Source organism: Simochromis diagramma, unplaced genomic scaffold, assembly GCF_900408965.1.
Source record: "Simochromis diagramma unplaced genomic scaffold, fSimDia1.1 OVJJ01000141.1, whole genome shotgun sequence".
Taxonomy (NCBI): Eukaryota; Metazoa; Chordata; class Actinopteri; order Cichliformes; family Cichlidae; genus Simochromis; species Simochromis diagramma.
In genome coordinates, this window is record NW_024387350.1 from 1,194,012 (window position 1) to 1,266,100 (window position 72,089).

The 72,089-nt window shown below is 41.3% G+C and overlaps 2 protein-coding genes and 1 long non-coding RNA gene across 11 annotated transcripts in view; 2 read left to right on the plus strand and 1 right to left on the minus strand.

Annotated features, from left to right (window-relative positions):
• Nucleotides 1-1,222: 1,222 nt before the first annotated feature.
• On the plus strand, nt 1,223-42,877 carry LOC120718387 (zinc finger protein 3-like). Of its 8 annotated transcripts, none has more exons than XM_040006927.1 (6): nt 1,223-1,464; nt 15,097-15,530; nt 16,050-16,313; nt 18,173-18,832; nt 19,001-19,179; nt 41,982-42,876. In XM_040006927.1, the coding sequence occupies exons 2-6, from the start codon at nt 15,224-15,226 to the stop codon at nt 42,225-42,227; spliced, it is 1,656 nt and encodes a 551-aa protein (XP_039862861.1). In that variant the 5' UTR covers nt 1,223-1,464; nt 15,097-15,223; the 3' UTR covers nt 42,228-42,876. The 8 variants fall into 8 exon arrangements, with proteins under 8 accessions (XP_039862861.1, XP_039862862.1, XP_039862859.1 ...); XM_040006928.1 differs by having other exon boundaries at nt 1,224-1,464; nt 19,085-19,179; nt 41,982-42,875; XM_040006925.1 differs by having other exon boundaries at nt 1,224-1,464; nt 18,173-18,664; nt 18,749-19,179; nt 41,982-42,875.
• A 6,167-nt stretch (nt 42,878-49,044) lies between these two features.
• Nucleotides 49,045-59,127, minus strand: LOC120718428. Its single transcript, XR_005692485.1, has 3 exons — nt 59,116-59,127; nt 52,017-52,020; nt 49,045-49,216 (listed from the first exon to the last, which is right to left on the minus strand). It is a non-coding gene; the product is annotated as an uncharacterized LOC120718428 (long non-coding RNA).
• Nucleotides 59,128-62,000: 2,873 nt separating this feature from the next.
• LOC120718401 (zinc finger and SCAN domain-containing protein 12-like) overlaps nt 62,001-72,089 on the plus strand; it is a 22,453-nt gene continuing 12,364 nt past the window's right edge. The window contains exons 1-3 of one of the 2 annotated variants that reach the window (XM_040006955.1): nt 62,001-62,239; nt 68,989-69,421; nt 71,447-71,535. In XM_040006955.1, the coding sequence (XP_039862889.1) occupies nt 69,115-69,421; nt 71,447-71,535 (396 nt within the window). In that variant the 5' untranslated portion in view covers nt 62,001-62,239; nt 68,989-69,114. Of the gene's footprint in view, nt 62,240-68,988; nt 69,422-71,446; nt 71,708-72,089 lie in introns of those variants that run through there. The other variant, XM_040006954.1, reaches the window with a different exon arrangement.

Genomic DNA, 72,089 nt, shown 5'->3' on the forward strand with positions numbered 1-72,089 from the left:
AGATGGTATTTACAGTTGAAATTAATTATATCTGATTTTTTTTTTAATCTAAGGATGATTGTGGTGCACAGTCTGCAGTGTTGTGCAGGGGAGATGGGCTCACCTGCAGCGAAGGGCTGTCGGAATTCAAAGAGTCCTTCAAATGTGTCGACAAATGTGTCCTTTTCCCCGAATTTGAAGGATGGCTGGTCCAAATTCAGGGGAAGGATGCATCAAATGCCAATTTGGAAGCAACGACAGTATACTGTGTATATTTATCCTGGCAGTATGGAAAATGATTATTTGGAAATGCTTAAAATGGAAATGATCATTTACCGTGAGGTGAGGTGTGGTTGGGGTGTGGACAGTGGTTGTGCTTTTGTAACGTTGAGGTATAGACAGCTACAGACTGAGGCCTCAGTCCTGCCTGTTCACATTTTATTCAGTAAAAACTAAATTTTCACTGCTTTTATAACCTTTAGTGGGGAGAACATAGCTAGGATTTAATGATTTAACAAATCTTTTAAATCCTTTGTCCTCCACAATGCTAAATGGCTGGGAGTCCTCAATCACCATGCTAACCAGGCCTTCATCTATTTGAGATTGTTCTCCTGAGGAAAGACAATAAAGACAAAGCACAAATATAAATATCACACACGTAACTTATTACAGTTGTATAATATTGTTATATCATTTAGTAACATTACTGCATCCTATATTATCATTGCATTTGATGGCTCACCTGGTCTTGCTCCACAATCGGTGTTCCCCTTATTATCATGCAAAGCTCTGTAATGCCTAAGCATGGATGAGGTGTTGTTGTTATATCCCAGCTCCCTGGCACATAGCAAACACTTCACCTTGTACAAAAGTAAAGACAGCTTAACATAAATTGTATTGCACCATCAGTATTATGAAAATGCATCTTCTGTAGAAATTTACATACCTTGTTGGGAGGAATGAAGATCAAGATGTTCCCACACAAGGGAGGACATCCTCCTCTTCTTAGCTGGCTCCATTCTCTCCTGACTTTCTCTCCTCACTCTCATAAACCTCCAAACTGTCTCCAAACTCTCACTAACCGCAACTCTCCATCAAACACCCACATTTTGAAGTCTGAGGGGTTTATATCTCTATCATAGCTCGCGGCAAAGTTCGAACCACTTCCTGAACCAGTCACGTGGTACAGCCGGGCAGCGAGGCTTCGGACGTCATCATTTTCAGCTCCTCCCATAAATGAAGCAAGCCCCGTTACGCGCATCGCGGAAACGCTTCCTCCATTACTCGACACAGAACGTCACATCACTAGTAAATATCATAAAAGATACTAACAAAGAACAAAGCGGAAAAGGAGAACAACAAGCAGAGTGAAAATAAACCTGTAATGTGGAGGAAACGGACAGTGAGCGCAGTGTAACCGTGACAACGAGACACGAGGACGGATTTAAAGTGATCATAAAATCGTCTCCAGACGGTCGTCGTTCGGTGAGTGGAACCAGATTCAGCTACAACAGCGATAAATACGCCTGTAGGGAGATGAAGACTGCTATAATACTGAGAAACGGATCTCTGATGAGTGTTTGTAGGGATGTGGTTCAGCAAGATAAAGACATCCGACTCTAAAACATGCTGGCTTATCCATAAGATAATAATTTGGTGTGTATTGATGTTGAAAGGGAAAAAGAGAGTTCACAGAGTGTTACTGATTTAATGTGCGGGTCAGCTGTGACAGCAGGTGTTAGTACCTGGGAAAGTCTGAAGTATTTATCACAATTCAATAGTTTTAAATAAACGATATAAATGCAACTGATGATGAAGAAAAGGCTGACATTTTAGTAAAGTCACAAGTCACGTCAGCTTTTTTTACATAGCACATTTAAAAGACATCAAGTAAGTAAAATTTATTTATATATCACTTTTCACAGATAAAAATCCCAAACTGCTCCACAATAAAACCAGAAATATAAATAATAATATAAAACAATCAGAAAATTAAAAACGAGAAGAAAGAAAAGCATGAATAATCATCTCAAGTTCTGCCTTTGACACCAGTAGTCTGAGTTTATAAATGTTTCTTTAGATGATACAAACAGTTGCGAAACAGTAGTTTGGAGTGTTTCTCAAGTGACAACTTTTCTGAGATTCGATTGAACTGAAGGGTCTAAAACCTGATATGCTGCTTAATTTCTGAAAACATGTAATCAGGAGCACAATTAAAGTTTCTGTTTTATCTGTATTTAACTGGAGGAAATTTATGGGCAGAACTTTGTGCCATCAGAAACTGAATTTGACTAAGTTAAGTTTGAATTTGAATTGCTCAGATTGAATCTGAATTCTAACTTGAATAAATACTTTTTAAAACTGAATATGAATTAGCCTAATTTGAAATTCAATTTATTGGTTTGAAACTGATTGTGACTAAATTAAAATTGAATTTTATATTTTGAAAATGAATTCATTTGCTTTGAATTCAGTTTCAGTTCCAAAATTCAGTTTTGGCTCAATGCTTACATATATGTATAAAAATAAAATTTACAAGCTGTGATAACTGTTTCTGATAAAATGGAGAGTAGACCGATATATTAAAATTTTCCTTTATTGGGTGAGAAAATCATACCATGTCATCTTACAGAATAGATATCAGAGCCTTAAACAGGCTGACTTCTGCTAAATGGCTCAAACTGGGCAAAAATTATACAACCTGGGCTGACTTGCACCTCTGCATGTCAGTCTGTTTCAATATGTGACCCCGCCGGGGTTTTGCTCTTGACGAAGGCGGTCACACTTTTCTCCTCTCCTCCTCTCCCTTAGCTTCCCTGCTTAGCCTCTTGTGTCCTTGTCTAGTCTCGTGTTTTTTGTATTACTTTTCCCTGGAACATTCTCTCACAGTCTGTTCTCTAAAACCTAAAAGAGGTATTATGGATTTGATCAACTGGTCCCTAAATGCAATTGATACCCCTTCTCAACGAGAAGTCTGGGCTCGGGTGAGCCTGAGTGCTGAAGATATCTACCTATTCGGAACCATGATAACAGGGTTCTTGCTGATCGGAGCTGGCTTGGCCCTGACTTATCGAAGAATTAAGGAAGCGGAACCGGCTGTTCAAACCCCCACAAGGCTGCTCGCTGGGATTGAAACGATGGGAAGAGGCGTGAGTTTCTCAAAATGAGCTCATTGAGTGCAGCACGGATAAGATCTTGGAGAGGCTTACGGCTGCCGTGAATACTCAGAATAAGATCTCTGAGTGCAGACTGGATTACATCTTGGAGGGGCTCGCTCGGAATAACACCCCTGGGCGCAAATTGGATGACATCTGTAACAGTGTGTCACTGTGGTTGTGAGTTCTCAGAATCGTCTCTTTGAGCACAAGAATGACAACATCACAGAGCGCAAGTTTGATAACATCATGGAGAAGCTCACGGCTCTCCAACGGGAGATTGAGAGACCAGTGTTGAACTGTTAGAACAGCTTTGAAATTCATGTGAGCTGTTCGCACTAAAGTAAAAAGCACTATCACTTCATGCGGATACCCTTTCGGCGCCAGCTGCGGTGGCAAGGCTGAGCCGAACAAAAACACCCTGATAACGACTGTGTTTAGACTGTTCCTTCCCATTCCATGCAAGGCCACCTGGGTTGGCTGGAAGACTGTTTACTTAGCCTAGCAGGGCGAAGGACACTGTCTCAGCTGAACTCTGGACACCCAGACACACACATACACTGATATGCACACACTCATCCCCCCTCCCTTTCCAAACGCCTTCGATGCTTGTTCCCTCCTGGGAACACGGCGGGTCTGAGCCCGTACTGGAATGGTAGCGCTGGGCAGGATGGCTGCTGTGTTTGCTTCAGATTACCCCCCACCCCCCTATCCACCCCTGTGGCTAGTCACGTGCTCTAATGTTGTGATGTGGACATTAATGTGCTCTCTGTGCAGAGGAGTTTTTTTTTGTTTCCTGTTCTCATGCTGTCCTCCCATAGGTGCCCAGCGTGAGTAGAGGTCTCTTTTTTTCCTCTTATACTTTCCCATTGTAGTGTATATTTCAGTGTTTTTTCTGTAACGATACCGATCTCCGACCTGTATCCCCATGTGATATCTGTGTTGTGTGTGTAAGGTTGGGGGGGGGGGGGTCCTATTTCACTGCAGGGCAACCTGCACCTGGTGAATAAAGCCTTGATTGATTAATTGATTGATTGGACAGTCAGGGATGAGTGCACTAACATACCTGGAGACTGCCGTTTTAATGAGTGTTTGCGCTCTCGAGTCACATGATAGGTAAGTCCTAGTAAATAATTTTTGAGAATGTGAACGTAACACATCCCTGGCTTTCATTCAATATTTGTTTATTTTTATAAATTATACATGGCTTCAAGCTCACATTGAGGCCTGTGGGGCACTGAGACAACAGACAAATTTAAGTGTTTTTGATATATGAATATTTCATACTTTAAGGTTGCCTGTTTATTTAAGGGAGATGAACAATACATTATAATTGTACCTAATAATACCACAGACGACAGACTAAATAAATAGATTTTAGGTAGATGCTTGTGCATTCTTAAAGTCTTAACTGAGTAGGACTGGGCGATATGACCCAGAATTCATATCTCGATATTCTTTAGCTGGATGGCAATATACGATATATATCTCGATATTTTTTTAAAGCCATAAAGTAAGAACAAAAAGAGAGTTCTTAGTCAAAGCTGTGTCCCAAATCTCACACAGGCACTTTTATTAACATACAGCGTAGATTTACAAGAAAAAATTACTCAGAAATAAATTATCAGCATTTATTAAATAATAATGCTCCATAAATAAAATAAAACAATGTTGTTTTTGTGCATAACAAAAGGCTCACAATTGTGCAGTCAAAATGTAAACTAAAAGATGCTGAGCGTAATAACAAAGACAGACAGATTTCGCAGCTCCTCTGTTCCCAGGTTCTACTGCGTCACTGACAGCCTGGAGTTTGAAATCCTCTTTGTAACCATGTCTCTTAACATGTATCATTTGTGGTCCTTATACACACACAGTACGGTAATATTACGTTGAAGCACAGTATGTATTACACCGCGAGGCTCCTCGGTAATGTGCTGGAAAAGCTTGAAAAATGGACCTTGAAAGTGCTTAAAAGGTGCTTGAATTTGACCCTGAAAAATGTGTACCCTGATTCTGCTACTGATACATAATTTAAGTTTCTGAATATTAAACTTGTTACTGCTTTTAATAGTGTTTAACTTGAAGGCCCAGAGTACTTTCTCCCACACTGAAAACACTTAAATGATAAAATTATTTTAACATTACCTAATAAGACTGATTCAGGACAGATAATTACAGTAGTTATTTGAAACTTTTCATCAAGCGGTCCCTGTTTTGGTCGAAAGCATTGCACCAGCTGCAAGCAATATCATCTGTTAATTATGCCAGGTGACATTAATAGGAAAGAGACAAAGTAGATTTTGAAATATGGGGAAAGCCAAAAACTGTGCTTCCTCCACTTCTGTACCATTGATTCATTAATGTTGAATTCTATAACATCTGCTCTATTCCCGTATTGTTTCAGTATATTAATGACTAACCTCATATTATGGATTGATTATCTCAGTTGTTCTTCTGACTGAAGTTTGGTCTGTTTACAGCATCCTGACATGTGATTACATTTGTCCCTAACCATCAGGAACCTTCACTTAACTTTTTATTGAGTGGAAAAAAGTTGGCGTTCATCCTCCAGCTTCACTGTGTTTATATTATGCTAACATAGCTGTTTCACTAGCGATCACGTAGCACATCATTATGTACCACCTAGTCCAGCTAGCTAACGCTACAAACGTCACTGCTGTTTAGCTTTCTGTTTTCATTTCTGTTGGAAGTGATAGCAGAGCTGTGCGTTTGAATTTTTTCTGAATTCTCTCAATCAGAACACGTTAAATCATGTTTAGGTGGTGTTAAATATCCCAATTCTTTGATCTTTGGGCCGCATGAAGAACAACACTCGGTGTATAAATGCTCAATCAACCATCTTTATTCCATATTCCATACAAACACAATGAGCATTAAAACGTCTAGACGGAAGATGTGGACAGGAGATCTCAAAGTGTCTGGCCATTTCTCACATTCTTATAGCGTCAGCCCCCCTTCCACTCTTCCATTCTTTCTCTATCTCAGTGAGCCTAAGTTATGACCTTGGCTTCCTGTGCAGTATGTTCTTTTCTTCCTAATCAGACAAATAAGGCCATGATTCTCTGAAAAAAGTATTTCTTGTAAATCAGCAGTATAATGCATCATAAAACAATGTAATTCACTAATTCATTCACAATAAATCAGCAGTCTAATATATACAAATCAGTTTAATAAATGTAATAGTTATCACCTTATTCTAAGTCAGGAGAATAATGCAAACTAAAACTACCTAATGATTTTGCAATCTTTAATTAGAGGTATAATGTCGCACAAGATTGTATCATAATCTCACAGTGGAAAATTGCGAGCTAACTTCCTGCTAACTTCTAACTCCGTTAAATTGTATTTGTTCTGTTTTCATGGATGCCTGGACGTTAAACTTAATTGTTACCTGGTAAAGCAGCAACGCTGATCATTTTATTACAGATGGAAAAAATTTGGACAGTTTTTAACTCTCAGTGATGGCGCGGTGTTCGTTTGACTTTGACCTGAGGCGGAGTTTTGGACCCATATTACTCCATGAGGCTCCTGACTACGGTAGCCGTAGCCTCAGTCTGTTCTCACTCTGGACACTTGCAGTTGTCACAAATGGAAATAAGCTGGAGTAGCTGCAGGATTCAAACACAAGTGTAACTAATAAATACATGTTTATACTTTTACTAAACAATCAGAGAGAAAGGAAAATGGAGAGAAGGGAAATGTGCAGGACAGACAGATCAATGGAGCACCCTTATTTTAGCCTAACAAGATAACCGTCAGCTCAATAAAACTAAATAAGTGACATGATATTCAGTACTTTCTTTTAAAAGTTTACTCTTTAACCATCCCACTTGAAGCAGGGCTCGCAAAATCGCTAGCCCGACGTCCCGGGGCTAGCGATTTTTCCAGTCGGGCTACCAAAATCTATCTCTGCCCTGCCCATCGGGCTATCATATTAAGACATATTAATACATATAAAAATGTATGTCAGTGCTTTTGCATTCTTTCGGAAATGTAGCTGGATAATTATGTCATTGGCATCGGTGAGCCACTGTCAATATGTGACATATTGAAATCGCGTTTGAATTTGCGCTTGTTTTTTGCTTTCACTTTGCAATCGCGCAAGAGAGCGACAGCACTGATTGGTGAGTGACGATAATTTGCGCACCAATTCCTCTGACATCGTCTTATCAATCGTTAGCTTACTATGCAAACATGACAAGTGAAATCTCCCGCATTATGCTGTCCTCACTAAAGTTTGTTGCAGGCAACGTAATTTCAGCTATACAGCTAGCTTAACAATCTTTATTCCCAGCACTTCATCCTCCAAGAAACAGGCCGCTTGTTGTGGTTGGCAGGATTTAATGATGAAAATAAAATCTCTCTCTCTCTCTTTTTTTGTAAAACTGTACAAAGAAAAGGAATACAAAATACACAATGAAGACATGTTCCATTACACTGGGAGAATAACATTGCTCTAGTGAAAAACACACGACCACAGATAAAGCATCTGCTGACAAAATACAAGCATCTACCTGCCTCCATATGATTTAACTCAAAACAGTGTCAAAACTCACTAATACACATTAAATGTATAGGAACTTACGGATGAAGCCGATATTGTGGACTTTAACACCAGGATTGCAGAGATTGCCATCAGATTACAAATGCTGTCACTGCAGCAGCTAAAGAGCACACTACTTCCTGTATACCACTTCCTCTACAAAAAAAAGACATTCTGCTTAGTTACCACTAGGTGGTAGTAACACTTCTTAAACAACTATAATATGTCCGTTGCATGACACGCATCAAGCTTAAACATGTGAGAGGTTGATCGTGCAGAGAATCGCTGAGCTTATGTGAGTGCGTGTGTAAAAGCAGCAGGATATATATTTTAGTTCTGCTGAGCCAAATAAGACAGGTCAGGGTGAAGAAGTGACAGCCAAAGAAAAGCTTACCACAAAACGGAAAAATTATGACAAATCAGACTATAAGGCAAAAAGAAAGTGCAGCTTTATGGTTTCATGGACAAAAGAATTTCTGTGGCTGCAATATGACGAGCTAAATAATAACCAGGGGTGCACATAAGTGGTCCGCAGGTGCGCATTTGCTGTCAAAATAAAAAACGCGCACAAGATAAGAAGTTGCAACACGTGTCGATTTCTGAGTCAACAAGTGCCTTTGTTACTGGGACCAGTCATTTTAAGAAAGGCCCCCATTAGAACCCATGAGAAATGCAAGAAATGCATTATTGCTCAGTCTGCAATATCTTTCCCGGAACAAACACCAATTGCAAATAACATGCTAAAAATAAACCTGAAAAATCTGTTTAGAACAGCGTACTATGTTGCAAAGAGTGAACTACCACTGGCAAAATTTAGCAGTCTTTGCAAACTTCAAAAAGCAAATGGCCTAGATCTTGGTTCCACTTGTCTCTTACCCGTGACTTCAGTGGAAATTTCAAATTCAGGATCTGACACAGACTGATTAATGTTCTACAGTTCTTACAAGTTCATAGAAATTTCTGTTCAATTAGAACCAAGTATTTGAGTTGATGATTGTAATTTTTATACAATGTTGTAATTTCTGTTTCAACAATTTTGTTTCCGTTACAATATTATACTTTAATGTATAATATTGTAACGGAAACAAAACATCAATCAAAGAATTGCTCTCTTTTTTATTCCGGCTACTTAAATTTATTTTGGGCTACCAAAAACTGAAGAGTTCCTGCCCGAAGGGCTACCAGGGATTTTGAAATTTTGCGAGCCCTGTGAACCGTATATCACAGTCACCGCAACGCTATGAATCCTGGGATGGGTTGAGCCACCAAGGATACACGCAACCCATCCTTGAAATCCTGGGAAAAGGAGGACGCATCTGTGGGCTGCATTTGGAGCAGACTTTTAACTGGGATAGCTGTTAGATTTGTATTGTTTATTGTCATTTATTCTTAGAAATGTTTAACCATATATGCTTAGAGGGGTATAATTGATTGTGTAGTGATAGGATGTGTGATCCTTAACAGTCTGCAAAGGCTTTGTGCGCATTCCAGGGTGTTCTGGCATTCATACCCACATTCTGGGAGCATGGGAGAGGGTATACCTTCTCTTATTGTTTTATGGTAGGATAAACATGTCTATATCTGTTTTAGGCTAAGTGCCTTTTGTTTAGATGAACTGCTGGATTTCCAGACCAGCAGGTTTAGGGAAGTCATTTATGGGGTCACACTCTGACCACACACACACGCAAGACACTTTTTGTGTTATGTAGACGTCATATGTTAATGAACCTATGTATATTCATGTGACCTCAATAAAAGAGCAGTGTTACGGGGGAGCGGACGAGAGCGACTGGGGCCAAGCGAAGGAACGGCGTTTGTCGTGGTTCTCTCCCTCATGCATGAGTAACACGAAGAACTTTGCCTACTTGGTGTTTAATGCTTTTTGCTGTGTAGTTGAATTGTCCTTAACGTTCCAGCGAATAGGTTTATGCTACAAACCTATCAATAGCCTTTATCACCTGGCTGTGGCATAATCGGCCTCCAAAGGATGCGGCCTATGAATTGGGACACAGCTATTGACTTATCGATTGATTGATTGATTGAATGAATGCTTTATTGGCCATATGCAGGTTGCCCCGCAGAGGAAAAGGACCCCCCCACCCCCCCACCCCCCCGACTTACACACACAACAAGGACATCACATGGAAATACAGTCGGAGATCGGCAGCGTTGCAGAGAAAACACTGAAAAATTACACAACAATGGGAAAAAGTACAAGAGGAAAAAAAGAGACCTCTTCTCACGCTGGACACCTATGGGAGGACAGCATGAGAACAGGAAACAAAAAAAACTCCTCTGCACAGAGAGCACATTAATGTCCACATCACAACATTAGAGCATGTGACTAGCCACAGGGGTGGATAGGGGGGTGGGGGGTAATCCGAAGGAACACAGCAGTCGTCCTATACAGCGCTACCATTTCAGCGCGGCACGCAGACCCGCCGTCTTCCCCCGCAGGAAACAAGCATCGAAGGCGTTTGGAAAGGGAGGGGGATGAGTGCGTGCTTATCAGTGTAAGTGTACAGTGGGGCAAAAAAGTACTTAGTCAGCCACCGATTGTGCAAGTTCCCCCACTTAAAATGATGACAGAGGTCAGTAATTTGCACCAGAGGTACACTTCAACTGTGAGAGACAGAATGTGGAAAAAAAAATCCATGAATTCACATGGTAGGATTTGTAAAGAATTTATTTGTAAATTAGGGTGGAAAATAAGTATTTGGTCACCTCAAACAAGGAAAATCTCTGGCTCTCACAGACCTGTAACGTCTTCTGTAAGAAGCTTTTCTGTCCCCCACTCGTTACCTGTATGAATGGCACCTGTTTGAACTCATCATCTGTATAAAAGACACCTGTCCACAGCCTCAAACAGTCAGACTCCAAACGCCACCATGGCCAAGACCAAAGAGCTTTCGAAGGACACCAGGAAAAGTATTGTAGACCTGCACCAGACTGGGAAGAGTGAATCTACAATAGGCAAGCAGCTTGGTGTGAAAAAATCAACTGTGGGAGCAATCATCAGAAAATGGAAGACATACAAGACCACTGATAATCTCCCTCGATCTGGGGCTCCACGCAAGATCTCATCCCGTGGGGTCAAAATGATCATGAGAACGGTGAGCAAAGATCCCAGAACCACACGGGGGGACCTGGTGAATGACCTGCAGAGAGCTGGGACCAAAGTAACAAAGGTCACCATCAGTAACACACTACAACGGCAGGGAGTCAAATCCCGCAGTGCCAGACGTGTTCCGCTGCTGAAGCCAGTGCATGTCCAGGCCCGTCTGAAGTTTGCCAGAGAGCACATGGATGATACAGCAGAGGATTGGGAGAATGTCATGTGGTCAGATGAAACCAAAGTAGAACTTTTTGGTATAAACTCAACTCGTCGTGTTTGGAGGAAGAAGAATACTGAGTTGCATCCCAAGAACACCATACCTACTGTGAAGCATGGGGGTGGAAACATCATGCTATGGGGCTGTTTTTCTGCCAAGGGGACAGGACGACTGATCCGTGTTAAGGACACAATGAATGGGGCCATGTATCGTGAGATTTTGAGCCAAAACCTCCTTCCATCAGTGAGAACTTTGAAGATGAAACGAGGCTGGGTCTTCCAACATGACAATGATCCAAAACACACCGCCCGGGCAACAAAGGAGTGGCTCCGTAAGAAGCATTTGAAAGTCCTGGAGTGGCCTAGCCAGTCTCCAGACCTCAACCCATAGAAAATCTGTGGCGGGAGTTGAAAGTCCGTGTTGCTCGGCGACAGCCCCAAAACATCACTGCTCTCGAGAAGATCTGCATGGAGGAATGGGCCAAAATACCAGCTACTGTGTGTGCAAACCTGGTAAAGACCTATAGTAAACGTTTGACCTCTGTAACATAACCTTTGTTGGCAATAACAAAGTATTGAGTTGTATTTTTGTTATTGACCAAATACTTATTTTCCACCCTGATTTACGAATAAATTCTTTACAAATCCTACCATGTGGATTGATGGATTTTTTTTTTTTCACATTCTGTCTCTCACAGTTGAAGTGTACCTCTGGTGCAAATTACTGACCTCTGTCATCATTTTAGGTGGGGGAACTTGCACAATCGGTGGCTGACTAAATACTTTTTTGCCCCACTGTATGTGTGTGCGTGTCCAGAGTTCAGCTGAGACAGTGTCCTTCGCCCTATCAGGCTAAGTAAACAGTCTGCCAGCCAACCCAGGTGGCCTTGCATGGGATGGGAAGAATAGTCATCATACAGTCGTTATCAGGGAGTTGTTTTGGTGGGCTCCAGCCTTGGGCCTGAGCAGCTGGCGCCGTGGTGTCCATATGTTGAATATTGTTGATTTCTCCTTTATGCGAGCAGCTCCGAATTTAGCACTCTGACACTGGTCTCTCGATCTCCCGTTGGAGAGCCGCGAGCCTCCCCATGATGGTATCAAACTTCTGTTCCGTGGTGTATTCATTCTTTTGATTCTGAGACCCCGCTGCTGCAGTGAGCCGTTCTGCGATGTGTTCCAACTTTCGCTCAATGGTGTCATTGTGAGCAGGCCCCTCTCTGATGTATCCCATCATACGCTCAATGGTGTTAGTTTGAGTCTTCACGGCAGCTGTAAGCGTCTCCAAGGTGTTAACCATGCTGCGTTCGGTGTGAGAGGTCGCGCCTCGTCCCGTCGCTTCAATTCCAGCGGTCAGCCTTGGGGGGGTTTGAACAGCTGGTTCCGCTCTCTTATTTCTCCGATAGGTCAGGGCCAAGCCAGCTCCGATCAGCAAGAACCCTGTTATCATGGTTCCGAATAGGTAGATGTCTTCAGCGTCCTCGATAGACAGTCCCGCCAGGCACAAGATCCTCCAGGTCTGCCACCCATCCATCGTGTATCCGGCAGGGAAAGTCCCTCCAGGGCACTCAGGCTCTCCCGAGCCCAGACTTCTCGTTGAGAAGAGGGTGTCAATAGCATTCAGAGACCAATTGATCAAATCCATAATTCTCTTTTAGGTTTTAGAGAACGACAGTGAGAGACTGTTCCAGGGAAAGTAATACACACGAGACAAGACAAGGGCACAAGAGGCTAAGCAGGGAAGATAAGGAGAAGGAGGAGAGGAGAAAAAGTGCGACCGCCTTCACCGAGAGCCAAGAGAGAAGATTTACTTTATTTCGTTTAGACACACAGTCAGAAATGTTTTGAGATTATTTAAAAAATGATATTGTGCTCATAAATATACTATTTGTTTGTAATATTGATTAGTATATAATTAAATTGTCTAGTAAATTGATGCGTTCTCATAAACGTGTTGGATGAATTCAGTGTGCATTTTAAATGTTCAGCAAACTGCAAGATGAAAGAATGGTGTGTGTGTTACAACATGTTAGCCCACATGACACAGTTAACTTCAAGTGATATTAAACTGTTTAATATTGTACAGTGTGGCAAAAAAGTATTTAGTCAGCCACCGATTGTGCAAGTTCCCCCACCTAAAATGATGACAGAGGTCAGTAATTTGCACCAGAGGTACACTTCAACTGTGAGAGACAGAATGTGAAAAAAAAAATCCATGAATCCACATGGTAGGATTTGTAAAGAATTTATTCGTAAATCAGGGTGGAAAATAAGTATTTGGTCAATAACAAAAATACAACTCAATACTTTGTAACATAACCTTTGTTGGCAGTAACAGAGGTCAAACGTTTACTATAGGTCTTTACCAGGTTTGCACACACAGTAGCTGGTATTTTGGCCCATTCCTCCATGCAGATCTTCTCGAGAGCAGTGATGTTTCACGGACTTTCAACTCCCGCCACAGATTTTCTATGGGGTTGAGGTCTGGAGACTGGCTAGGCCACTCCAGGACTTTCAAATGCTTCTTACGGAGCCACTCCTTTGTTGCCCGGGCGGTGTGTTTTGGATCATTGTCATGTTGGAAGACCCAGCCTCGTTTCATCTTCAAAGTTCTCACTGATGGAAGGAGGTTTTGGCTCAAAATCTCACGATACATGGCCCCATTCATTGTGTCCTTAACACGGATCAGTCGTCCTGTCCCCTTGGCAGAAAAACAGCCCCATAGCATGATGTTTCCACCCCCATGCTTCACAGTAGGTATGGTGTTCTTGGGATGCAACTCAGTATTCTTCTTCCTCCAAACACGACGAGTTGAGTTTATACCAAAAAGTTCTACTTTGGTTTCATCTGACCACATGACATTCTCCCAATCCTCTGCTGTATCATCCATGTGCTCTCTGGCAAACTTCAGACGGGCCTGGACATGCACTGGCTTCAGCAGTGGAACACGTCTGGCACTGCGGGATTTGATTCCCTGCCGTTGTAGTGTGTTACTGATGGTGACCTTTGTTACTTTGGTCCCAGCTCTCTGCAGGTCATTCACCAGGTCCCCCCGTGTGGTTCTGGGATCTTTGCTCACCGTTCTCATGATCATTTTGACCCCATGGGATGAGATCTTGCGTGGAGCCCCAGATCGAGGGAGATTATCAGTGGTCTCGTATGTCTTCCATTTTCTGATGATTGCTCCCACAGTTGATTTTTTTTTCACACCAAGCTGCTTGCCTATTGTAGATTCACTCTTCCCAGTCTGGTGCAGGTCTACAATACTTTTCCTGGTGTCCTTCGAAAGCTCTTTGGTCTTGGCCATGGCGGAGTTTGGAGTCTGACTGTTTGAGGCTGTGGACAGGTGTCTTTTATACAGATGATGAGTTCAAACAGGTTCCATTCATACAGGTAACGAGTGGGGGACAGAAAAGCTTCTTACAGAAGACGTTAGAGGTCTGTGAGAGCCAGAGATTTTCCATGTTTGAGGTGACCAAATACTTATTTTCCACCCTAATTTACGAATGAATTCTTTACAAATCCTACCATGTGAATTTATGGATTTTTTTTTTTCACATTCTGTCTCTCACAGTTGAAGTGTACCTCTGGTGCAAATTACTGACCTCTGTCATCATTTTAATTGGGGGAACTTGCACAATCGGTAGCTGGCTAAATACTTTTTTGCCCCACTGTATATGAAAAAGGCACAATCCCATCAGTCAGGAAGCAGATAATAGTAAACTAGTTAAAAACCCATCGTATCATTGGGGAGAGAATGAAAACAGATGAAGCTGATTTTTAGATACTAACAGTCTCTTCTCTGGGGATCAGAGTGGGTTTCATAAAGAAAGAGGGACGATGGATAGTTTATTATATTTGGAATCAGAAATCAGGAAAGCTCAAACAAATAAGGAAATGATGATAGCAGTCTTCTTTAATACAGCCATACAACATGTTCTGGAAAGAGAGACTCCTCATTAAACTCAGAAATCTACGAGTAAATGGATGATTGTTCTATTGAATTATAAGATTGATGAAAGAATATAATTATCCTTGTTTTTCCTGCTATTCTCCTGTCCACATTCCAGTCCAGTAGGCGGGATTAATTCACCTGTAAGCTGATTTGTCAAACGCCATCAGGCCCCGAAGAAGAACGGAGGAGGACAGCACTACTGTGGTAGAGGAGCGGTGTGTGTGCAGACATGGCTGCTGTTGATGAAGCGGACTGAACTTGGAGGAGAGACACAAACTGAAGTATTGATCCCGTCACATCAGTGTGGATCTGATACCAACGTCTGTATCGCTTCATCGATGCTTGTATCGATCCGCTCAGCCCCAGTTGAAGCAGCGATGAGTTCAGCTCAGTATCTGAGAGAGTTCATCAAGGAGAGACTAACTGCTGTTTGTGAAGAAATCTTCTCAGAGGTTCAAAAAACCATCGTCCAGTATGAGGAGGAGATCAACCGTCAGCACAGACTGCTGGATATCAGCCGGAAACCCGACAGAAACTCACACATCATAGGTATGGACATGTTTTTAACTCTGTGCTGTTCAAGCTCAGATTCTTCAGTGTGACTGACTTTACTAGAAGAAGTTAAACTGGGTATTTATCAGTGCTGTGGGTCAGTGTCCAGTGATGGACTATGTTGGATTGGTGCAGGTCCATGGACACTGATAGTTTAGGTTTTAAAACATTTTAATTGATTTATTTATTAAACTTTTTTTCTCTCTAACATATTCCACTGTTGAGTACATCAGGCGTGTGTTGGATCCTCTGTAAACACTGAGGCTGTGCAGTAAAGATCTAGTTAGATGTCAGCAGAAAACACATTTAACAAGTTGTTAACAGACTTCTCTGAAGTTGAAGTGAAGCTTCATTTAAAGAAGGATTTCACACACTGATGTTTTCATGGTGTCACCCTGCAGTTTAGCTTGGAAAACTTCGATCCTAACATGTTAGCATGTAGCTTTTAAAAGATAGTTTGAGTTTTTATATCAACACATTTGTAATTATTATTCTTGTGTTTCTTTGTTCCTCAAGACCTCCCACAACAACATGACTGTGAGGAAGAGGAGGGTCTGGATGAGCAGCAGGTCTGTAACCAGGAGAGGAACTCCAGTCTGGACCAAGAGGACCCAGAGACTCCGCAGATTAAAGAGGAACAAGAGGAGCTCTGCAGCAGTCAGAAGGGAGAGCAGCTTGGGCTGAAGCAGGAGGCTGAAGGCATTATTGTCTGGACTGATGAAAAGCAGCTCAGACTGCTGGAGACCATCTGGAAACCTGTGATAAAGTTACACAGAATAGGTATGTAAAACTGTGATGTTGATTTAATAAAAGTGAATATAACTCATGGGTGTCACAGTGGACCAGTGGTTAGCACTGTTGCCTCACAGCAACAAGGTCCTGAGTTTGACTTTACCAAGTAGCCAAGCCTTTCTGTGTGGAGTTTGCATGTTCTCCCCTTGTTCACTATCCAGAGACATACAAACAGCCGGGTTAGGTTAGTTGGTTGCATTTATTTTCAGAGTCACAGGAAGAATTGAAGGTCCAAAAGTAAAAAGCAGCATGATTTAATCTCTTTGGCATAATTTTCTGTTTTCATTTACATAAACACATTTCCACCATTAACTTGTGCAAAACGGTGAAAAATTAGTACGTAAAAATTCACCAGAATGAAAGACGTGAAACATCTGGGTTTCAAATTTCCACTCACTGGTCAGACAAAATCTACACAGAGACACAAAGTCAACAACACAAGTTTCATTTTGTTCTGTTATCAGTTTAAGTTAAAGAATTACAAGTTTCCTCTGCAGCATGGAAATGGTGAGTTTTGAACAGTTTACAGGTCTAAGTATGAATAAATATTTCTATTCTGTTTTGGAAAATATGAATTCAGAGTTTCTAAACTGAAATTTATCAGACGAAGAGTGTTTTCATGGCATTTCAGGCACAGCCAAAACACTGTGTAAGAGAGCTCTGCCCCAGCATGCCTTCTTATAACTATAGCCAATCCAGACATCCACATTCATTTAACAAAAAACATTTAGTTATTTCTAGGGCTGCCATGATTAGTCTACCATCAAAATCGTCCACCACTAATTTAATAGTCAACTTGTCATGTGAAGTTTTGTAAGATTTAAGATTGTAATAATGGACTGAAACAGAAGATGGCAGCACTGCATGTACAAGAATGACAGCTGCCGTTATACCCCGAAGAAGAAGCTGTCTGGTATCATAGCTGTGTCCAAATTCAGGGCCTGCATCCTTCGGAGTCTGCATTTGTAGGCCGATTAAGTTTGCAGCGATGCAATGAAGGCTGTCCAAATTCGAAGACTCCTCCAAATGGTAAATGGCCTGTATTTGTATAGCACTTTACTAGTCCCTAAGGACCCCAAAGCGCTTTACACAACCAGTCATCCACCCATTCACACACTGGTGATGGCAAGCTACATTGTAGCCACAGCCACCCTGGGGCGCACAGAGGCGAGGCTGCCGGACACTGGTGCCACCAGGCCCTCTGACCACCACCAGTAGGCAACGGGTGAAGTGTCTTGCCCAAGGACACAATGACCGAGACTGTCCAAGCCCGGGCTCGAACCGGCAACCTTCCGATTACAAGGCGAACTCCCAACTCTTGAGCCACGATCAAGAGTTGGGCCACATCACCATGCGGCCGACAAATGTGTCCTTCATTTCCCCAGATATGAAGGCTGGGTTGGGTGTATCCTTCGTGGCCCAACCTATCCCAGGAATCATAGTGCGCCTCAGCCAATTTACGTTCCCAACAATGGCGGCAGCTACTTAGTTTTAATATTACTCTTTCTGGGTGACAAAATTAACTTTTAACATATTTTCAGGCGAGAAATGTAGCTGTGTAAACTTCAGATATCTGCACGGTTTATCAAGACATCACCTATTTGCAAAAGTGCTCTGACGTTTTCAGAGACGTCTGTTACCCACCAGCTCGATAGCTAGCCAGGGGTTCAAGGCACAAGAAGAACTCAGTTTTCAAACCTCCTAATTTTTCACATTTTTACGTTTTAAATTTCAGTGGTATATGTGAGCAACATACTCAAGATGTAGAGATCTGCTAATGGTTTAGACCAGTAAATATTTTCTCAAATGTTTGTTTTGCTATCATTTTGTCCCCTTTGTGCCTTTAGATGTCCATCAGCAGCATGCTTTTAAAGAAGAGGATGTTCTTACAGACCAGCACGTCTTTAACCAGGAGAGGAACTCCAGTCTGGACCAGGAGGATCCACAGCCTCCACAGATTAAAGAGGAACAGGAGGAACTATGCAGAAGTCAGGAGGGAGAGCAGCTTGGACTGAAGCAGGAGACTGATACCTTCATGGTGACACCCGCTTATGAGAAAAGTGACCACAGTAAACCAGAACCAAACAGTGACCAGCTCTTTTCTCACAGCTCTCCTGAAGCAGAGAGCCGAGATTATGAAGAAAATGGGCATGTGGACTCAAGATCAACTAGAAATGCAGAGCTGAAGAACAGATGTCACAGTCAGAGAGTAGACAACCTTCCTGTGTCATCGAGTAAAAGTAGAACGGACACAAAGAACAAGTCTGTACAATGTGACGTGTGTGGAAAAACTTTACAGGATAAATACAATATGATTACACATCTAAGAGTTCACACAGGTGAAAAGCCGTATTGCTGTAGCACCTGTGGAAAAAGATTTGCTGACTCATCAGCGTTAAAAAAACACAAGAGAATTCACACAGGTGAGAAGCCGTATTCTTGTAGCACCTGTGGGAAAAGATTTTCTGACTTATCAAAGTTCAAAACACACATGAGAATTCACACAGGTGAAAAGCAGTACCCTTGTAGCACCTGTGAGAAAAGATTTGCTACCTTATCAAAGGTCAAAAGACACATGAGAATTCACACAGGTGAAAAGCCGTATTCTTGTAGCACCTGTGGGAAGAAAATTTGTACCTTGTCAGCATTCAAAACACACACGAGAATTCACACAGGTGAGAAGCCATATTCTTGTAGCACCTGTGGGAAAAGATTTACTCAATTATCAAATTTCAAAATACACACGAGAATTCACACAGGTGAGAAGCCACATTCTTGTAGCACTTGTGGCAAAGGATTTATTCAGAAGTCACGTTTGGACTGCCATGTAAGAATTCACACAGGTGAGAAACCGTTTCCTTGTAGCATCTGTGGGAAAAGGTTTGTCGATAAGCTACAATTAAAGAAGCACATGAGAATTCATACTGTTTAAAATGTTAATTCTTATAAAATGTGGGACCGCTGTGAGTCATCGCTGAACACCTGAGGGAAAAGATGGTCCATATTCAAATCAGTATTTTTCTTTTTTTCCAGAGCAGTAAAGAACTCTCAGCGTTGTTTTTTCAGTTTATTACGTTATTCTATTAATTGTTTCAGGGAAACTTACATCTTACATTTCATGAGGGTTAAGGTCCAGTATGCTCCTGTTCTGTTGGTTCATTGTTTAGGTCTGTTGTTTATTAGTATTGCTTTATACACTATAATGGCACAAATGGACCAAAAACCAGTATTCTGGTTTATAATTTTAATCCTTTGGTCAAGTGAGTTTTTGCCACAATAAAAATGAACAAAAATGAGCAACAGTCAAGAATTGTGTTTATTCTTGTAAGGGAGCAAAAGTATCAAATACCAAGTTTCATGCTTGAAGGGGGAAGTCGCCAGTATATTTTGTCAGTCCCACCTAGGGATGGGTATTGTTTAGGTTTTATCCGATACCGGTGCCAAATCGGTACTCTTGAAATGGTGCCGGTGCTCAAACGGTGCTCAAACCGGTGCTTAAAGAATGGAGAACACAAAATTGGTCCAAAAACCTCTCATGTTCAGCTGGTTTTTTTGTAAAAAAATAACAATGTTAGCCTTTTCTGCAGCTATGGGGCATATATGGTATCACTCTTGGCTGGTAGCAGTGCTTAAACAATGGAAAAAAACACAAACTTTGTCCAAAAACCTCTCATGTTTAGCTGTTTCCCTCTTTTTCTTTGGTCATTTTAGCCTTTTTGGCCAGGGTGAAGGGAGTATCTGTCATCAAACAAGAAGACAGCCGCATGTAGCTGTGATGATGTTTGCTAGTTCACCTTACATGCATTAATGTAATAACGTGGTTAGCCTACTCAACGTAAATTACACACGAACAACATTAAGCTACTCACACAGAGAAGAACGGCTGCTGCTGCCATCATCATCCGTCATCATTTCTGCTACACTGGCAGGGCTAGGGGCCAGGACTCTCCTCTTCGGGTTTTTGGGGGATGTTGCTAAATCCGGGTCCGATAACAGGCACCACACCCGCAGTAGATGTGCTCGGTGTGAGGTCTCGCAGCAAGCTATCAAATACGGCGCATTTCTCGGCTTTTAAAAAAAAAAACCTATGCGTCGCCAGGTGTTTCATTGGATTCGAGGTGTTACCTCCTTTGACAGTATCACAGTATCAGCTTAAAGCACTTGTTGCAGGCTGCTGAGTTTGCATATTTTGCTGTGAAGTACAGCCAGACTTTTGACCGCTTCACCTTGGGCATTTTTAATCTGTAGCTCTGCTCTAAAAGAACGTACGTACCTGGACCCACCTAATATCCTCAGAAACGTAAAATGATTGGCTAGAAGTGTATCACAGCTCAGGAAAAAAAAGCACCGAAATGTGCGCTGCTTTTCGGTCTGGTTACTACCGTTTATATCAGAACCGGTGCCATCATGGCACCGGACACTGGTACCCATCCCACCCGCAGGCAGACTACTGTCTGTCACACATGAAGCCCTACCTCGACAGCAAGGGCCGCGAGCTGCCGTCAGCTTTCGACTTTGTCGAATTCACTCGCTCGCTCTTTGTCAACTGATCCTTTCCCACCCTCCTTTGCCATAAAACTGTCACACGATAACTAATTTCCTTCTAGAGGCTTTTGAGAAGCCTCTAGAACAGGGGTCTGAAACTTGCGGCCCGCAGGCCATTTGTGGCCCACGTCACCTGTACTTGCAGATGTGACAAAAAAAATTTAAATTATTATACAAAAAAAATGATTTAATACAACGGCAGAGTGTTACAGGCATGGCCCTTTAAGACTGTAGCCTCATGGTGTAGTCCGTGCTACAGGGAGAACGTGTGGGACCACCCCTCCCGCTGTGTGTGTGTGTGAGCGTGAGGGAGGGAGAAAAAGTAAAGTCGAAAACTATGAGGTGCTACCGAGCAGAAATGGGAGATGGAAGCATGTAAATATGCTGACGAGCCCAGTTGTAAGTAAGCTAGCTAGCTTAGCTTAGCTCATAGCCGACTCGTTAGCACCATGGCTACTTCACCTGTCCCTCCTGCACTTTCCTGCTCATTGTGTCAGATGTTTAGTTATTCCTCGGCCTTTTTTAGCAGTAATGATACTTGTAAGAAATGTATCATATTTGTAGCTCTGGAGGCCAGGATTACTGAATTGGAGACTCGGCTTCGCACCCTTCATTCACCCATAGCTAGCCAGGCCCCTGTAGCTGGTGCAGCCGAAGATAGCGTAGGCCCCGCTAGCTGTTCCCCGGCAGATCTCAAGCAGCTGGGGAAAGAAGGCGGCTGGGGGGGTCAAACTCTGGTAATTGGTGATTCTGTTCTCAGACATGTGAAACTAGAGACACTGGCAACCATAGTCAATTGTCTTCCAGGGGCCAGAGCAGGCGACATTGAAGGAAATTTAAAACTACTGGCTAAGGGTAAACGTAAATACAGTAAAATCATAATTCACGTCGGCAGTGATGACACCCGGTTACGCCAATCGGAGGTCACTAAAATCAATATTGAATCGGTGTGTAACTTTGCCAAAACAATGTCGGACTCTGTAGTTTTCTCTGGTCCCCTCTCCAATCAGACCAGGAGTGACCTGTTTAGCCGCATGTTCTCCTGAAATTGCTGGCTCTCTGAGTGGTGTCCAAGAAACGATGTGGTCTTCATAGATAATTGGCAAACCTTCTGGAGGAAACCTGGTCTTGTTAGGAGAGACGGCATCCATCCCACTTTGGATGGAGCAGCTCTCATTTCTAGAAATATGGAAAAATTTATTAAACCCCCCAAAATATGACAATCCACAGTTGGGACCAGGAAGCAGAGTTGCAGTCTTACACGCCTCTCTGCAGCTTCTGTCCTCCTGCTACCCCCCCCCCCCCCCCCCCCCCAAAAAAAAAACCCATTTCCATTGAGACTGTGTCAGCTCCCAAAAAGACAAAAAATAAACTAAAAACCAGCAACAAACAACTTAAATATAAAAAATCACGAAGAAAGAACAGTACCTGGTTGCAGCCGGATGATTATGTTAGTTTAAATGAATCAACACTCCCGAGTCATTCTAACTACCAGAAACCTCAAAGCACAGGCCGAGGGGGCAGTGTGGCAGCAATTTTTCACACCAGCCTATTAATTAACGAAAGACCAAGACAGACTTTTAATTCATTTGACAGCCTGATGCTGTCAAATGAATTAAACCTTGTCCACCCCAGCTGTAAAACTCAGAAACCAGTCTTACTTGTTATCATCTATCGTCCACCTGGGCCTTACACAGAGTTTCTCTCTGATTTCTCAGACTATATATCTGATTTAGTTCTCAGCTCAGATAAAATAGTTATTGTGGGTGATTTTCACATCCATGTAGATGCTAAAAATGACAGCCTCAATATGGCATTTAATCTCTTATTAGACACAATTGGCTTCTCTCAAAATGTAAAAGAACCCACCCACCACTTTAATCACACTCTAGATCTTGTTTTAACATATGGCATAGAAACTGAACATTTAACAGTGTTTCCTGAAAACCCTCTCCTGTCTGATCATTTCCTGATAACATTTACATTTACAATAATTGATTACACAACAATGGAGAGTAGACTTTATCACAGTAGATGTCTTTCTGAAAGCGCTGTAACTGTTTAAGAATATAATCCTTCCACTGTTATCATCTTCAATGCTCATAGAGCAGAGCAGCTATCTGAACACTACCCCATCAGAGATCAATTAACTTGTTAATAATTTTACCTCCTCACTACTTACGACTCTGGATACTGTAGCTCCTGTGAAAACTAAGGCCTCAAATCAGTACCTGACTCCATGGTATAATTCTCAAACACGTAGCCTAAAGCAGATAACTCGTAAATTTAGAAGATCATCATTTAGCCTGGAGAAATAGTTTGCTGCTTTAAAAGAAAGCCCTCCGCAAAGCCAGAACATCTTACTATTTGTCACTGATTGAAGAAAATAAGAACAACCCCAGGTTTCTCTTCAGCACTGTAGCCAGGCTGACAAAAATTCAGAGCTCTTTTGAGCCAACCATCCCTTTAATGTTAACTAGTAATGATTTCATGAACTTCTTCACAAATAAAATTTTAATCATTAGAGAAAAAATTACCAATAATCATCTCACAGATGTAACAGCTACTTTTAGTACCATTGATGTTAAGTTAGACTCCTTTTCTCCAATTGATCTTTCTGATTTAACTTCAGTAATTACTTCCTCCAAACCATCAACGTGTCTTTTAGACCCCATTCCTACAAAACTGCTCAAAGAAGTCCTGCCATTAATTAATGCTTCAATCTTAAATATGATCAACCTATCTCTAATAATCAGTCAATGTTCCACAGGCCTTCAAGCTGGCTGTAGTTTAACCTTTACTCAAAAAGCCATCCCTAGACCCAGCTATCTTAGCTAATTATAGGCCAATCTCCAACCTTCCTTTCATATTAAAAATCCTTGAAAAAGTAGTTGTCAAACAGCTAACTGATCATCTGCAGAGGAATGGTTTATTTGAAGAGTTTCAGTCAGGTTTCAGAGCTCATCACAGCACAGAAACAGCTTTAGCGAAGGTTACAAATGATCTTCTTATGGCCTCTGACAGTGGACTCATCTCTGTGCTTGTCCTGCTAGACAAAATGCTGCAGCAAGAGTACTGACAGGCAGTAGCGGTTTTTGATATGGGCGACGTGGGCAGTTGCCCGGGGCGGCATCGTGGTGGGGGGCGGCATAACGGGCATCGGCAAAAATAAATAAATAAATTTTAAAAATTGCTCGTACTCATGCTGCCCCGACGTCATGCCAGCGCATATTGGGAATGGCATAGGCACAGATTGGTTTTCTATCGCCCATTTGCTGGGAGTAAGGGCGCCCTCCGTTTGCGAGGTGCGCCTGCTGCTTGCGGCACAGGGAGGAGAGGGCAGGGCGGCAGGGTATTCACTGGCTGGCTGGAGCAACGTCTAATAACCCACCCCCAAAATAAAACAAAATAAAAACAAACCAACAAACACGAAAACACCAGACATTATGATACAGACTTATAACTTGCACCAATGTTTTTTCGAAATTCTATATGTTCAGAGTGAGCGCGAGAGCCCTCGGTGCGCCTGCTTGCTGCTGAAGTCAGAGTAAACTTTGTCATCTCCGCTACATACAGTCCAGGATATAGAGAGACGAGACGACGAGGCTCCAGTTACAGCAGTGCAAGTAAACAAACAATATATATATAAGAAGAGTAAAAAAAATAAATATACACTTTAGGACTAGTGGTAAAGGGATTAATAACAATTTAAAACTTATCATTTACAGTTTGATGATTTAAAGTCTCACACACAACACAAGGTGAGGGGGCCGGCTGCTTCCAAATAGAGCACATTTCATTCATAATGCTGTAAATCCAAGCCCATTATGTACTCTTGATTTGAATACTGGGTTGTGCGAAATCCCAGAAATACACCTTGTGGTGATCCTCGAGTTGGGGGATGGGTGTTCATACTGGAGTGCAAAATTAAAACCAAGATGGACAAGAAAAGTTCAAAGCCATCAGTATGGAACGCCAGGACTGCCATAATGAATTAATTAAATACACCATTAAATAATTAATTAAATGTGGCAATAATTAATTAAAATTGGAATTAATTAATTAAATAAATAGTTATGACACATGTAATTAATTAATTATTGACACATTTAATTAATTATTTATGTATTTCACATTTTTAATTATTGACACATTTAATTAATTATTTATGTATTTCACATTTTAATTAATTATTGACACATTTAATTAATTATTGACGCATTTAATTAATTAATTATTTAACGATATATTTATTTATTTCATTTTGGCAGTCCTGGCGGCCTGGCTCTCATCTTGAAATAATTTTATCTGTCAGCCTCACCCATCAAACCCAGGGGGCGGGGTTAACGCTGATCGAGTCAAAACCATTGCTTTGGCCTGGTGGCCATTGTTTTTAGCACACAACAACCGGCATGTGGAAGCTAACAGAACTGAACTTTGAAAAACCCTGTTTGTGTGTCACCAAATACCGTTTTAATATTTTTTTAGCCGAGAATGTAGTGGTTTAATCTTCATATGTCTGGTCGGTTTGTCAAGATACAGCCTCTTTGCAAAAGTGCTTCGATGATTTCAGAGATGTCTGTCCAGTCTCACGGCAAAGCGTGGGATAGACCCGCTCGCCTCGCAAGCAATCGAGCTATTATTACCGCCGACAAAGCGCAGGCCCCGGTACACAGCTGTAAAAACCCCCGCTGACTTCTTTTACTGAGGTTATATTTATCGGTGTTTTATTTCCTGATGTTCTTATGTGTCCTACGCGTTTCAGTCGCCAATTCTGAATTATAACTAACATTAAAAACATGTATAAGGAGGAGAGAGAGCAAATAAATCTGTTTAACATCTGATCTTTGGGTTTTTGTTCAGTAATCAGCGTGACCTGTGTATAAACGTTGGTGTTTCTGTCATGTAGTAACTGCTGGCTTTAACTGTACAAAGGTTGTTCGACACTATGAAACACATACAGACTTCATGATGTTCGGCTAATATTTTTATTGTGAATATTAATCATGAGGGTAAACGGCCCTGTACACCACGGAGCGAGGTCAGCATATCCACGATATCCTCAGCTCCATGAGTTAACACAGAGTTTCCCAGCTGACTATCTAACTGCCAACTATTCCAGAGACGTGAAAATATACAGCATAAAGAAAAGTGTAAGAGACTCGGCAGCAGATTAGAATAACAGTTATACATTTAATAAATCACCAAATGAATCCAAGAAACGAGCCAACCTGTTCCGACAATTTGAGTTTGTATTCCCTCAGCTGCAGACTCGCTGCTGTTTAAATGTTTGAAAAGGAAGATTAGATATAAATAAACGTCAAACATAGACTCAGTCTGCCTTCACATTTGATATGAGGCCAGCACGTATAGTGGCTGTGTCCCGTTTTAAGATCATACATGTAAAATTGTTGTCTGACCTCCGTCGATCCAGCCGCTCAGAGTCCGTGGTTACCATGGTTACTGCATAAACAGCTATAATGTTAAAAGCGGGCACTGAGGAAACCTACCGGCAGCATGAGTGTTTATGTTTTTCATTGCAAAAGAACTGTCTGAATAGTTAACTGAAGTTAACTTGGATAAATTATAGTTAAGGAGTATCACAGATAACGCCTACGTGAGCTGTGCGACTGGTCACCACTACACTGAAATCAGCAGGCTATTACTGAAATACACGTGCTATATCATAAACTATGATATAAATAGGGAGGTCCTATTAACATGTTTAGTTTTAAAGGACACCTTCCTGCCTTTAGTCTCATTCATGAGCAGTATTAGTTTTCTTCTAACATCCAGAAGTCTGCACCATGTGTTTCATAGTTTGTAACAAGCCTTTGACAGGTAAACATAACATGACCTGAAAAAGAAAAAAAAAAAAAAAAAAAAAAGAGAGAGAGAGAGAGAGAGAGAGAAAAAAATCACATTCTAACAGACAGCTGGTGCTTAGAATACAGTTGAATAACTATTAAGAAACGAATGCAACATGTGAAACACGGAGAGTGGAATATGTAAACAAACCGGTTAACGTAACCGCCTGGGTGCACTCTGCATGCTGACTGTTAGCAGAGCTAGTGAAATCTCTGAAAACATCTGAGCACTTTTGCAAACATGTTCTATGTTGACAACCTGACCAGACATACGTCGCGACATTCGCGGCTAAAACACTGTTAAAAGTGTAGCTGGTGACAGAAAAACGGGGTATTTTAAAACTACACCACCACCATTGCTGCCTGTGATTTGATCTGCATTCTGGGATACCTGGCTGCCCCAAGTCTACACAAGCAATTGATTATCTAGGATCGACCTGTTTTGACTTACTTTGCACGGCAACCAATCAAATGTTAGAGAAGCTTCCAGTTTGGATTCGGGAGACAGACACTATCTCTACTCTCAAGATTAGGCTTAAAACTTTCCTTTTTGCTAAAGCATACAGTGGGGCAAAAAAATATTTAGTCAGCCACCGATTGTGCAAGTTCCCCCACTTAAAATGATGACAGAGGTCAGTAATTTGCACCAGAGGTACACTTCAACTGTGAGAGACAGAATGTGGGAAAAAAAAATCCATGAATTCACATGGTAGGATTTGTAAAGAATTTATTCGTAAATTAGGGTGGAAAATAAGTATTTGGTCACCTCAAACAAGGAAAATCTCTGGCTCTCACAGACCTGTAACGTCTTCTGTAAGAAGCTTTTCTGTCCCCCACTCGTTACCTGTATGAATGGCACCTGTTTGAACTCATCATCTGTATAAAAGACACCTGTCCACAGCCTCAAACAGTCAGACTCCAAACTCTGCCATGGCCAAGACCAAAGAGCTTTCGAAGGACACCAGGAAAAGTATTGTAGACCTGCACCAGACTGGGAAGAGTGAATCTACAATAGGCAAGCAGCTTGGTGTGAAAAAATCAACTGTGGGAGCAATCATCAGAAAATGGAAGACATACAGGACCACTGATAATCTCCCTCGATCTGGGGCTCCACGCAAGATCTCATCCCGTGGGGTCAAAATGATCATGAGAACAGTGAGCAAAGATCCCAGAACCACACGGGGGGACCTGGTGAATGACCTGCAGAGAGCTGGGACCAAAGTAACAAAGGTCACCATCAGTAACACACTACAACGGCAGGGAATCAAATCCCGCAGTGCCAGACGTGTTCCGCTGCTGAAGCCAGTGAATGTCCAGGCCCGTCTGAAGTTTGCCAGAGAGCACATGGATGATACAGCAGAGGATTGGGAGAATGTCATGTGGTCAGATGAAACCAAAGTAGAACTTTTTGGTATAAACTCAACTCGTCGTGTTTGGAGGAAGAAGAATACTGAGTTGCATCCCAAGAACACCATACCTACTGTGAAGCATGGGGGTGGAAACATCATGCTATGGGGCTGTTTTTCTGCCAAGGGGACAGGACGACTGATCCGTGTTAAGGACAGAATGAATGGGGCCATGTATCGTGAGATTTTGAGCCAAAACCTCCTTCCATCAGTGAGAACTTTGAAGATGAAACGAGGCTGGGTCTTCCAACATGACAATGATCCAAAACACACCATCCGGGCAACAAAGGAGTGGCTCCGTAAGAAGCATTTGAAAGTCCTGGAGTGGCCTGGTCAGTCTCCAGACCTCAACCCCATAGAAAATCTGTGGCGGGAGTTGAAAGTCCGTGTTGCTCGGCGACAGCCCCAAAACATCACTGCTCTCGAGAAGATCTGCATGGAGGAATGGGCCAAAATACCAGCTACTGTGTGTGCAAACCTGGTAAAGACCTATAGTAAATGTTTGACCTCTCTTATTGCCAACAAAGGTTATGTTACAAAGTATTGAGTCGTATTTTTGTTATTGACCAAATACTTATTTTCCACCCTGATTTACGAATAAATTCTTTACAAATCCTACCATGTGGATTCATGGATTTTTTTTTTTTTTTCACATTCTGTCTCTCACAGTTGAAGTGTACCTCTGGTGCAAATTACTGACCTCTGTCATCATTTTAGGTGGGGGAACTTGCACAATCGGTGGCTGACTAAATACTTTTTTGCCCCACTGTATCTCTGCTTGATGGATGAACATAAAGGCCATGAAACAGTCCCAGCTGCAGCAGAAAGGACTGAGAAGCAGAAGGAGCTCGAGGTGAGATGACTAAACATCCAGCAGAGAATCCAGGAGCGAGAGAAAGATGTGAAGCTGCCTCAACAGGAGGTGGAGGCCATCAATGGCTCTGCTGATAAAGCAGTGGAGGACAGTGAGAAGGTGTTGTAGGAATGTTTAGCTTATTTTAGAGTTTAGGAATGTGTTAGATAGGATATAGAATTGTGAGACACTGACACTGCCCTGGATCTAAATAAAGGCCTGACTGTGTCATGAACTTAGGAGTAGATTTTAGGAGACCCTCCCCCAGTTGAACTGTGAAAGTAAGACAAAGAGGAGTTAATGCTGAGTGGAAATTCCCCAGAGGATACAGAGTTTGCAGCACACTATGTTTTATAGTTATATAGGGGTTTTATGATGGGGTCGCTTCTATAAAGCTGGCTGTAACTAACAAAGGGGTGAGGATTTTGCAGAGGGACATCGGCCTCGTCTTCCGTTCTAGAAGTGCATGCTTAAATGAAGATGAATAAAGGTTTTGTGAAATAACTACTGAGTTCTGGTGCCGTCTCTGGAACTTATGAGGAATAAAACGAACCGGGGTGAAACTGATTTCACAACAATGTTCACTGAGCTGATCCGTCTCATCCAGAAAAGAAGCTCTGATGTGAAGCAGCAGGTCAGATCCCAGCAGGAAACTGAAGTGAGTCGAGTCAAAGAGCTTCAGGAGAAGCTGGAGCAGGAGATCGCTGAGCTGAAGAGGAAAGACGGCGAGCTGGAGCAGCTCTCACACACAGAGGATCACAACCAGTTTCTACACAACTACCCCTCACTGTCAGCACTCAGTGAGTCTACACACTCATCCAGCATCAATATTCGTCCTCTGAGCTACTTTGAGGATGTGACAGCAGCTGTGTCAGAGACCAGAGATAAACTACAGGACATTCTGAGAGAGGAATGGACAAACATCTCACTGACAGTCACTGAAGAGGATGTTTTACTGTCACCAGCAGAGCCAAAGACCAGAGCTGGATTCTTAAAATGTTCACGTGAAATCACACTGGATCCAAACACAGCAAACAGACGTCTGTTATTATCTGAGGGGAACAGAAAAGTAACATTTATGAAGCAACAAAAGTCTTATTTTGATCATCCAGACAGATTCACTGTATGGTGTCAGGTCCTGAGTAGAGAGAGTTTGACTGGACGTTGTTACTGGGAGGTGGAGTGGAGAGGGAGAGCAGTTTATGTCGCAGTTGCATACAAGAATATCAGCAGAGCAGGAAGGGGCAATGAATGTGGATTTGGATGGAATGACAAATCTCAGGCATTATATTGTGACACAAACGGTTATGAATTTCAATATAACAAAGTCCAAACTGTCCTCTCAGGTCCTCGGTCCTCCAGAGTAGGAGTGTACCTGGATCACAGAGCAGGTATTCTGTCTTTCTACAGCGTCTCTGAAACCATGACTCTCCTCCACAGAGTCCAGACCACATTCACTCAGCCGCTCTATGCTGGACTTTTTCTTTATGGACTTGGAGCCACTGCAGAGTTGATTAAAGTCAAACAGAGAAGACAGGTTCATGTTGATCTCTGACCATTATATGTACTTGTGTAATTTCTAAATGAGCTGAGAAGTTCAGTGGTCCATTGATGTGTGAAAATAATATTGCACTGATTCAAAATGAACTTACATTTATGGGCATTTTTTACGATTATGTAATCGTGCTACTAACAACCAGTTATTGTATTTAGAGTAAAATCATTTAAAGACATTTTTAGATGAAAGGTTTCTACTTGATAACTACTTGAACTGCTTTGTTTGAATTTCAGAAGATTTGGCAGGAATTTTCCTTTTAGGCTTTTCAGTTTTACAATCCAGACTTTGGAGGAGAACAAATAAAATCTAAAAGTGAGCTGTAGTGAGTATTGATTTCTTCTCTCAGTACATAAGATAACCAGTCCCAGTTCAAATCTGTTGCCAGAAGACTCATTAAGATCATGGTAGATAGTTACTCTGTATCTGATGCTTTTAAAAAAAACTAGTTTAGAATAAAGGTTTCTGATGTTTAGTTGAAGAATACCTGGACCATATTTGCCATGCTGGGAGTTAACCTCCAAGAAAAGACTAAAACGATCAAGAGAGAAAGAATGGAGAGAAGAAACAGCTGATCTGGGCCTGTGTTGATCTGCGAGGCCACAGAGCAAACTATGAGAACAGGAAAGAGTGAAAGGTGAATCTGGGGTAATATAGTGAAAGCATATGGCAAAATTGGATTGAAGATTGAGACTGATCTCATGGAGGTTTAGAAATGTCCAGAACATCACAACAGAGAGGTAAAGAAAAAAGAGAGAGAGATAAAGAAAGAAATAAAAGACACATACAAATTGTCACATGTGAAATTATTTTTGGAGAGAATCAGAAGTGAGACAGTTTGAATCCAGAACTCGGTGCAAAGATGCATGAATTAAACCTGATTATAAAACAAATATGCAATGAAGACATGCTTACACTCAATATTAATATAAACACACAACATACACGCAATGAAGACATGCTTACACTCATAAATGTGAATGCATGACATAAATACTAAGTGGTGTAGATTTAACACACTTAAAGCTTGAAGTTGAGGAATAACTCAGGGAAGTTGCATGACAATACAGTGATTTTTGTGAAAAGGAAAAAGATAAACCAGTGATTAAAAGCTTAAAGTAGTTTTAGAATAGTGAATTAGAAGTGCTCTCGTGCCGATTGACCAAAATAAGTGATTACTGTAGAAATAAAATTAATTTAATCATGTGGTAATGTTTTAAATATGCATTTTTTTGGTCAAGGCAACTTCTTCTGAGATGAGTCAGTATGCAAATTAGCTGAATCAGTGGTGACAAAGAAGCTTCCTGTCTGGCAGTGTGTCTGAGGCTTCCACTGAAAGGAAACATAGCTGTGACTGAGAAGAACTACTTGGTAAAATATATAATGGTAAAATACAGGATAATTAAATAAAGTGGTCAGGTCTGTGACTAAGTGCAGTAGTGCAGATTTGAAAAAAATTTGGAGAAAATGTTGGACGTTACTCATGTTACTATTAAGAAAAGCAGGCCACTGTAGAAGTCAATTAAATTTTATAGAGAAAAAAAAATTACAACCAAATGATTTTCTTACATGAAGAGATGATCTATTGTGAAAGGTGACAGTGTGTAGTAAAAGGTCAATGTAAAAATGCTTGCAGAGACAGATAACAGGAAGTTAAGACACAGTTTGCTTGGAAACTTTGCACTTGCAGAGCAACAGAGGGTGTCAAAGGTTGTTAAAAGTGCCGTTTACCTAAATAAATAAAATGGAAGATTATATATGTATACGCACATTGCAATCGTGCTCATAGGAGTTGTCACTCGGTCATGAAGGTCAAAAACTTCATTCAGCGTGACTGACTGAACTGATATATTTTCGGGATGACCTAGAGTGCCGATGGGTAAATGCCAACACGCTTACACACATAATTAGGCTAATCCTTTTGATTAGAGTCCTGAACATGATAGGTTGACCAAGTTTGAAGAATTAAGAGAACAACTGATGGAAATAATAGGTTATGGAGGCGTAGCAGGGAAAGGTGTTTTGTTTATCCTTTACAGGAGATTTCGGGACCGCAGCGACCACAGGGGTTGGCGAGAATCCAGGAAGCCCCAGACCGAATGGAACCAACCAGAGAAAGGGGGACCCCAAAAAGAAGCACAGAGCACAGAGAACCACAGTTCCAGAAAATGTGCTGTTTAGGAGACTAAAAGCTCGTTAGACGCAGGTTAAATGTGAGCATAAAAGTAATGAAGAGTAATGAGAGGGACTTTAGTAATAGTTTGCAGGATTTCTATGTTATGTAAATTGCCCAAAAATAGTGTTAAGGCCGGATATATGTTACACCTAGAGGGGGTGAGAAAACCAGGAGTCAATTTTAAATTTTAACTCTATAGAGGCCGTTTCCAAAGAATGACAAAAGTAATGTAGACCCTTTTACCTGTGTGTCCATGTGTTGGGTCTGCGCTTCCACAGGCCCCGCTAGTTTAGAGACTTATTCTCGTTAACAACAAAAACAAGACAAACATCTTTTACTTGCTAGCAAGACAGGTTCATGTTGATCCCTGACCATTATATGTACTTGTGTGGTTTCTAAATGAGGCTTTACATTTTAGAAGCTGAGAAGTTCAGTGGTCCATTGATGTGTGAAAATAATATTTCACTGATTCAAACTGTACTTACATTTAAGGGCATTTTTTACGATTATGTAATCGTGCTACTAACAACCAGTTATTGTATTTAGAGTAAAATCATTTAAAGACATTTTTAGATGAAAGGTTTCTACTTGATAACTACTTGAACTGCTTTGTTTGAATTTCAGAAGATTTGGCAGGAATTTTCCTTTTAGGCTTTTCAGTTTTACAATCCAGACTTTAGAGGAGAACAAATAAAATCTAAAAGTGAGCTGTAGTGAGTATTGATTTCTTCTCTCAGTACATAAGATAACCAGTCCCAGTTCAAATCTGTTGCCAGAAGACTCATTAAAATCATGGTAGATAGTTACTCTGTATCTGATGCTTTTAAAAAAAACTAGTTTAGAATAAAGGTTTCTGATGTTTAGTTGAAGAATACTTGGACCAGAAGTGGAAAGCAGTTAAAAACAGAACATTGATGAGAGCAAACAATAGGGGCATGATATCAGCAAACATTATGGTTTAAAATAAAAATAATAAAACTCCAATAAAATTTAGGCAGATATTTCTGCTTCCTACTCGTCTGCAACACATCCACCATGTTTCAAATATTCCTGCTGTTTTTGCGCTAATTTTAGTTTCTGCTCGCAGGAAGTTCATGTTGAGCTCAGTGAGTCTGATCTGAATTCATATGTGAGAAAATGATTACACACAAATGAACCTGGAGCAAAATGAGCAGAGAGACTGAAAGAAAAATTTAATGACATACAGCAGCAGAATGATGGAGGACCTGTGATAAATATTGTATCAATAATAAGGTTAAGCAAGTGTCTTTCAACATGTCGCAGATTTGTTGTACGGGCCTCTTTACACTGTCTCTATAAGTTTTGTAAACCAAAAAAACTAACAAACAAACAAAGGTGTCTGCTCAGTCAGCAGTGTAGGGGGGAGGGGCTCTAAGTTGACCTAACGGGCTGTGAATGGACAGCAGACTGCAGAGGGAAGTGACGTCTCAGGAAGTGAAATGAGAATAGAAGTGGATGGTGAGTGATGTAGCGGTGAAATAAGATAAACACAATAAGACAAACAAACAGAAAACAAAGCGGAAAAGGAGAACAACAAGCAGAGTGAAAGTAAACCTGTAATGTGGAGGAAACGGACAGTGAGCGCAGTGTAACCGTGACAACGAGACACGAGGACGGATTTAAAGTGATCATAAAATCGTCTCCAGACGGTCGTCGTTCGGTGAGTGGAACCAGATTTAGCAACAACAGCGATAAATACGCCTGTAGGGAGATGAAGAGTGCTAAAATACTGAGAAACGGATCTCTGATGAGTGTTTGTAGGGATGTGGTTCAGCAAAATAAAGACACACGACTCTATAACATGCTGCCACATAAAATACATCAAGTAATTAAATAAAATGTATTTATATATCACTTTTCACAGATAAAAATCACAAAGTGCTTCACAATTAGATTAAATTCAATCAGAAGCATTATCAAGGACTACAACATCTAGTCCTTTTACTGAATATAAGTTCGTTTGTAGTGGAGTCTTGGCAGCGTAACGACAACGATAGAGAGTCCCACAGCCTTGGTGCCTGAAAAGCCTGATCCCCACAGGTTTTGAACCTAGTACGTGGGGGCAACAGTAACTTCTGCCCTGAAGAACTATGTGCTCGGGATGAAGCATGAGGTTTCAACAGGTCAGCGATATACTGGCCCAGCTGTCTGATGAACAGAATCAACCTTTTGAGATTTACTTACCTTGATCATTAAGCACGCATCAAGACCTTGTTTTATTAATATATTTTAAATGATAGCAGCACAAACAAAATATGTTGCAGCACAAAACGTAGCACAAATGTTTGACATCAATTTAGTTTGATTTGTGTAATGTGGAGGGGCTGGTTGATCTTTTGACCTTTACATTTTCATTAATATCTTTAAAACAGAAGCAGCACAAATGACAATTTTAGCAGTAAATGGCAAATTATACTATTGAATTATAAAATTGATGAAAGAATATAATTATCCTTGTTTTTCCTGCTATTCTCCTGTCCACACTCCAGAGTCCAATAGGCGGGATTAATGCACCTGTAAGCTGATTTGTCAAACGCCATCAGGCCCCGAAGAAGAAGGGAGGAGGACAGCACTACTGTGGTAGAGGATCAGTGTGTTTGCAGACATAGCTGCTGCTGATGAAGCGAACTGAACCTGGAGAAGAGACAGAAGCTAAAGTATTGATCCCATCACATCAGTGTGGATCTGATAGCAATACCTGTATCGCTTCATCGATGCTTGTATCGATCCGCTCAGCCTGAGTTGAAGCAGCGATGAGTTCAGCTCAGTATCTGAGAGAGTTCATCAAGGAGAGACTAACTGCTGTTTGTGAAGAAATCTTCTCAGAGGTTCAAAAAACCATCGTCCAGTATGAGGAGGAGATCAACCGTCAGCACAGACTGCTGGATATCAGCCGGAAACCCGACAGAAACTCACACATCATAGGTATGGACATGTTTTTAACTCTGTGCTGTTCAAGCTCAGATTCTTCAGTGTGACTGACTTTACTAGAAGATGTTAAACTGGGTATTTATCAGTGCTGTGGGTCAGTGTCCAGTGATGGACTATGTTGGACTGGTGCAGGTCCATGGTCACTGATAGGTTAGGTTTTAATACATTTTAAATCATTTATTTATTAAACTTTTTTTTTCTCTAACAGATTCCAATGTCGAGTACATCAGGTGTGTGTTGGATCCTCTGTAAACACTGAGGCTGTGCAGTAAAGATCTAGTTAGATGTCAGCAGAAAACACATTTAACAAGTTGTTAACAGACTTCTCTGAAGTTGAAGTGAAGCTTCATTTAAAGAAGGATTTCACACACTGATGTTTTCATGGTGTCACCCTGCAGTTTACTTTGGTGAACTTTGTGTCTTTCTGTGTGGAGTGAGGAGCTTCAATGCTAACATGTTAGCGTTTAGCTGTTAGTGTGCACAACTATTTCCCTCTGTGTGTGTGTGTGTGTGTGGCTCATAATTGGTCATATGACAGGCTGATCAGCATTTATTCAGGTTTTGATTCATGCTTTATAAAATAGTTTGAGTTTATGTATCAACACATTAGTCATTATTATTCTTCTGTTTCTTTGTTCCTCGAGACTTCCCACGACAACATGACTGTGAGGAAGAGGAGGGTCTGGATGAGCAGCAGGTCTGTAACCAGGAGAGGAACTCCAGTCTGGACCAGGAGGACCCAGAGCCTCCACAGATTAAAGAGGAACAGGAGGAGCTCTGCAGCAGTCAGGAGGGAGAGCAGCTTGGACTGAAGCAGGAGGCTGAAGGCATTATCGTCTGGACTGATGAAGAGCAGCTCAGACAGATGGAGACTATCTGGAAACCTGAGATAAAGCTACACAGAATAGGTATGTAAAACTGTGATGTCTTTATAACATTGAATATGACTCACAGGCGTCACAGTGGAACAGTGGTTAGCACTGTTGGCTCCCAACAACAAGGTCCTGGGTTTGACTCCACCAGGGGTCCGTTCTTCGTACCTCGCTAAGTAAGTTAGCTGGATTAGATTGTTGACGATTTCGCGTGATCCTGGATCGTTCGGTTCCCCGAAGCTCATCCGGGACTTGCTGTCATAGCAACAGAGCCGTAAGCGTAAACCTGCTCGGGAGCAGGCTTACTTTATGACAGGATATAAACAGGATTAGATCGCGGCCACGCAGGTATGTCCGCTTCATTTATACGAAAGCAACAGCGATATTCCACCACTGTTTCACCATAAATAAATAACATCAATGTAACTAAAGATAATGCAGCACTTGATCCTTTCATTGATTTCACACAGATACATACAGGTCATTTCCTAAAAAAGGGAAATGTACTATTAACATTCTATTACATGTATGTGATTATTACAGATGTTATTCATATTTCAGAGTAGTAATTGTAAATCACTTCGTGTAATCAAGATGAGAAACCACGGCTATAAAAGCGAAGGTGGATTTGGGAAGTCTGTCGCAGTCATATCCTGTCCGTTTACACGAGCCACCCATTGCGGAAGGTGCAAGATTGATAAGGAGAGTTTTCAGAATCCAGCGTATATTGCGGGACAGACAGGATCCTTTAGCTCAGCGCGAAAGTGTGCTCATAGAGAGATATCGATATTCCCGTGAGGGTATTATTCACTCAACCAACTTGTTGACGAGGGGATGCAGGACCACCACCTGTCTTTTTTTGCTCTGCCCTTTTCTTGGTTGCTGTTATGAACAAACAAACAGATTATTTCAGGGTCTCTTTCCAAGAGACGAAAAGCAATATAAGTGATAAATATTACCATTCTGTAGAATATTCTTATATTTCACTTTTACCTGTTCCCATGTTCTAGTGGGTCCTGTTGTGGCTCTAATGTGAAAGAGGATATAATATAACATAATATGGTATAATATAATGTAATATAATATTGGATAATATAGTGTGATATAATAAATCTACCCTACCGCCTACTGGTGTTGGCCAGAGGGGCCGATGGCGCGATATGGCAGCCTGGCTTCTGTCAGTCTGCCCCAGGGCAGCTGTGGCTACAACCGTAGCTGCCTCCACCAGTGTGTGAATGTGAGAGTGACTGAATAGTGGCATTGTAAAGCGCTTTGGGTGCCTTGAAAAGCGCTATATAAATCCAATCCATTATTATTGTTATTATTAAATTACTTACGAGTTTAATTTGTCAGCAACTTTCTGCCAGCCCTCTCTCCTTGCTTTTGCAGCCTTTGCAGTGTTCCCTTGCGTTCTGATTAAACTCTGAAACTCCTGAAATCCCTCACTCAAGAGTTCTTGCTCTGCTGCCGAAAAATACCGAGCGCGCTCCTTCGACATTTTCGCCGACCAATCAGAGGGTTGCCGATCAATGTTTCTACTCTCGATGCGTAGCCCCTTTTACGACACCCAGTGATCTCACATTACTTCATCCAGCTGTACTAATCGTCAACAGCAGGTGTGTTCCGAGAACCGGATTAGCGAGCTCACGGGTAGCGCGATGATTTGATCTTGGATGTGTCATTTGATCTTGGATGTAGTAAGCGAGGTACGAAGAACGGGCCCCAGGTGTCTAGGTCTTTCTGTGTGGAGTTTGTATGTTCTCCCCTTGTTCACTCTCCAGAGACATGCACACAGCTGGGTTAGGTTAGTTGGTGACTCTAAATTGCCCATAGGTATGAATGTCAGTGCGAATAGTTGTCTGTCTTTCTGTGTTCCCCTTGCGACAGAGTGTTGACCTTTCCAGGGTCAACCCTGCCTCTCCCTATGGTAGCTGGGATTGGCTCCAGCACCCCATACCCTAATAAGAACAAATGGAAGAGAATAACCACAGCTCAAGGTTGCATTTATTTTTAGAGGCACAAGAAGAATTGAAGGTCCAACTGTAATAAGCAGCATGAATGAATCTCTTTAGCCTGATTTTCTGTTTTCATTTACATGAACACATTTTTGCCATTAACTCATGCAAAAAGGTAAATGCATGCATAAAATCCAGCAGAATGAAAGATGTGAAACATCTAAGTTTCTCACAATATTTGGAGGGTCATGAATATCATTTATGAAAAAAAAGGGCAGAGACAATGCTTTAATTTCAGGGGATGCTGAAAAAGCCTTTGACAGGATGGAATGGCCGTTTGTATTTGAAGTTCTGAAAAAGTTTGGTATTGGAAACACATTTTTTAAATGGATTCAATTGATATACTCCAATCCTCAAGCAGAGATTTTAACTAACAGTCATTTTTCCACACCATTCAGACTACACCACGGAACTAGACAAGGGTCCCCCTTGTCACCTCTCTTGTTCACCTTGGCAGTTGAGTTGGCAGTTGAGCCTCTTGCATTGTCAATTCAATTCATAAAAACATCAGGAATTAAAGTAGGCAATATTGACCATCGTATTGCCCTATATGCTGATGATGTGATCCTGTTTTGCACCAACTTAAACGAATCAATACTAAATCAAAACTTCCAAATTTAATGTGCTACTTTTTGGCTACCAGGAAGACACTAAATAAACAAACTGAGAATCCGTTTCTGAAAAACACTATAATAATCTGGTTTGAAACACATAACTACTTGGGAGAAACATCACAACTGTCAAGGTTCCCCCCAATATTTAGAAATAACAGCTTTCCTCCCGGTAGGGCAGATGCAGGCTTTAGACTTTGATTCGATCAAGGTATAAGAAAAGTGTCTGATTTATTTAGGAATAATACTCTAATGTCTTTTGAACAACTTAGAAGTACATTTTCTATTCCTGCAAAACACTTTTTCAATTTTCTTCAATTAAGAAATTTTATTTTAACCACACAAGGTTAAAGCTTAGAACTCTCCACCTACTGTTCTCTAGAGAGCACAGTTATAAAACATCTAAATGGGAGAGGTCAAGTTTCTGCATTTTTCCAAAGTGTTTGTTGATTCTTTGGAGTTTTCCATAGAGTCTATTTTAGAGGCATGGAGGAATGATTTGCAAATGGATATATCTGATGATGAGTGGTATAAATCATGCTCCTTGGCCTAGAGTCAGACAATCAACATTACTTCAATATAGATGGTTAACAAGACTCTACTATTACCCTCTCAAAATTGCATCATTTTAACCCAAACATCCCAGACGCCTGTATTAAGTGGGGAGTGGATAAGGGGCTCTTTGTTTCATTGCATATGGGAGTGCCCACATGTGAAAGTCTTTTAGGAAAAGGTAATAAATCTGACGGATGAAAGCTAAACCAGTTCCACACCGCTGAAGTTGCATTTTTACAAACCAATTCTGGTTCCTCCGTTTCATTCAACGATCCACTTTCACCCTTGTCATTCTCAGTTGCCGCTGTGCCTTTTTCGCCATGTGCGTACGAAAACAAAGGCACTGCGCATGCGCTTTTTACCCATATTCTATCGCGATATTTCCTTTTCTTGTCGTTGCCCAACATTATACTGGTATTACTGTGAACGGTATGATATGGCCCAGCCCTAGTTCAGAGACTTATTCCTGTGAACAAAGCTCTATCCATTTTAAAGGGAAGCTGATCGGATCAGGGTCTTGGAGCTAAGAGCTCCTGCCCGATCCCAGACAACTTCAAAGAACCAGCCTTCCCTGCAGTTTTTTTATTCCGTGAGCAGAAGCACCACCCATTGTAAAACCCATATGGTCATAAAAGTTAAAGGCACTGTCTTCTGATCACAAAGGGTCGTCTCCCCTCACCCCTGTATACGGTTTAACCCCTTTAACGGTCCACTATATACAAGCACAGGTGAGCCTATAAAGGGCAGGAAGTAAACATTCCTTACCAAATAAGGAAACCCAGAATCTTTCATGAAATGTTAAACACTATAGCTAATTGCCTTCCCCACCATCTAAGGTGTGTAGGGGAGGAACAGAAAAACATCTAAACATGCAGTTTAGGACAAGATTTACAAATTTAAGTACAACAGTGGCAACTTTTATCCAAATAACTATGTGTGCACGTGTGTGCATGTGTGTGTATGTATATGCATGTGCGAGTGTGTGTGTGTGTGTGTGTTTGTGTTTGGGGGTGCACTTGTGTGTCCTCCTGCCCACAAAAGGGTCATAAAGGCAGGAAGTTTACTAACCAAAAAACACAACCTTAACATAGGATGTCCCTATAATGAAACACTATAGCCTCCCCCACCAACAAATTGGCTGGAGAGGTGGTCAGAGACAAAGGAATGTCTTTGATGCTGCTGCTTGAACTAAGACTTACAAATTTAAGTAACACAATGACAATATTTAACATTTGACTCCAACATGGGTAACTATGAATAAATATTTCTATTCTGTTTTGGAAAATATGGAATTCAGAGTTTCTAAACTTAGATTTATCAGGCAAGAAGAGATTTTTTTTACGGCATTTCAAGCACAGCCAAAACGTTTACACCTATGTAATAGAACTCTGCCCTAGCATGCCTTGTTATAACTGTAGCCAATCCAGACATACACATTCATTTAACAAAACACAACATCTATTTATTTCATACGTCACAGATATTCACATATGAATTTGAACTTTGAACTTTGCTAATAAGAGTGTCAGAACTAAACATTTGCATCAGTGCCCAAATAATTTGTCACGTTTGTAGACTTTAAATTTTAGTGGCATATGTGAGCAACAGGCTCGCTATGTAGAGACCTGCTAATGGCTCAGACCAGTAAATATTTTCTCAAATGTTTGTTTTACTATCATCTTTTCCCCTTTGTGCATTCAGATGCCCTACAGCAGCATGCTTTTGAGGAAGAGGAGGTTCTTACAGACCAGCACGTCTTTAACCAGGAGAGGAACTCCAGTCTGAACCAGAAGGACCCAGAGCCTCCACAGATTAAAGAGGAAAAGGAGGAACTCTGCAGCAGTCAGAAGGGAGAGCAGCTTGGGCTGAAGCAGGAGGCTGATACCTTCATGGTGACACCCGCTTATGAGGAAAGTTCCCACAGTGAACCAGAACCAAACAGTGAGCAGCTCCTTTCTCACAGCTCTTCTAGAGCAGAGAGCCGAGATCATGAAGAAAGCCAGCATGTGGACTCAGGATCTTCTAGACGTACGGAGCTGAAGAACAGACGTCCAAGTAGAACGGACACAAAGAACAAGTCTATTCAGTGTGACGTCTGTGGAAAAACTTTACCTGATAAATACAGAATGACTGCACATCTAAGAGTTCACACAGGTGAGAAACCGTATTCTTGTAGCACCTGTGGGAAAAGATCTTCTGACTCATCAGCGTTAAAAAAACATATGAGAATTCACACAGGTGAGAAACCATATTGTTGTAGCACCTGTGGGAAAAGATTTGCTGACCCATCAGCGTTCAAAAAACACACGAGAATTCACACAGGTGAGAAGCCGTATTCTTGTAGCACCTGTGGGAAAAGATTTACTCAATTATCAAATTTCAAAACACACACGAGAATTCACACAGGTGAGAAGCCGTATTCTTGTAGCACCTGTGGGAAAAGATTTGTTGAGAGGAACAAATTAAAGAAGCACATGAGAATTCATACTGTTTAAAATGTTCATATTTAGAGAATGTGAGACAGCTGTGAGTCATTGGTGAACACCTGAGTGAAAAGATGATCCATATTCAAGTCACTATTTTTTTCCACAGCAGTAAAGAAATCTGTGTTGTTTGTTCAGTTTATTACATTATTCTATTAATTGTATCAGAAAAACTGATCTCACATTTCTTGATGGTTAAAGTTCGGTATGCTCCCGTTCTATTTAATAGTTTTAATCCTTTGCTCAAGTGAGTTTTTATCAAAATAAAAATCAACAAAATTGAACAACAGTCAAGAATTGTGTTTATTCTTGTCAGGAAGCAAAAGTATCAAATACCAAGTTTCATGCTTGAAGAGGGAAGTCCCCAGTACATCTTGTTAGTCCCACCCTTTTTTTGCCTTAACCCTCTGGGGCCGACGGATGCACCGGCGTGTCAAAATCACATGACCAATTTAAGATGACACAGTTACAAGATGCAGCGACTCAGTCTCCATTGGGTCGAAAATGCGAACTTCAAACTATATACCAGTTTTTGAATTGTCTCGATTGGCCACGTAAAACCAATGTTATGATAAAAAATACACGCAATGTTTTTTTCTGAACAAAACAGTGGTGTTTACAGCAGGGAAGAACGGTAAAAACTGCGTTTTCTACGGACAGCGCTAGCAAACACTCTCCACTTGCGAGTGAAAAAAGAAAAAGAAAAAACAACCCTTCCCTATTGGTGTTAGAGTTTACCATGTCAGCCAATCAAAAAATGATATGGCAACATGTGACACTTGTTGTTTAAGGAAAAGAGGAAGTTTTTAGGAGTGACACCCGCGACGGAAAGCGGGCGAGCGAAAGAAAGAGAGGGAGAGCGAGTTTTCATATGTGAGACATTAGTGACGTGTAGTGTGTTTGGAGCCTATAGTTAGTGTGTTGTGTAGTTATTGTTTTGTATTGTGTGTCAGTTAGACTGCTGAATGTCACATTTGCTCCAAAAAGCCACCAAAGGCAGATTCCAGTGTAAACGCTGTTTCCACCTGGAAAACTGGACTGATGCACCTCCTGTTGTCAAACCTGCAGGGTTTAGGCCTGTGGTGTTCTCCTCTGTCTTATACTGAACACAAACTATTTTTATTTGGACTGGCACAAATAATTTGTGTGCCTTCTTATTTGATGCAGAACACCTGATTGTTCTGTAAATAGATTTAAATGGTTATATTAAAAAAAAACAAAAAACGCCTGAGGCCTTGGCTGCATTTTTAGGTAAATAGTACCATATAACTTTGTTGTTTGCAAAACATGTGCAGGATTTTTAGAACTGTACAATTTCTATTTGCATTCCAAGTTGTGAAAATGATTCAATAAACATGTTTGTGGGTTTTACAGTATAAAATATAACTTTTTTCTATTCGGATTTTGAATTTTTTTGTCTGAATTTAGATGAATTGTGCTAATATAATATGCCAAAATGGAAAAAATAACTCAGATTTCAGATATTTGAGGTTGTGCTGGAAAAAAAATGATACCAAACAAGGCAAGATAAAGCGTTTTTAAAGGTGAAATATAGAGGTAAAATCAAAAGTAGTCAAAAACGGCCAAGTATACCCTGGACCACAGAGGGTTAAAAAGCCATCCCTAGACCCAGCTGTCTTAACTAATTATAGGCCAATCTCCAACCTTCCTTTCATATCAAAAATCCTTGAAAAGAGTAGTTGTCAAACAGCTAACAGATCATCTGCAGAGGAATGGTTTATTTGAAGAGATTCAGTCAGGTTTCAGAGCTCATCACAGCACAGAAACAGCTTTAGTGAAGGTTACAAATGATCTTCTTATGGCCTCTGACAGTGGACTCATCTCTCATCTCTTGTCCTGCCACTTGGGCCCTAAAATCATAGAAATATGGTATCTAACCAGATTCTTTCTCTGGATGGCATTACCTTGGCCTCCAGTAATACTGTGAGGAACCTTGGAGTCCTTCAACGCACATATTAAACAAATATGTAAAACTGCTTTCTTCCATTTGTGCAACATCTCTAAAATTAGAAATGTCCTGTCTCAGAGTGATGCTGAAAAACGAGTTCACTGCAGGTCTGCTTGTTGTTCCTAGAGTATTTAAAAGTAGAATGGGAGGCAGAGCCTTCAATTTTCAGGCCCCTCTTCTGTGGAACCAGCTTCCAGTTTGGATTCGGGAGACAGACACTATCTCTACTTTTAAGATTAGGCTTAAAACTTTCCTTTTTGCTAAAGCATATAGTTAGGGCTGGACCAGGTTACCCTGAATCCTCCCTTAGTTTTGCTGCAATAGACGTAGGCTGCCGGGGATTCCCATGATGCATTGAGTTTTTCCTTTCCAGTCACCTTTCTCACTCACTATGTGTTAATAGACCTCTCTGCATTGAATCATATCTGTTATTAATCTCTGTCTCTCTTCCACAGCATGTCTTTATCCTGTCTTCCGCCCCTCCCTGAGCCTGGTTCTGCCGGAAGTTTCTTCCTGTTAAAAGGGAGTTCTTCCTTCCCACTGTCGCGAAAATGCTTGCTCATAGGGGGTCATATGGTTATTGGGGTTTTCTCTGTTTCTATTATTGTAGGATCTACTGTACAATATAAAGTGCCTTGAGGTGACTGTTGTTGTGATTTGGCGCTATATAAATAAAATTGAATTGAATTGGACAAAAAACAAGTAAATTCAGACCACTGAGGTTGAGCTGAAAAGAATGATACCAAACAAGGCAAGGGGAAAAATAAAATGAAACAATTTAAAGGTGAAATACAAATGTAAAATCAAAAGAAGTCAAAAATGGCCAATCATATTTTGGACCTCAGAAGGTTAATCTGACAAATCATGAAAAATTTGGTTTAATTTTTTTTTCATGACAGTGCAGATTTCTGACATTTTATGTAAATTAAGCTTGTAACAATCTGATTTTTTTTTCTTACAAAAAGCAGTGGAACTTAAGTTAGACTTGTGTTTGCAAATGAACCGCCCCATGTTGTTTCTTTCCAGCTTTCTGGATTTTATACTTATTGGGTTACATATTTATTTATTATACGGGCTAGATCCACCGATGGACCCTGAGAGGAAAATCCGCCTCTTAATCATCCAGTGCGCAGATATCATGACCACAGACACTTCAAATAAGTTATCAAACCTCCAGCATACCCTGAGTTGATTGTATTCCTTTAAAAGTTTCAGTTTTTCTCAACAACACTGGATCAGATTCATGTGCGTGTCCGTGGGAGCACCAGCACTCCCTGTAGCATCGACAGGTCGGAGGTTTCCAGTTCAAAACCTCCAACCTGTTTTATAGAGCGGCAACAAACAACAGTTTCATTCTTTGTTTACCCACATCAGCTGTTCATCCACAGGCTCCACCTGTGTGATTATATCACCGGCCTGCACAGAAACACAAAGAAAGAGAGCAGACATGTTATTAACCCACCCAAAAAAATCAACACCTAAAAACTAAACACCGGAAATCTGACAGGGTATTTTATTTATATCTGTAAGGATTTGTCAGTGATATATTGTTTTCTGTAGTTTTTCTTGTGTACACCACCAGAGTGGATTTGAAATCAACCAGTCAAGATGTGATTGAAGTGCAGTCTTTCAGCCTTAATTTAAGGCGTTTAACAAAAACACTGGATTAACAACTGTTTTTATACTTTTTCTTTTTTTAAGCCAATTTTCTGAGGCTTAAAAATACCTGAATAGTTAACTGATAGTTTCATGACCAGGTGAGTCCTGTTCTCTCATTATCCAAGGAGAAACTCATGAGATTACTGGAATTGTCAGCATGAAGTCTACAGAGGTATTAATGCCAGTGAAGGAGGGATTATGTATAAAATAAGCACTTTGAAAGTGTACAGAGGCAAGACTACAGTGTGTTTGTGTCCAAATACTTATGGCTCCTCACACACCTTCAGTGTGAGCTCATCCTCGCTTTCTGCTGTGAAGTCAAACAGAGCTTTGGCCATTCCTTTAGCCACAGGCTGCTGGCCTGTGATTGGCTGAGCTGGAGAAGAGAGAAAAAAGAAATGAAAAACAGCTACGACCCACACCTCAGTCTGCACACACACCGTTTAAAAAAAATCAATAACTGAGAGAGTCCCTTACATTTTAAATCAATGTTGACAGCATTTCTAGTAAATAAGGGCAGATGGCATGAAGATGAACTGAGGATGTGATTTTGGGATGACCTCATTCGGCGCTACCTGTGTCTCCCATGCCAGGCAGATCCCCTTCCACTAATTTGAGGTGAAAAGGGGGAAGGAGGGCCACGAAAAACTGTAGTCCCACTCCTTAATGTCAGATAATTTATGTCCAACTAATTAGAAAATAAATATAAATAATGTTGTTTAACAGAAATGTACTATCTAATCTTATGTTTGTATACTGTCTTATCATCACATCCTGTGACTTACCTGAGCTTGGTCCACCTTGGTTGGTCTCCTTGTTTTTTTGCAGGTCTCTGTAATGTCTCAGCATAGATGAGGCGATGTTGTTGAATCCAAGCTCTTTTGAACACAACAGAAATTAGAAGAAAGATGTAAGAACATGTGATGTGCTGTGTTGTTTATTGGTATTTCTGTAGTTATTATTACTAATGATTTATTACTATGTGGGTATTGGGAGAAATCAGATCAAAATCAAAACGGGAAAATCTCTTTCTTGCTGGTTCAATCTCAAAAAGACCCTTGAATAGTCTCAAAAGGATGATTGTCGTTCCTTCGGACATTTTCAGTGGGAGAAACGTTTCGTCACTCATCCAAGTGACTTCTTCAGTCTCAGCTGAATGCAGGTTTCCCCAACCTTCACAAAAATCTTCCTGGATTACTCAACACACACTCTGAAGCCTCTAAAAGTGACGTGTGTTACCACTGATGTCTTTTCTGAAGTGATACCAAGTAAAATTCAAGGTAATGTCGGTGTTACTGATCTGATACTTTGTGCAAAAACCTAATGTGTTCTGAAACTAAAAATAAAACGTAGTGTATTTAAAAGTATACCTTCATAATGAATGCAAGACATCAGACTACTTGTTCTTATTGTTTAAATGTGAAGAATTCTCATGCAAGAAATAAAGAACCTGAAAAGCCAATGCCAACATTTTGAAATATTAATTTAACAATCAAAAGCAAATGTGACTGATTATAATGATAATACAGCTGAGAAACATTTTCTAGATATAAGCCATTATCTTGTGTATGATATATTTCTGAGCTGTATTTGTATTTTTTAAAGCCTGCAGTGACTGTTTTACTACAGGTATGCTGTACATTTTTATGATACCTGGCCTATTTAATCCAGTTTAAATGCTATATGCAACTTTAGCTGACTAAATCTCGGACAACTAAATTCATGTGAGGTGATTTCAAGGACACACATTTTAGTCCAGGCTAAACTCATACAGCTATTTAGTGTAGCATGTATTTATTTCATCAGTTATTTCATAACCATATTAGTCAGTGTAAATTTGAACACATGGTACTCAATAAAAAAACTCTAAGCCTACACATCAGCCACTTTCCAGAATTCACGTCGCCAACAGCACCACATTTTGTCCCTCTGTACCTGGATAGTGCTCGTCTGTGTTGAGTATAACTTAAGTTAAGAACAACACAGCGATTGTTCAGCAACCATGCCAGAATATTTAATGACCGAACTAACACAAAATACACGTAATAAATAAACAAGTTTTACCCGAGCTGTCTATCCTCCTCTCACTCGTGCCCAATAGTGCTCACTGCTACCACACCTGTAACAGTGTACACAGTTATCATGATCATGTTGCACGTGTCTTCTCCGTCGATGGGCAGGGCTATAGAAGAAGGGCTGGCTGGCTGCATATGTTGGTATTGGGGATTACTTTTTGCTGACCATGAACTGGCATGAACAACTGACCCTGTGGTGCCACCGGAACAGGAAGATTTGACATTTGGCATAGCTCTGATTGTTGGCATGAGCTCTAGTAGCAAGTCGTCTACACCTCAGAGAGCAGGCAAGCTGTGCTTGAGCTCTTCCCTAAAGTACACCTTGAGTTTTCTCCTTCCTCCACACTTGGGATAATTTTGGAGGACGGGGTCAACTTGGTTACTTCTTTCCAGTAGCTGTCCCACATCACATACATCCCAGCAGAAATGTTGCACCTCTGAATAGGGGAGTAAAGAACAACACAGTGACTGTTCACCTCCCCCTACAGGCTAATTTGAAGACGCTTCTGTGTTATGATTTACTTTTGTTTGTGTTTGATAAGGATTGTGGTCTTGTCACATGTGTTACAAACTGCATCTTGGCTGTTTGTGGAGCTGAAATAGATCCACACATGACTATAATCAGCTATTATTGTAAATCGAGTGACTGAGCACATGTGAGCGATGATGCATTACATATCACTGTGACAGAAGTAGTTCCTACCAATCATTTAGATGATCCCAACAATAGCAACAATGTAGTTACTTTACACTGTGTTCCTGTTAATCATAAACCACAAAGTTACCTCAGTTTACTAAAATATTGATATTTTAATATATAGAAACGATTGTAGAACATAGCTATCTGGTATAAGAGGAATTGATATTTCTGTATCGATCTGTACTCCAGAAGGACACATCGCTGCCTCTGTCTTTGTGTGCTACTGTCTCTTTCCTCCTCTGCTTCTCGTACTCATGGGCAAAGTGAAGCTTCATGAAACACTGAAATGTTTGAGGCATTTGTGCTGGAATTATATTGATTAAATAAGTAAGTAAGTAATTTGTTATATCTCCACAGTGACACCTGCTGGCCAATTTGATTATCACTGTATCTTGATTTGTGAAACAATGACACAGACAGGAGCTGCATGTACAGTGTAGCGAGGAATGCTTTGTTCTCTACATTGGAAAGACCAAACAGCCACTGCATAAACACATGGCACAACAGGGAAGAGCCACCTCGACAGGATAAGACTCAGCTGTACATCTGCATCTAAAGGTCAAAGGTCACTCTTTCGAGGATGCCAATGTTCGCATTTCTGATAAAGACAAATGGTTTAAAAGAAGAGTGAAAGAAGCCATCTATGTCCACTGTGAACAACCATCTTTGAACAAAGGCGGTGGTTTATGACACCAACTGTCTGCCATCTATAATCCAGTTTTGAGATCCCTTCCCAGACGCCTTAACACCCACTCTTGGCTCATGTGATCTCAGTAAGTCACATGATACAGTGGGGCAAGTTCTCACAACGGGTTCACCCGAAGCCTTGAAGTGGAAAAAAACTAGAGAGTAGACAGCACCAGAGCTAAAAACCTTCAAATTCAGTACAGTTCATATTTTCAAAAAATTTGAGTAGAAAAATTTAATAAAATATAAGTTCAGAAAGCTGTTCTTGAATAAGTGTGAAATGGGAAAGTCTCAAGCTAAACTAATAAGCAATGTGTTTAATGTCATTGATTTAAGGACCCAGGGTCCAGGCCTTGGTCCAGGGACCCAGCACTTATGGGTTTTGTTCTTAACTCGGGCTGGCAATCCTCTCGGATCGTCCTGCCCGGGAGGTCCTTATTAATATATTTGTTTTCCATGTTATTTTCCATATTGTCATTGGTCGCTCTCCCTTTTTCCTCTGTCTCCCCCTGTGTGTGTGTGTTTGCTCGTTCACGATCCTGGAAGGGTTCTGCATTGGAGGCTGCTACACCTGCCGCTCATCATCAGCTGTCACCAGCTGCCGCTGATGCCACTTTACTTAAGGGTGTAGCAGAGCTCTGATTGTTGTTGTTCAGCTCCAGCCTTGCAGCTGGCGCCGATGTGGTAGCCGCATGAGATGATAGTGGTGTTTTCCTTTAGTGCAAACAACTGCATGTCAATTTAACAGTTGGTCTAATTCATTATTTGTTAAAGAAAATGCAGATTTAAGACACTTTGCCATGGTTTCATTTTCCAGACCTGTCAAGTAAATTCTTTTTTATGTAATTGAGAGTTTTACCAGAATTAAGTAATTCTGAAAACAAGCTCTACTTTTATGTTTTCATATTAATATTTCACCTGCGGATGTTGTGATTGGAGGCTCCATCTTCACATTGATCTTTCAGCAAAAATGTTTTTGCTTGACAAGTTATTTTCCTACAAGTGTATAATACGTACAAGGAATGACAAGATTTGAGTGAATTCAAGTATGTTTTTTTAAGTATATATTTTCTAGTTTTGTACTTGTTTGTTGCTTTTATTCTCTGGTGTCCCGCTTCAATAATGTTTATCTGACTCTGGTATTCTATCGGATCACATATTCAGTCTTAACTGTATTTACTGATTGCATTCAAATTAATGTTGTCAGTTATAGTTATCTTGTTTCAAAAGGCAACATCAGTTGGTAAAATGACCAATAATGTTTATTTAACATAAACAAAAATGTGGCTGCACACATATTTCTCTTTCTTTTAACAACGTGTTTTAAAGTGAAACATGGTTGTAAAATATAAATACAAAGAAAACCTGTAACAAGATCAAGGAATAAATGAAACAATGATGATTGCTTTAGATGATCCATTTTGCTATAGAATCAATTATAATTTTAAATGTTCTTAATTTACTTTCAGTGAAATCGAGCATTTAAGTACTTTTTCAGAATAGTATTAATAAACTGACGAGTGACTTTTTACTGCTTTATTTATTCTAAGTTGTTCTTTTAGAATTTCTCCACCATCGCTGATTAGAGATTCGAACACTGTACAGTTGTTGATGTATTGCATTGCATCTTCTCAGTGACCTTACAATAGGGTCAGTGTGTCTGTACAGGGTACAGCAGCTAACCTCTGAGCACGTTCCAATGTTTTGACAGTTTATTCATCCATCCATCCATCCGCTTCCACTTATCCTTTTCAGGGTCGCGGGGGGCGCTGGAGCCTATCCCAGCTGTCATAGGGCAAGAGGCAGGGTACACCCTGGACAGGTCGCCAGTCTGTCGCAGGGCCAACACACAGGGACAGACAACCATTCACACTCACATTCACTCGCACATTCACACCTAATGGCAATTTGGATTTTCCAATTAACCTATCCCCACAAGCTGCATGTCTTTGGACGGTGGGAGGAAGCCGGAGTACCCGGAGGGAACCCACGCAAACACGGGGAGAACATGCAAACTCCACACAGAAAGACCCCGGCCTGATGTTGGAATTGAACTCAGGACCTTCTTGCTGTGCGGCAACAGTGCTAACCACCGTGATATTAGAGATAATAAATGAGATATTTGCTCTTTTGAAATGCTGTTTCATGGTCAACCTTAATATCCAGTCATGAGAGATGGAGGCACCAAGACATGTCTATTCCTGGATGCAGTGGTGATCCTAGCCTGTTTGGTGCCCTGGGCGAATACTCCCACTAAACACTTCCTTTTCTAAACTAAGGATCTGATGGCTTTGAACTTTTCTTGTCCATCTTGGTTTTAATTTTGCACTCCCGTATGAACACCCATCCCCCAACCCAAGAATCATAACCTAACAGACCTACACCTTATTTCACAGATTCGCTTTGTCTATGGTTTATTTCTGGGATTTCGCACAACCCAGGATTCAAATCATGAATACATAATGGACTTGGATTTACATCATTATGAATTAAATGTGCTCTATTTGGAAGCAGCAGGTCTCCCTCCCCTTTCGACAGGTTGTGTGTGAGACTTTGAATCATCAAACTGTAAGTTATAAATTTTAAATTGTTATTGATCCCTTTACCACTAGTCCTAAAGTGTATATTTATTTTCTTACTCTTCTTATATTTATTGTTTGTTTACTTGCACTGCTGTAACTGGAGCCTCGTCGTCTCGTCTCTCTATATACTGGACTGTAGCGGAGATGACAATAAAGTTTACTTTGACTTCAGCAGCGAGCAGGCGCACCGAGGGCTCTCGCGCTCACTTTTCGTGTATAGAATTTCCATAAAACGTCGGTGCAAATTATAAGTCTGTATCATAATGTCTGCTGTTTTCGTGTTTGTTGGTTTGTTTTTATTTTGTTTTATTTTTCGAGTTGGTTATTAGATGCTGCGCCAGCCAGAGAATCCTGCCCCGCCCTCTCCTCCCTGTGCCGCAGGCAGCAGGCGCACCATAGACAAACAGTATCCCACACTCTTGATTTTTAGTCTACGAACACCTCTTATAATGACTAACTACTCCTGAAATGTTGGAGGTTTTAGCTCTGAACAGAAGAATAAAAATAATAATCAGTCAAAATGTCCTTTTGTTTATTGAAATAATCCTGTCCGATAACGTGAGGACAGTATATGTATCATTTTCTGTTGTAACCCACAAACTGAATGGTAATGTGACAACACTCATTTTTCACAAAAGCAGTTCAATACTTCCACGTCTAGTTGGTTGTAATGGAGGCGGAGTCAACTGGATCCGCTCGCCCTGCCCAGCGAATGCTCCCGACACAAGGGAAATAAATTCTGTCTCCATGCCACAGCTCTGCAGTGAAAAACAGGCTCACTGCAGCCACTAAGAGTGAATAGTATTAAACTCTCACTAAGTTAGATATTTTTCATCTCTGTTCACAGGTTTCTGGGTTGTTGTGTTTTTTATAAGACTGAACTTTATTTTTCCATGATTGGCAATGTTCACATTCTGCTTTATTTGTTGCTTTTTTGAAGAAGTGGTGGAGACTAATGAAGCAGACTAGTGATGAAAGTTACAAATAGTTGTTTGAAATGAAAGTTAAAACAAAAAATACTGAAGGATTCATTGTGAATGAGTTTATTGTCTAAATAAAGTTGCAGCTAGGCTTTTCTGTCATTGTTTAGATGGGGGTGTGAAAATATTTCGTCCTGCCACGTGGGGAATGAAGAAGTCTGAGAACCACTGCCTTATACAATATAAATCTGAATTTGTTCTTATGGTTGATAATCATGTGAGTTTAAATTATACCTGTGGCGGGGTGTGGTCTGCGGTGCTGCTGCAGGGGAGATGGAATCACCTGCATGCAGTGTTGGGAAGGTTACTTTTAAAATGTATTCCATTACAGAATACAGAATACATGCCCTAAAATGTATTCTGTAACGTATTCTGTTACGTTACTCAATGACAGTAACGTATTCTGAATACTTTGGATTATTAATATATTATCATGCTTTTTACAACAACGTGAATGTACTATTGCTGTGTGATTTATTACTATTACTGAAGGTCCGCGACTCCGAACTGTAGTAAAGGGACCTCTGACTAATACGGCGGGGTCCCTGTCGGCTCGTAGCCGAAAAATAGCTTTACTTTGTTGTGTGGGTCAACTTTTCTTGCGAGAGACAGAGAGAGGCGTTGAAAGACTGCTCCAACGGAACTTATTGTTTTCGGAGGAAAACACAAACACGGTGTACAGTCGAGTCTTAATAGCTTACTTACAACTGGGCTCGTCAGGCTCTCTTCTTGGCTGCAGTGGTTATTATTATATTTACATGCTTCCAGCTCCCGTTTTTGCTCGATGACAACTCGTACCTTTCCACTCCCCTTTTTCTCCCTCCTCGTGCTCACAGACCCATAACGTGTATGGCAGTCCATTCTCCCTGCAACACGGACTAAACTGCCCATGATGCTACATTCTTTAGAGCTATGCTTGTAGCATTCTGCCTGTTAGCTTAGCACAACAACAACAACAACGAAAAGGCCTCTCTCACCCAGGAAACACACAGTCGCAGAGAGAGAGAGAGAGAGCGTCGCCCTGTAACCATGGCAACCGTAACGCTGCCGCCTGGAACAACAGAACGTAGCTGTCAAACAAAACCCAAACAGTCCTGACCCGCGACAATATGAAACAGGAAAGTACCGCAGTGTAATCCATTTATTTCAACAAAGTAACTGTATTCTGAATACCACCTTTTTAAATGGTAACTGTAACGGAATACAGTTACTCATATTTTGTATTTTAAATACGTAACGGCAGTACATGTATTCCGTTACTCCCCAACACTGCCTGCATGTCATCTACAATCACACCTCACCGGCATAAAAAGCTCTGCTTTTTGTCTGTCGTTGTTCTTGTTGGTGATGTGTGTAGCTGAGCTGAGAAGCTGCAGCCGGTCTGGAGTGAACAGCAAACAAAAGTGTGAATAAAAGTATTCTGAAAAGCATGAGCATGTCATCCAGTCTGCCGTAACGTGCTGAATATGCGTATTCATATTCAGCACATTACAAATCTTTAGAAAAAGCATATGAGAAGTGAAGGGACGCCTTGAGGAATTATGCGCTTAAAATGTTTTAAAAAAGAGCAATCGAGGATAGAGAACCTGGAATCCTGTTGCCACGATGGTTCGCTGGTGCATTGCGAAGGAAGGATAGATGGCAGAGAAAATGCCACCCCTGTACCAGAAGGGTTTGTTACTACATTTGCGGAGGAAGGGACAAAACTGAGAAACTGGCATTCCGGTGTAAGGAATGTTTACTGCTGTGTTTGCAAATGAACGATATGGGGAAGAAGACTGGCATCCTGGTGCCAGAAAATTTTACTACTGCAAGTTGCAAACCAAGGATAGTAGAGCAACAAACTGGCAACCTGAAGCTGATAATAGTTTTTGTTGTTGTTGTTGTTGTTTTTGCAAATGACAGATGGCCGAGGCTGCCAATCCAGTGTTCGAAAAGTGAGCTGCTTTATTTTGTGAAGGAAGCTTAGAATATAGAGAACCTGGCATCCTGATGCAAAAAGCTTTCTGCTGCATTTGACAAGCAGGGATAGAGACAGATAACCTGGAATCTTAGTGCCAAAAGGAATCACTGCTGCTTAACATATGAAGGCTAGATGCGGAGAAACTCACATCCCAGTGGCAGAAAAACTTGTTTCTGCATTTTGCGAATGATAAACTGGCATCCCAGTGTCAGGAAGTTTGCTGCAGCATGTTGCAAATGAAGGATAGTAGAGCAATGAACTCACTATCTGGTGCCCATGTTCTTTTTCTTTTTTTTTTCTGCAAACAATATGTAGATGGCAGAGAACTGATATCCTGGAAGCAGAAGGGTTCACTGCTGCTTTGTGCAATGATAGATGCAGAGAAAGTGGCAACTCTGTGGTAGAAAGCTTGATCCTGCATTTATGAATGATAGATTTAGAAAGAACCTGGCATCCCATTGCTGGAAGGGTTAGCTGCTCCTTTTTGCAATGATAGATGCAAAGAAACTGGCAACTTGTTGGTAGAAAAACCTGCCTTTGCGAATGAGGGATAAAGAAAGAACTTGGCAAACTTTGCTTCTGCACTTTGCAGAAGGAGGGATAGAAAACAGCTGGATTCTTATGCCTTGAAGAGATAAACGGCAATGGTGGAGGAGCAGAGCATGGAATTGTAGCAACTGATTTCCAGCTGCACATTAAATGATAGGAGGCAGGTGCACAAAACTGAGCTTGCCCCTGCTACCTGGCGCTGATGGCTGGGTGGAGCTGCAAGATATGTTTTTTTCATGTGCTATGTGCAGAGGTGTTTTTTTCTGTTCTCAAACTGATTATTTTTTTCTCCTTATCTTTCCTCATGTGGTGCATTTTTCCATTGTTATACCTCTCTGACCTGTCTTCCCCATGTAATGTTTTTGTTTAATGTATGTATGGTCGGAGGGTAAGATGGCGCCGCCATTGTGTGCAATAGGTCGGCAGCCTTAACATGAAATTTCCCCTTGTGGGACTAATAAAGGTATCTTATCTTATCTTATCTTATCTTATAATACCTGGTGGGCCGGTCGCTAGTCAAAATGCCCGGGCCAATTTTTTGTCCCAGTCCAGCCCTGCTGGGAGGTACAGCGTCTCCACAAATCTGAAGCTTCTGATTTGGAGAAAATGAGCTGAGGGAGACACCTGGTGGACAGACACAGACATGACAGGAAGAAAGACTAAAGTGCAGAGTGGAGACAAACAGCTGGAAATACTTGTTGGAAAGGATTGTCATGCTTCAGAAAAACACACAGCACACACTCTAACAGTCCTTTATTTGCACTGAAGGAGAAACGTGAAGAAACCAAATCACACAATAATGAAGTGAACACATTTATAGTCAGTGTTCAAGATGATGGATAGAAATGAGAATCATGGAGAATTTATACATTTTTAGGTCTGTGTCTTACAGCAGAAGCAGAATTTACATGAACTCACAGGCCTTTTCCCACTCAATACTCTCTTCTTCATCACCTCATCTTCCTAAAAAGTGGATCTACCAACATTTTTTATTTTTTTGTTATTATGATTAAAATGTCAAACAAATATGTTTTCCACTTTTTGTGTGACAGATGCAGGAAGTTCTCTGCCCTGCATGTGGAGAAATCTGATGTTATATCAGAACATTAACAGGTTTCAGGTTGTATTCAAACACACATTACTGTGTGTCATGTGTCAGCAGGCATGTGTTAACAGGGATTGTAAGACACTTTAATGGCTTTAATGCAACGATATGAATACCAAGATGGCGCCGCGTATGGATGCCCTGGTGCTTCGGTGCGTTACTTCTGTTTTGTTTTTGTGCATTTGTGCATTTCTTCTGTGTCTGGGCACTCCTCTGGATATTCTTACACCAGAGAAGAGCTTCTTAACTACAGGACTACAACACCTGTGGATCTATTTCCAATATTTGTCGCATCTGCGGCAGATTTACTGCTGACTCTGATCAGGAAAGTGAGACACCGAAAGAGAGGGAAGCGAGCCGGCGCACTCGTGCGTCTGAGCAGACGTGGACTGCGAACTACTCTTCCTGGGATCTTCCTTTCCAACGTACGCTCACTCGGGAATAAGATAGACGAACTGGCCCTGATGAGAAGCATGAACAGAGACTTTGCCTCCTCCTGTGTCCTATGTTTTACGGAGTCGTGGCTCAGTGAGGACATCCCGGACTGCGCGCTCAAGCTGGAGGGCTTTCATCTGCTGCACGCGGACCGGCAGGCCTCTCTCTCTGGTAAGACCAAAGGTGGAGGTGTCTGCTTCTACATTAATAGTGGCTGGTGCACAGATGTGACAGTGATTGCTCAGCACTGTTCTTCCTCTCTGGAATACCTTTTTATCAGAGGTGTGGACTCGAGTCACATGACTTGGACTCGAGTCAGACTCGAGTCATTAATTTTATGACTTTAGACTTGACTTGAAAAAATGTTCTAAGACTTGTGACTTGACTTGGACTTTTACACCAATGACTTGGGACTTGAATTGGACTTGAACCGGTTTACTTGAAAAGACTTGATATTTTACCCCAAATATAAAATTTAACATGCATATTATATAGAGATTGAAAATGTGACGTCATTCACGGGTAGAATCGCAAAGGATTCTGGGAACTCGTGGCAAGCGGTACTAGCGCACGCAGGCTTTCAATTGAAATCAGTTATACAGTGATAAAAAGAAACACAAAAATGTCAAGAAGCTGTTGTATTATTAACTGCAATAGCCGGTCGCATGACAGCCACGGGAAGCCGACGGGTAAAGAGATCGGTTGTTATCGGATTACGTCGTTGAAGAGAAATTGTTCAAGCCATGTTTCCGAAGTAACAAAGAGGCGACGGATGGCCTGGATTGCAGCCATTCAAAGACCAATTATAACGTCCCAGAACACTCCAGCTCACAGGTTAGTCTGCTCAAGCATTTACACGAAGGTCAGTCTGCTGTTGTAGTTAATACGTCATTTTTCTTAACATAATTGGTGATATAGGTTACAAGCAAGTCTGGCGCTGAACAGAATATGTCGCGCTATGCTCCTTTGTTTATTGTGCATAAATAGTGAATTGTCCTGACACAATATTGTGTTTCGCTTCTGTTATTATGGTACATTGACAAAAACATATACTTTTATTCACAGGATAAAACAGGTTTTTTGTATCACTAATTGCCCAGTACGATTACAGCATACAGTATTATTGTCACTGCTACATTTCTGTGATGCTACCAGAAATTATTTCCACTGCTAATTAATTACCATTGAGCTCAAAGGTCCTATTAATAAACGGTTAACGAATGTGTATTTATGACGACGATTTGTGAGACTGGTAAACTTATGATACGTACGATGGTCTTTACTTTCTACACGGTGCATTTCAAGGTCCTGTACCCATCCGTCGGTAAACTGTACCTGGGCTTGTTGCAGTGACCGGAAGTTACTAAACTTCACGAGTGTATGCGTTCACTCCAAGAAGCGTATAATTATAAATATGCATATAAATATGCTACGATGAGATAGCTGACTTCATCTAACTAGCAAATGTTTTCCAGGCTACGTTGGTGATGCAGTTTTTTTTAAATGTGTATGATATTTTTGTCATGCGATTTTAAAGCCAGTCCTACAACCACATCCAAGAATAACATGCAGCTTATCTCAGAACTGTCGGTGAAAATTATTCTTGGAGCTAGGTTTAATTGAGCTGCATTTTAAAGAGGTGCAATTTCACAATTTGTGTATATTTTCTAAGTTCACTATTTTGTCATGTGTTGAGAAAAACACAGATTTAAAAATTACATGTTCTAATATTTACATTTAGCATATAACTGCAACATGCTTTTTTTCGTTTTTTTTTAAAGACTCGAAAGGACTTGAAATTCAAAATTTCAGACTTGTGACTTTACTTGGACTTTTACACCAGTGACTTGAGACTCGACTCTGACTTGCCTGACATTACTTGAGACTTGACTTGAGACTTGAGGATAAAGACTTGAGACTTACTTGAGACTTGCAAAACAATGACTTGGTCCCACCTCTGCTTTTTATTCACTGCAAACCGTTTTATTCTCCGCGGGAGTTTGCTTCATTCATCCTGGCCGCTGTTTACATCCCGCCAGACGCGGATGCGCAGGCAGCTCAGTGCGCACTCGCGGAGCAGATACTCCACATGGAGCGGACATACCCGGACTCTCTCATCATTGCTCTTGGGGACTTTAACAAAGCCAATCTGAGCCATGAGCTTCCCAAATACAAGCAGTATATTAAATGCCCGACCAGAGAGGAGAGGACATTAGATCAATGTTACAGCACGATCAGCGGGGCCTATCGTGCGGTGCCCCGCGCTTCACTCGGACTTTCTGACCACGTCACGATCCACCTAATCCCCGCGTACAGACAGAGGCTGAAGCTCTCCAAACCTCTCCAAACCACTCCACAGCAACGAGGCTGTGGAGGAGCTTCGCACGTGTTTGGAGTCTACAGACTGGGACACAATGAAGGCTGCTTCTAACAGCTTGGACGAGTTTACGGACACTGTCACCTCCTATATCCACTTCTGTGAGGACAGCATTGTGCCATCACGCACCAGGGTGAGTTATAACAATGACAAACCCTGGTTTACTCCTAAACTCAAAAAGCTGTGGCTGGAAAAGAGAAAGGCGTTCAGAAGCGGAGACAGGGACTGCTACAGAGAGGCCAAGTACAGGTTCACTAAAGAAGTGGACATTGCTAAACAACAGCACTCTGAGAAGATGCAGCAGCAGATCTCAGAGAATGATTCGGCCTCTGTGTGGAAAGGTTTTAGGAATATCACCAACTACAAGCCTAAAACCCCCCACTCCACTGATGACTTGCTCTTGGCCAACACCCTTAACGACTTTTACTGCCGTTTTGACGAGCCATCAGGCAGCCTTCACACCTCCAACGGCCCCAACAATAGAGGCACACTAATTCCCCCACCTCTCCCCCCTCCATAGAGCCATCACCACCTTCAAACTGTTCACCTACAACACCCCCCTCCTCACCCCACACAAAAGAAGATTTCACACCACCTCCTCCCACCACAACTCTTCATATTCATGAAGCAGATGTGAGGAAGCAGTTCAAGAGTCTGAATGCTCGAAAAGCTCCCGGCCCAGACGGTGTGTCTCCTGCCACCCTCAGACACTGTGCAAACGAGCTGGCCCCAGTGTTTTCTGGCATTTTCAACTCCTCACTGCAGGCATGTCATGTGCCTGCCTGCTTCAAGTCCTCTACCATAATCCCTGTCCCCAAGAAACCTAGGATCACTGGACTAAATGACTACAGACCCGTGGCTCTGACATCTGTGGTCATGAAGTCATTTGAGCGCCTAGTTCTCTCCCATCTCAAGACCCTCACGGCCCCCCTCCTGGACCCCCTGCAGTTTGCATACAGAGCCAACAGGTCTGTAGATGACGCCATCAACATGGCCCTACACTTCATCCTGCAGCATCTGGACTCCCCAGGAGCCTACGCCAGGATCCTGTTTGTGGACTTCAGCTCTGCCTTCAACACCATCCTTCCAGACCATCTCCGAGGCAAGCTTTCCCAGATGAATGTGCCTGATCCCATCTGCCGGTGGATCACTGACTTCCTGACGGACAGGAAGCAGCATGTGAGGCTGGGAAAGAATGTCTCGGACTCCCGGACCATCAGCACCGGCTCCCCTCAGGGCTGTGTTCTTTCTCCTCTGTTCTTCTCCCTGTACACCAACTGCTGCACCTCCACCCACCAGTCTGTCAAGCTAATCAAGTTTGCAGATGACACCACCGTTATTGGGCTCATCTCAGACGGGGATGAGTCTGCCTACAGGAGGGAGGTTGAACGTCTGGTGTCTTGGTGCAGCCACAACAACCTGGTGCTGAATGCCCAGAAGACAGTGGAGATTATTGTGGACTTCAGGAAGCACACAGCTCCACTCCCCCCCATCATGCTGACTGACACCCCCATCACCTCTGTGGACTCATTCCGCTTCCTGGGTACCACCATCACTCAGGACCTGAAGTGGGAGCCCACCATCACCTCCGTCATCAAGAAAGCCCAGCAGAGGATGTACTTCCTGAGGCAGCTGAAGAAATTCAACCTGCCAACACGGACGATGATGCAATTCTACACTGCAATCATCGAGTCCATCCTCACCTCCTCCATCACCGTGTGGTACTCTGGAGCCACTATCAGGGACAAACAGAGACTGCAGCGTGTTGTGCGCTCTGCTGAGAAGGTGATTGGCTGCAGACTCCCATCCCTGCAGGACCTGTACACCTCCAGGACACTGCGGCGTGCAGCTTGGATCTCAGCTGACCCTTCTCACCCTGGATACAGTCTGTTTGACCTGCTCCCCTCAGGCAGAAGGCTCCGGTCCATTCGCACCAGAACCTCTCGCCATAAGAACAGTTTCTTCCCCTCTGCTGTTGGACACATGAACAATAAACGTACGACTGTCCCCACCACTAACTCATGACCCTACGCTGTGTTCACTGCATGATTCCATGTTTTGGCACTGATCACCACCTGCACTCATGTATATATCTTTCTACGTAGCACTTTTAATTCTCATTCTTACTTTTATTTTTTCATGTCTATTTAAGCGCAATTTATGACAGCATGTTTGCACTGAAGCACCGCAGCAATTTCCTAATGTTGTAAACCTGCTCAACATTTGGCGATAAAACCCTTTCTGATTCTGATTTATATGTTTAACACATGTCTGTTTGTTCACACATAAACACATGTGACTTATGTCTGTTTATCTTTGACCTTGTAATTAGTTCCTACGAATTCATCATGTAAATCTCTAATAAAGTGGGAACAATGAACAGCCTGTCACACAGTTTGTTATCCTGTCTCTGCTGCTGTGTGCTGTGCTGCACTCACTCAGAGATAAGAGTTACTGTGTCCCACTGACACAGAAAGGAGAAAAATACTTGGCTTCATTTAGAAAATCGGAGCTACGGATTAAAACGACAACAAATATGTAAATGAATCATATTCAGTCACCTCATCTGCTAAAAACAAACAAACAAACAAACAAACAAAGGCGTCTGCTCAGTCACGTGCTCTGCTGTGGCAACCAGCAGAGCAGGAGTGTCGGGGGGAGGGGCGACTGAATTGACCAAACGGGCTGTGAATGGACAGCAGAGGGACGTGACGTCTCAGGAAGTGAAATGAGAACAGAAGTAGATGGTGAGAGAGAAGCGGTGAAACAAGGAAAACATAATAAGACAAACAACAAAGCGTAAAAGCAGAGCAACAACCAGCAGAGTGAAAGTAAACCTGTAATGTGGAGGAAACGGACAGTGAGCGCAGTGTAACCGTGACAACGAGACACGAGGACGGATTTAAAGTGATCATAAAGTCGTCTCCAGACGGTCGTCGTTCGGTGAGTGGAACCAGGTCAAGTCAAATTGGCTTTATTGTCACTTCAACCACATACACCTAGTACACAGTGAAGCGAAACAACGTTCCTCCAGGACCAAAGTGCTACATGCAACTAGGGTTGCCAACTCCCTGAAAAATAAATAAGGGACACCTCGTGGCCAGGGCCGGGCGACCCAGTTGTCTTCACCCTTCCCAGTGTGGTAGCTCTTTTTTTGTGTGTGAAATTATTTTTTAACCATTTGACTTGAAGTTGATTTAAGTAGATGCATATTCTATTCTTTGTGATATGACCATATGGGAAACAAATGATCATTTAGCCATTTATTTTTAGCTCAAAATGACAACATTAACACAATAAAACAGGTCTCTTTCTTAAACAGAAGCCTGTCATGCTTAACTTTTGAGAATATAAGTAAATCTTTCTTTAAAAGAACTCTGTCCTGCTTAACTTAAAATAATAGAAAACAATAGAAAGAAAAACATTCTTGTAACAGTGCACATTTAGTGCATTTAGTACAATTGGCTTCAGCTGAGGTATTATTTCAGCTTTTCTAATGCTAATCAGCTGCTCCTGTTTGTAAACCCGCTTGTTCCCATGATTAAGCATTTTAACTCATCATCATTATTCATCTATGTATTACTTTTATGTATTAGTCATCTATTTGTTGTAATCATCTATCCTTGCAGTTGTTTATTACACAAAATAAGTTATATTATCACACTTCTGGCCACATAGCGCTGATTTTCACGGCACATGCCCATATTAACTTTTTCCAGCCAGGTGTTTTCCTTTTCCCATTCTTCCCTTTCTCTGAGCGAACAAACATTGCTGCTCTAATGCTGGGCAGACACTGTGCGATTTTTGGCCCATTTTGAGACGATTTTTGAGTCGTGCGACCGATTTGGTGATCGGCCCAATTTTGGCCTTCATCGTGCGTCGTGTAGTATACGTGGGGTAACGAGAAGCGATTAACACCTCACGACCAGCTCCCGATCATCAATCGCTCGTGACGTGTCACCGCAGCCGCTCACACTGCTCACTCGCAAACACGTAAACGTCGGTGAAAAAGATGGAGCAGCACGGCTGTGCAGCGTGTGATCTGGACACAAGCAATGGAGGCACAACTTGTAGAACTTTGGAAAGCTCATCCGAGCCTTTTCGATGTGGCATCACAAAATTATCACGACCACAACCACCGTGAAAATAGTTGGATCTACATTGCTGCTTAATCACAGCTGCCTGATCAATGTCTTTCATTAGCAATTTAGCAAAGTTGATGGTGGTGGTGTGTCTGTGTGAGTGAAAGACAGAGAGAGAGAGAGCAAGCGACAGATTTTCTGTTATAACCTTCATTTTATGGAGGCACAGTGTGAGCACTCAGGTCGCATCAGAGCATCGGGCGGTATAGTGTGAGACCCTGCATCGTGACCTACTAACTTCTAACCCCTGCGAGTCAATCGTGCAGTTTGAAAATCGCACAGTGTATGTCCAGCTTTAGGTGTACTGTCGTCCGAGACTTGCACCGCAGTGTCGGCGTTTGTTTCCCTGTTGGCCATGCTTCTTGTTGTGGTCATCTGTTGTCTTCCGGTATTTTCTCCGCAAGCGACCTTTCCTCGACCAATGAGATGAGCGGTAATCTGAATTGTCATAAGTGTGCTGTCAGCTCATTGGTCACAAAGCAGGAGAGGGGCTGGGAATTATGTTTTCAAACAAAGCGTTAATTCCATAAACATTTATAGACTACTTTTGATTCTCACTGTATTATGGGACAAAGTGCGTCCCTTATTAGCTCAATACAGGACGTGTACTTTTGTTTCGAAATACGGGACGATTCCGTATTTTAAGGGACGGTTGGCAACCCTACATGCAACATAAATTTACAACATAAATTATCAGAAAACACTAAACTAGCTAACTAAGAGGCCTAGTTAGCTGGCTAGCAGAGACAAGACAGACTGACCTAACATAAATTACAACATAAATTAACAAAAACTAACTATCTAAGGAAGATTCAGCTACAACAGCGATAAATACGCCTGTAGGGAGATGAAGAGTGCTAAAATACTGAGAAACGGATCTCTGATGAGTGTTTGTAGGGATGTGGTTCAGCAAGATAAACGCCCTCTGCAATACGTCGGTAGAGACCCCTCTGCAAGTCATTTCCTGCAGTCATCAGTCCTGACAATCATGCTGAACGAAGCTTATGACCTTCAGAAGACCGAGTGCCAACTGAAATGAGCACATTTGCAGTAAATATATGAAAATGATTATAACCGCGTATTTTAATAAAAGGAATCAAACATTTTCAATCCCAACAAGACCTAAGTGCTTGGGATGAAGCAGGCACGTGCAGGGGGGGCTGGAGCACCTGCCCCTTTCCTGATGGGTGCCCAAAGTGCCCTTTTGTTGAGGCAACTTTTAAAAAATGTTTTACAGCGCTTTTCCTGCCTTTCTGGGGGGATTATATTTCACTAAAAAACGATCTAATATGCATGTCCACATAATTATGCATTATATATTATAATATTTTAAAAAAACACACGCTGTATTTTAAGGAACATACATTAAGAAGCAGATTATATTAGATTTATATTTTAAATAAGACAAAATTTGGATTTTACAGCAGTAAAATCATTGTATCTCTACAGTTTAAAAATGTAATAAGCTTTGCCCCTGCACAGAGTGGATAGTGAAACAAATGGAATCATCATAATGACATTATTTCATATTTATTACTTCCTCCTCCTCATTGCTTTATTATTGTAGCTCTAGTAATAAATAATAATGTAAGGATTCTGGATCAGCACAGTGATGCCCATAGTATATACAGTATTCTGAAGAAGGTCTAAAATGTCACTGTGTGTGCGTGCATGTGTGTGTTTTATGTATATGGGTTTTTTTTTTTTAATTATTACTCAGGATATAACATTGTCCAGAAATGCCTGGTAAGGACATGAGGAGGAAACAGTAGGAGCTGTGTGAGGCTACTAAAGGCAGGGCTATAACATTTTTCTGTCATCATTTTATTATAGATTAAGTGCAAGAGTTGTTAGGTGTGGATAATTAGATTATAGTTTATTGCAATAACAAGTTGTGCCTTGTTCTCACATAGCAAGTGGAGAAATGTATATGAAATGATGGGATGGAAGGAAGAAGAGAAGCAAAGAGTGAATCACAGGCAGAGCCTAAATTATTTCTCACAGTTTTTTGTTGCCTTATGGTTCCAAGCGCTGTCACCAATCTTTGCATTTTGTTATTATCTCATGACACTTGTTTAATCAGCTACCATCTCTCCCATGGACTTTTTAATGTTTACAGTCTCAGATCAACACAGCCCTGCCCTCCAGCCCTATCAGCAGCAGGAGCAGCAGCAACATTGTACCCATCAGGTAAAACATCGGCTACGTTTGCTTTGCCTCGTCGCCACCTCACAACAGTGATATAGTATGATTCAGGATTTTAATGAATCGATATCACGTTATCCAAGCTAGAATCTATCGATAAATCGGTAATCAAAACCCACCCCTAGTTTCAACAAGTCAGAGATATACTGGGGAACTTCACCGTGTAGAGCTCTAAAAGTTACTACTAATTTTTTTAAAATGAACCCTAAAATGCACTGGCAGCCAATGAAGAGAAACCAAAACTCGAGTAATATGTGACCTCTTGTTTGTGCCAGTTAAAAGTCTTGCTGCAGCATTCTGTACAGACTGAAAGCAATCCAAAGCTGATTTGTTAAAGACTATTACAGCAATCCGAATGAGAAGAAATAAAAGCATGAATAATCACTCAAGTTCTGCCTTTGACAACAGTAGTTTGAGTTTATAAATGTTTTTTAGATGATATAAACAGTTCAGAAACAGTAGTTTGGAGTGTTTCTCAAGTGACTTTGAACTGTCAAATATGACACCCAGGTTTCTGTGGCTCGATTGAACTGAAAGATATAAACAACTGATATGCTGAAAAAATGATATTTCAAATGATATTTCCGAAAACATGTAATCAGGAGCAATAATTAAAGTTTCTGTTTTATCTGTATTTAACTGGAGGAAATAGTCATTTAACGATTGTTTGATTTCTGACAGACAGTTATTTAAACAAGACAATTTATAAAGCTCAGAAGCTTTGAAAGAACAGTATAACCGAATACCATCAGCATAAAGATGATACAAAATAATATTGTAACATCTGATAATTTGGCCTAGAGTGAATATATATATATATATAAAGCAAAAACAGAATCGGACCTAAAACAGATCCTTGAGGTACCCCAGAAGGCAGAACTGATGTTTTAGACAGCACTTGATTCATACAGACCAGGGGTCCCCAAGCCCAGCCCACGAGGGCCGGTATCCCTACTGGTTTTAGCTCTCACCCTGGGTCAACACACCTGAATCAAATGATTAGCTCATTACCAGGCCTCTGGAGAACTTCAAGATATGTTGAGAAGGTAATTTATCCATTTAAATCAGCTGTGATGGATCAAGGACACATCTAAAACCTGCAAGGACACCGGCCCTCGTGGACTGGGATTGGGGACCCCTGCTACAGACAGTAAAAGATCTCACAGATGGATACGGCATAAGCTATTTTAAAACAACACCAAGCCATGGAGGGCTTTAAAAACAAATACTAAAATTTGTCTGAGGCTGAGATTACAGGATTGTTGGGCTTCATTTCTGTACTGAACAGTGATTTTAAGATTAGCTAGTAAATAACAATTAGCTAATGTTGTTCATGAGACTAAGGTCATCTCACTTTGGCAATGTAACTATAATATGACCAATATTAAAGTTATTATTATATTAATTATTATTAGTAATTACAGCAATGAACTTGAACTCAGTGTCAAATACTGAGCTCCAGTAAAGATTCAAGTTGCAGTCATTTATATTTCCTAAATCTTCACTCGAAGACAGGTTCCTTTGACAGTGTATATATAGATGTATCATATACAAGAGACAAATATTGTTCTTTTAATATGTTGGCATTACTAAATTTGGCTTAATGCTTACATATTTGTGTAAAAAGAAAATGTACGAGCTGTGATAACTGTTTCTGATAAAATGAAGAGTAGACTGATATATTGAATATTCCTTTATTGGGTGAGAAAATCAGACCATGTCATAACTGCTTTAAGTCACACAGAATAGATATCAGAGCCTTAAACAGGCTGACTTCTGCTAAATGGGTCAAACTGGGCAGAAAGTACGCAAACACATAACATCCTTATAGAATATGATATAACACTATAGATCAACTTACCTCAGAATATATAAAGCATATAAACAATTACAGCAATATGATGCAACAAACACAGCAGTGCTACTAATCCAAAATACTCAAAGCTTCATAGAACTGAAACAAACATTTATTTTTAGCTCCATTCTGCTGCTGATACATACTTTAGGTTTCTGAATATTAAACTGCTGCCTTTCATAGTGTGTAACCTGAAGGCCCTGAGTACTTTCTCCCACACTGAAAACACTGGAATGATAAAATTATTTGAACATTACCTAATAAGACTAATTCAGGACAGACAATTAGTTATGTTAAACTTTTCTAGCAGTCCTTCACAAACAGGGAACAGTCTGTCTATTCTCTCCATCTGTCAGCTGCTGCTGGCTCTTCCTCCTCCTCTCCTCACACACTGCTGGTGGATCATCAGGGCTGCAAAGCCTCACAGATGATGTGCAGCAGTGGGTCCCTCAGTCTGTCCTCACTCTGGACACTTGCAGTTGTCACACATGGAAATCAAATGTGTGATAAGCTGCAGGATTCAAACACAAGTGTAACTTATAAACACATGTTCATACTTTTATTCCACAATCAGAGAGAAAGAAAAAGAGAGAGAGTGCAGGACAGATAGATGAATAAAGCACCTTTCTTTTAGCTTAACAAGTGAACCATCAAAACAAAAGAAGTGACATAAAAGTTAGTACTTAATTTTAAAAGTTTACTCTTTGGCTGTCCCATTTGAGCTGTCCACCATTTTTTCGAAAATTATCCACAACCATCGCCAGGCTATGAATCCTGGGATAGGTTGAGCCACCAAAGAACCCAACCCATCCTTGAAATCCATGAAAAAAGAGGATGCATTTGTGGGCCGCATTGGGAGCAGCCTTTGAACAAGGACAGCCTTTGTCACCTGGCTGTGGCATAATCGGCCTCCAAAGGATGCGGCCTATGAATTGGGACACAGCTTTTGACTTATCTTGGACTTTATTTCATTTAGACACACAGTCAGAAATGTTTTGAGATTATTTAAAAATGATATTGTGCTCATAAATATATTATTTGTTATAAATATTGATTAGTGTGTAATTAAATCGTCTAGTAAATTGATGCGTTCTCATAAACGTGTTGAATGAATCCAGTGTGCATTTTAAAGACAATAGTAAACTAGTTAAAAACCCATCGTATTGTTGGGGAGAGAATGAAAACAGATGAAGCTGATTTTTACATACTAACAGTCTCTTCTCTGGGGATCAGAGTGGGTTTCATGAAGAAAGAGGGACGATGGATAGTTTGTTATATTTGGAATCAGAAATCAGGAAAGCTCAAACAAATAAGGAAATGATGATAGCAGTCTTCTTTAATACAGCCATACAACATGTTATGGAAAGAGAGACTCCTCATTAAACTCAGAAATCTACGAGTAAATGGATGATTGTTCTATCGAATTATAAAATTGATGAAAGAATATAATTATCCTTGTTTTTCCTGCTATTCTCCTGTCCACACTCCAGTCCAGAAGGTGGGATAAATGCATCTGTAAGCTGATATGTCAAACGCCATCAACCCCCGAAGAAGAAGGGAGGAGGACAGCACTACTGTGGTAGAGGAGCGGTGTTGTGCAGACATGGCTGCTGTTGATGAAGCGAACTGAACTTGGAGGAGAGACACAAACTGAAGTATTGATCCCGTCACATCAGTGTGGATCTGATACCAACGTCTGTATCGCTTCATCGATGCTTGTATCGATCCGCTCAGCCCCAGTTGAAGCAGCGATGAGTTCAGCTCAGTATCTGAGAGAGTTCATCAAGGAGAGACTAACTGCTGTTTGTGAAGAAATCTTCTCAGAGGTTCAAAAAACCATCGTCCAGTATGAGGAGGAGATCAACCGTCAGCACAGACTGCTGGATATCAGCCGGAAACCCGACAGAAACTCACACATCATAGGTATGGACATGTTTTTAACTCTGTGCTGTTCAAGCTCAGATTCTTCAGTGTGACTGACTTTACTAGAAGATGTTAAACTGGGTATTTATCAGTGCTGTGGGTCAGTGTCCAGTGATGGACTATGTTGGACTGGTGCAGGTCCATGGTCACTGATAGGTTAGGTTTTAAAACATTTTAATTGATTTATTTATTAAACTTTTTTTTTCTCTAACAGATTCCAGTGTTGAGTACATCAGGTGTGTGTTGGATCCTCTGTAAACACTGAGGCTGTGCAGTAAAGATCTAGTTAGATGTCAGCAGAAAACACATTTAACAAGTTGTTAACAGACTTCTCTGAAGTTGAAGTGAAGCTTCATTTAAAAAAGGATTTTACACACTGATGTTTTCATGGTGTCACATTGCATTTTAGTTTGGTGAACTTTGTGTCTTTGCTCACAGTGAGGAGCTTCAATGCTAACATGTTAGCGTGTAGCTATGAGTGTGCACAACTATTTCCCTGAGCTGTTGTGTGTGTGTGTTGTGAGAATAGATTATTGTAGTATTAGGGATTTAGTTGTATTAACCATAGTAAAGCATTATATTAATTATTTATTTAAGTAGGTCATAGGTCAAGCTACTAAACATTCACACATAGAGCACACACACAGAATTGGGAGAATAGGTCAGAGGTGTAGGTGAGAAGCAGAGGCGACGGCAAGCTGCCTTTGGTGGGATAAGGTGTTGGTAAGCCAAAGCCAGGAGAACATAGTGTGTGAAGAAGTGGGCAGCAAGGACACGAGATAGGGAGGCAGGAGATAGAGGCATTAGCAGGCACCTAGTTTTGAGAGACAAAGGTTGTTGATAATATCTGTGCTGTTGGGACTGCCCCAGCAGATTTTGATGTTGGAGGCTGAGCTGTGAACATCCCCATGTACATGTAATAAAATTAATTGATTATTTATTTTGAGAAAAAAACAGGAATGGAATATTACACTGTTTCATGATACCTTGTAGAGAAAGAATGTGAATGCTTAGGTTTTATGACTGTTACGACCCCCTCTGCTAGGCGTCAGGGAGGGAGTAACATACACGAGCCCCCCAACACAAAACTGAGTAAAGCAAAAGGTTTTATTTACAAACTTTAAACAGAAAACCGACAGGGCTGTGCAACAGACCACTGGGCAGACAATTATTACATAAAGAAAGAACAGTCACGAGTAAAAGTTAAAGGGTAACTAAGGCAGGCTGGCCGCACACAAAATAAAAGCTAGGGTTTTAACTAAGGCAAGCCAGCTTCACAAAATCCTACTCACAGCCAGCTAGCAGCTCAAAACTCTAATCAGGCTAAGTTTAAAGCATGCACCAAGATTCGACAAAGTTCAGCAATATGAACAAGTTCAACAAAGATCGACGAGGGAGGCACGAAGGGCAAACTGCATGTTCAGTCCTAAGCAGCAGTTACTGAGTGAAGGACCTCCAGCCTTTTGTAGCCACAGGTGGGTACGATCAGCCACTGATTGCCTCTTGGAGCATCACGGGATCCCGGGGCAGCCAATCGTCCGTGTGGTCTGGCACACTTCATTCTGCATAAGAGAGGGTTGGCACGGGTCTCCCAGTAACCAATCACACACACGAGTCCTGGAACACATTGATTTACCTAGAGGAAGGCGGGGCCACCTGAGCCGGAGGCCGTAACAATGACTCGGTGGGGGTTGAGGCTATAAGAGTGTGTGTAACTGTCAGACACTTCGAGATCTGCAGCACCCCTCCCATGCACATCTCCCGTCCGTATTGCTCAAAGAGTCGGTATGGAATGAAGAGAATTGTATTGATTAAATAGATTGTTGATTGAGCATTAAAACACAAAGTGTTGTTCTTCCTTTAGCCCGGAGATCAAAGAATTGGGTTTTTAAAAGTGTGTGGCTCATAATGGGTCATATGACAGGCTGATCACCATTTGTTCAGGTTTTGATTCATGCTTTTAAAAATTAGTTTTTCTATCAACACATTAGTGATTATTGTTCTTGTGTTTCTTTGTTCCTCAAGACCTCCCACAACAACATGACTGTGAGGAAGAGGAGGGTCTGGATGAGCAGCAGGTCTGTAACCAGGAGAGGAACTCCAGTCTGGACCAGGAGGACCAGCCTCCACAGATTAAAGAGGAACAGGAGGAGCTCTGCAGCATTCAGGAGGGAGAGCAGCTTGGACTGAAGCAGGAGACTGAAGGCATTATCGTCTGGACTGATGAAGAGCAGCTCAGACTGATGGAGACCATCCGGAAACCTGTGATAAAGTTACACAGAATAGGTATGTAAAACTGTGATTTTTAAAATAAAAAAATAAATACATTTTAATAACAGTGATTATGTCTCATGGGCAGCACAGTGGAACAGTGGTTAGTACTGTTGCCCCACAGCAACAAGGTCCTGAGTTTGACCTGAAGTGACCTGTCCAAGATGAACCCTGCCTCTCCCTATGGTAGCTGGGATTGGCTTCAGCACCCTCACTATACCATAAGGACATAGTAAATGGTAAATGGCCTGTATTTGTATAGCGCTTTGCTTAGTCCCTAAGGACGCCAAAGCGCTTTACACTACATCCAGTCATCCACCCATTCACACACTGGTGATGGCAAGCTACATTGTAGCCACAGCTGCTCTGGGGCGCACTGACAGAGGTGAGGCTGCTG

What these genes read in the sequence shown, in the direction of transcription:
- LOC120718387 (XM_040006924.1), top strand. Translation starts at nt 15,224, where the DNA reads ATGAAGCGGACTGAACTTGGAGGAGAGACACAAACTGAAGTATTGATC. An exon ending in CAGAAACTCACACATCATAG is followed by an intron (nt 15,531 to 16,049) that starts GTATGGACATGT and finishes TTGTTCCTCAAG; the next exon opens with ACCTCCCACAACAACATGAC. An exon ending in GATAAAGTTACACAGAATAG is followed by an intron (nt 16,314 to 18,172) that starts GTATGTAAAACT and finishes TTGTGCCTTTAG; the next exon opens with ATGTCCATCAGCAGCATGCT.